This window comes from Populus alba, chromosome 10 (assembly GCF_005239225.2).
Source record: "Populus alba chromosome 10, ASM523922v2, whole genome shotgun sequence".
In the NCBI taxonomy this organism is placed as follows: Eukaryota; Viridiplantae; Streptophyta; class Magnoliopsida; order Malpighiales; family Salicaceae; genus Populus; species Populus alba.
In genome coordinates this window covers 7,629,934-7,690,881 of record NC_133293.1, presented here as the reverse complement: position 1 = coordinate 7,690,881, position 60,948 = coordinate 7,629,934, and the positions used below count along the sequence as shown (strand labels likewise).

The following is a 60,948-nucleotide window of genomic DNA, read 5'->3' as shown; positions in this document are numbered from 1 at the left end:
TCTCCGATTGATCTTCGTAGAGAGATTCCTGGGTTCGTTTTTATGCACCTAGGGCTAGCAATTATGTTCAACTATATATTTGTTCCTAGCCCATTAATTCTTGAAAAACTATATTTAATTATCCTTGCAAGGCAGTGTTTGTCTCAAAAACAGCAGGAACACGATGTCTCTTGCAATGAGAGGTGAGATCATGCAGTGAGAAACTATCAAACCATCCTCTATTGCTTTTCTTTTAGCCATGAATTCCTGGTGATCACCTTTGCCAAAGCCACTGAAAGGTCGCTGCTACTGAAGACCTCTCTGTCATTCTTTTTTACCCACTCGCAGACAAATCATGCCTCAAAAGACGATTCTTTCCATCGAATGTGATGAGTGATGACCATGGGGCTGAATTTATTGATGGTCGAGTCAAATGTATCCTCTCTGACATTCTCAAAAACCCTGATACAGAAATGTTAAAACAATTCCTGCCTGCAGCTATAGAATCCAAGGAAGCAGCCATAGGTAGTCAATTAGTTGTCCAAGCCAGTTTATTGGCTTGGCAATTGTGGCGTGCCTTCCACACAAGATTGCAGATGCATCAACGTTAGCAACATTCATCGAGTGCTGGGCCGCCATTGCTCTCAGCTCAAGAGAAGTGGCATCAACGTTATTCATGGGTGCTTTTTCCCACAAATGGATATGCCAGTCACAGTTCTTCCAGTGCAACTGATGCAACGAGAATATATCTCACAAAAAGGTTCTTGTTTGATGCTTCGAAGATCACTGCTCTCAAGGCTAAAGCCGCCGGAACAAGCGTGCCAGAGACAACGGGGGTGGAATCTGCATCAGCAATTATTTCGAAATGTGCAATGACTGCATCAAAGTCAAACTTGGGGTTTCAAGAAAGTCTACGCTGTCTCTCAGCTTGAAAATGCTCAAAAGGTTTGCGCCCACCATTACCGGAAAACTATGCCGGTAACTGCTTGGAATATTAACGGAGCATCCATGGAGGATGGTGATGATCAGTTAGAACTGCAGGGCTTGGTCAGCCGAATAAGAAAAGAGCTCGAAGAATTTGATAAGAACTATGTGAGTATAATCCAAGGGGATGGTGCTTCGTTAGCAATTTGGAGGTCTGCTGAAGAGTTTGGAGAGCTAGCCATGGGTGATGAATATCCGCGATTTTTAAGTGCACCTCAATTTAATTGTGTAAAGGGAGAAGACATTTGTAGAATGTGCGTGCTCCTCCAAAACAATAATATACATCAAAACCTTGAGGCTTGAAGCCCTAAACAAATAGTCAAGTAGTGGCAAAGATAGGTCGGCTGTCTCACGCTTTGTCGGATCATATATATATATATAACACGAGATACATGCCCACATGGCGCTGCCGGCGGGCTATAAAATAAATATATTTAATAGTGTTATAATTGTGAACCAACGCTAGATAAGTAATAGAAACTAAAGATATGATGGAGCTAATATTTCATGACGGGAAAAAAAAATTGTGTTGGTGATCAAAACTTAGAGACTGAACAAAAATGATTTGTAGCAATCCATAATGTTTTGGGAGGAAAGATACATTGCTTTCGCCACATGATTTAGCTTTCTGTTAATAAAAAGAAATAAAATTACAAGCTAAATTTTCTACCAACTTAATATTAAAAAAACCAACAAAGATAATTTGGAAGGAAAAAAACCTATAAGAAAAAACATTGTAGCAATTGATAAATATTTTATGAGGAAAACTACAGTGCTTTATCCCCAATAAATAAAATAAAAAACCATTTAGATAAATATGTAGCAATCCTTATTGTTTTGTAAGAAAAACTATAACGCTTTCCCTATATGATTTAACTTTATTATATTAATTATAATTCTTAACCAACTTAATATTTTTTAAAAAATAAACAAAGATAATTTTGGAAAAAATAATAAAAAAATCATATGGAAAAACACTGCAATAATTTCACAGTGTTTTAAAAAAAAATTATAAAAGCTAAATTCTTAATCGGCTCAATATTAAAAAAATATTAATCAACAAAGATAATTTTAGAAAAAAAAATATTAAAGAAAACACAAAAAAAGGAAAAAAAATCATGTTGGAAACACTGTAGCAATTCACGATATTTTGTAATGAAAGCTACAGTGCTTCCCCACATGATTTAACATTATTTATAAATGACTTTTAATAGTAATTTTCAACAATGTTTTGTGAGGAAATCTACAGTGTTTTCCCCCACATGATTAAGCTTTATTACAAAGTTAAATTCTAACCTCAACTCGATATTAAAAAAAAAAAATCGACGAAGATAATTTAAAAAAAAATATTATAAACAAAAAGCAAAACACAAAAAGAAACTGGAAAAAAACCATGTAAGGAAAAAATTGTATCAATCCATAGTGTTTTTGTGAGGAAAAACTTGTATTTATTTGTAATTTGCAATTATTAAACAGCTTAATATTTAAAGAATAAAATTGACAAAGACAATTTTAGAAAAAAAAACATAAGAAAACAGAAAAAACCACATAAGAAAAAACATTTTAGCAATCCACAGTAATTTGGCAAGGAAAAGTTATAGTACTTTCCTCATATATTGTAACTGTAATTTTTAATCAGCTCCTAATTAAAAAAATAAAATAAAAAAAGATAATTTTGGAGAAATAAAAACAAAAACAAAAAAAACCATCAGAGAAACCACTGTAGCAATCAACAATGTTTAAAAGAAAAAAATACAAAATAAATATAATCAAGCTCAATATAAAAAAATTTAACAAATATAATTTGAAAAATAAAAAAATAAAATAGAAAAACTAATTGAAAAAAACACTCCGTAACAAGTCCAACAATATTTTAAAGGAAAATAAATTATAAAGCAGAATTTTAACCGCAAGTTCAATATTTAAAAAAAGTTTTTAAAAAAAAATCCCAAAAAATTAAACAGGAAAAACATTTTAAAAGAAAATTACATGGAAAAAAAGAAAAAGCAAAGTTGTGAAAAAAAAAAAGGAAAGGCGATTTCAAAAAAAAAAAAAGAGAAAAAAAATGAAAAAAAAGAAGAAGAGGGAAAGTTGAAAAAAGAAATGAACAAAAATGCAAAACAAAAAAAAAAAAAAAAAGGAAAGCACCTGTGGGATTACTGTTGTAATCCAAGTGATTTAGGTGTGGGGGAACAGTGATTCCCCCACACCATTTAGATATTGTTAATATATATTTTTTTTTTATGTAAAAAAATCTGTAAATCATTGTTCAAAGTGTTTTTTTTAGAAGAAGTAAAAATTATGATAGAGGATTAAAAATTTAAAGTACTTGTTTAATAAAATTTTGGCTTTTATATTCCAATAAATATCAAATTATTGAATGCTATTTTTTTTTATAACTAAATATCAAGTTGGAAATTAAGAAATATTATTATTTTTCTTAATTACTCCTTATTTATCATTATATTTCATGAACTCATTTAATATATTTTTCAACTTCACTTTATATATATATATACTAACTTATATACTTTATGACTTTCTAACTTATTGAAATATATTTTTCATCTCGGATATTTTTTTTAGATCCCATTTACGGTACATTAATTCAAATATTTCTTTGCAACTTAAAAATTTCTAGTATCGATTTATGCAAAGTTCTATTTATTTTTTCAAACTCGAATATTTCTCAATGCCCATTTATGGCATAATTTCGACTATTGTTTCCATCTTAGTATTTTTTCTTATGCCCAATTATGGCATATTCAATTGTGTTATATTTTAATATATTCCTTATGCCTATTTATAATACATTCAAATAATTTTTCCATCTTCTATTTTTTTTTAATGCCCTATTTAATAACGTATTAAAATATCACATGAAAATTCTCCTTAAGTATGGAGATGGACAATTCGATATCACAAGTTAAATCAATTGTTACGACCTTATTTAAAATAATCAATATTAAAATTTTACTAATAATGGTTTATTTAATTTTTTCAACTCATCATATCCTCTCGTTGTGATCTAATCAATTTTCCTTATATAATTTCACTATTGCATTTTCATTGATTTCCACACATTTAACTGTTTTCTCAGCTGCTAGCAAAGCATGAATTGTAAATATATTGTCTTTCTAATTTTTGTAAAAGCTAATTTATTTATATTAATTCCCTATCATAGGGATATTTTCATGAACTATTTTGAGCTATATCCAGCATTCAACTATGACATACTCATCAATCACCTTATTCCTCTAATGCAAATGATAGGTTATATTTGTATTTATAGTATATATTCGCAAACATCATACTATGATACTATCAATCTTATTAATTTTTAATCCAAACAACAGACTATATTTGTATCATAGTCTATATCCAAATATCTAAATATCGATACCATGATTGTACATGGAGCTTATACTACAACCAATATTTATTTGCATGTAAAATCATACATTATTGTTATTTAGAATTTACTAGTAGACCACCCACCAAACCACTAAAAACCCACCAACCCAATTTTAAAAGATTTTTCTTAAATAATTAATTTTACCCGATCGAAGATTTACACCGAATTCGCTATTAGGTTGAATATTTCACGTACCAATTTATTATTATACCATCTAAAATTTAAGTTAATTTATTGGGGGATGTTCATCACAAATCACAATAATTTCCCTCATTTATTACTATTTCATTTAAGAATCACCAATTTAACATTGAATTATTGAATTTTTTGGGTCAGAGAACAAATTAAAACAACATCGACCAAACATTTTGCTTTATAAGAAAAAAAAATAATACTTGGACGAAAAATATTTTAGCTAGATAACTGGGTTAATGGGTTAACCACCGCAGCCTATAACCTAAAATCATAAACTCATACCAAATTCTTAAAACTTGTCTTTGAACTTAAAAAAAAGAAAATAATAAAGAGAGAGGGTCTTAATCAAATTTAAAAAAAAAACACAAACTAAAATACATAAAAAGAAGAAGGGTTTCAATTTAAAATAAAATAAAAACAAAAAACAAAAGAGGCTCATACTTCCTAGTAAGACGCTAAAAGCCAAGCCCAACTCTTATGTTGTATTTCTTTTTTTTATAAAAAAAAAAAAATCAATGACAATCATTAAAACCTAGTTTCAAAACCACCAACTATAGTGGTTGGAAAATCGAGGTCATATTTTTTGGAACCCTAAGAACCCATTTCTATATTTTTTTCACTTGAAACAATTAAAATATATAAAAGCTTTTAAAAACTGCCATTTGGAAGAACCCAAGTCAAATGCAAAAATCACTCAATTATAAAAAAAACTTCTGTGATTCCTTGATTTATTTTTTGGGAATGAATAAAGTCAAAAAAAATACTTCAATGAACTTAATCTTATTCCAAAGGAACCCATTCGCAAACGCAAAAATAACTATTTTCAGATCAAAATCATGGTTAACAATAACTTCTCATTCGTTATTATTTTTTTTCCAATGAATCTTTTCTCTTTTTTTAATCATGAAACAAAGATGGGAACAAAATAAAGTTTTGAGGTAAAATATCCAGTCCGTACTAAATGGTCAATGAAGGAACTTCTCAAAACCCCAAGTTAATAATCTAAGAAAAAAAAAGTGGATCGGGACCATTTTTTTAAATATATATAGGGCTGCCTTTTTTCTAACCAATCCATAGCATTATTTTTAAATGACAATACTAAAGTGGAGAGTGATACAATGAAAAAATCCAAATTCTTTTATTTTTTTTTTCTAATAAAGAAAAAAACACTCCCATTGGTGAATAAAAAAAGTTATTTCTTCCAGGCTTCCTATAGTCGTAATTTTTTCAAATTATTAATCTTGAAATTCTCAAAAGTTTTCATACTTTATTTGATATGGTAGATTTTTCTTTTGGCAGTAACAAAAAGACACTTCACCTTCCCAATGTAATCTAAGGAGTTAATCTACTAATCTTGCAGAAAGATTTTAGTTTTCTGAACTAAAAGTAAGTATATAAATGTCGCAAAAATCAGGTGTCTATGTAGGATCTTGAAAGCTAGCATTTTCTAGTATTTGTTTTTTTGGCTCAACATTTTTACAAAGTTTTAACCTATTTATAATTTGCTTCCAATCGAGTCACCCGTCATCAAACATGTTTCTTCCCAACCCTCCATGGTTCAAACTATGCGTTGTAGTTATATGAATACTTTGTTTATTTATTCTTTCGAAAACTTCTGCTTGTTTTTTTTCTTTAATTGTTTTGTAGGTAAAGGATTAAGACATGGTATGGTTTTTAATTATTTTTTAATAGTAAATTTAAAACAAATAACGTTGAAGCACTCCATCACATCATATTCTATAGACAACCTAGCTGTATTGAATTGGCATTTGAACAGCCATCGTTCATATAAAGAAGAACTTCCTGAGAACATCTGAATCAAACCCAATTGCCTGTGTTGATTAATTATTGATTGATGGATAAAGCCAGTGGCTAGATTATTTAGTCTTCGTCATCACATTAAGGTCTTGCTTTGTTGTGAATTGACAGTGACCTTGTACGCGCCGAGGCTAAACCTTGTGCACCTCGTCCGATTTTTTCCCTGGCTCCGCAATGGAAAAATGAAAATTACATCGCGCTAACCTTTTTTTTCTCTTGGGTCTTCAAAACATTAGTTTATGGACAAGAAGTATAGAGAAGCAGAAAGATTAACAATAAATCATGGATTAGCAGGTGATCGGGAGTCGATAAAAGCTGCTAGCCAGATATTGTGACAATTCTACCGAAAACTGTAGGAGAAAAACAAGTGGCTCTAGATCAGGTAAATGGTATAGATCGTTGCTGAGAAGTCATAAAACCATCGCTCTGCCAAACCTTAAATCACTTGAGAAAGTTCAACCCTTAGCTTCTGGATCAAAGCTTGCTCCCTGTGTGTCATTATGAACCTTTGGTCCCTTGTACTCCAATTTGGCTATGCAGCAACTCAAGGTAGCTCACGAATCTCAGCGGCTAAAGCGATCGCTGTCTGAAACCTTAACCCGATTCTACCCACTCGCCGGCAGGATCAAAGATGGTGGGTCTCAAGATTGAATGCAACGATCTTGGAGCTGTTGTTTGTTGAATCACGAGTCAGCTGTATTCTCTCAAGTTTCTTGCAAAAAGCCTGATGTTGGAGACTGATAAGAAAATTCAGTTCCTGTTTGAGGACTGAATCACGCAGAAGCACTCACGGTAGTCTAGTGCTTGTTCAAGCAAATTTTCTTTGCTGCGGGATGGGTTGGGCGATGGAGTTTTGCATTTTCTACCAAGGCAGCCCTGATCCGTTATTCAGCCACTTTGCATCAAGGCTTGGGAGCAGCCGCGGCTTTCCGGTCTGTCGACGATCAGTAGTACCGGCTTTCCATTATTCAACGCATCATCCTATTCCACGCAGATTACCGCTTACAAGGCCTGCAGCTGTCCGGAATTGATAATGATAATACGTTACAAAGAGACTTGTCTTTGAAATGCCCTCCAAGAATTGCTGCTCTCCAGGCGAAAAGCTGTGAGTGAAAAGCGTTGACATGTCGCGACAAGAGTTGAAGCTGTGACAGGCCCTGATTTGGTAAAATGTGGCAATGAACGCATCAAGATCGAATTCGGAGCATTTAAAGATATTCATTTCTCACAATCTCGTGAATTTACAGCCAAGAGAATGGCGTCCTCCCTTGCCCTGAAAACACTTTTGGAACCTCGTGGTTACTTTGCTTCATGTGCTACGGAGTGTGAGATAGAACTTGCAAAGCTTGGTGATGGTCAAGCTACAGGAAAGGGTTGCGGGATTTTGGTGAGAACTAGTGAGAATGGGAGAAGATAAGGCTTTCATGGCGTTTGTGATATCTTTCCAAGGGGCGGGAAGCATGCCTCCAGAAGGTAATGTAGACTTTTTATGAAGCACGTCGATTTCTGGCAAAGGTTTCCGTTTTACGGGATTGATTTCGGGTGGGGAAAGCCCACCTGGGTGACCATTCCCGCCGGGGCTAACAAGAACGTGACTACAATTATGGACACAAGAGACGGCGAGGGAGTCGAGGCTTGGGTGACTTTAACCGAAGAAGACATGGCCTTTTTTGAAGGCGATCGAGAGCTGCTTGGACAAGCTGCTTCTCTGGATCACAAGTGCCCTTGGACCTCATCATGCCCATGTCTTCTCTTTAAGTATATCTCGAAATAGGCTCTGTTAATTTTCTCCTCGTCTATGGTGGTTTTCAGTCTGTGTAATAATCGCGCGTCATGCAATTAGCACTTTCATTGTGTGTGTGGATGGCTGTGTGTGGCTTGGTGTCTACTTGTGGAGCGTTGACAGCTAGCTGGAAGACATTGTTGAGACCGGCCAAAATATATGCACGCCTTGTTAAGTGCACTTTTTCCTATATGATAAATAAAAAAGAGGTAGAGTTGAGTTTACCGTAGGTGTGGTCTTACAATCATGGAAGTATGGTTTTATATGAATGATTCTTGCTTGGTTGGCAGTGTGGTAGTAATTACTCTTTTAATATTTTTCTCGTGGCTGAATACATGTCAATAATTTTTTTTATTTTTTTTTAAAAATTCATATTTTTGACATCAGCACATCAAAACGATTCAAAAAATACAAATACGCATTTAATTTTTAATAAAAAAAAAAGAATTTTAAAATTATTTTCCAACACGAAATACAGGTTCAACCCTAGCAGAGCTAAACAGGCTACAATCAAAGTCTTATGTAAAAATACCTGGGTTCATTTGGTGTCATATGCCGGATATGGAATCGGTGAGTTTTTTTAATTTTTTTTATTGTCATGTTTTTAAAAGAATATAATTATAATGAATTTCTATAAAATTATTACTCTACTATACTGAAAAAATAAACACTTGGGAAAGTTGATTGAGCTTCAATTATTACTCTTTTCTTTTTTTTTTATAATTCAGACCCTCTCTCTCTTTTTTTTTCCTTTCAATCTTGTTCTTCTTTTTTTTTTTATTTATTACTGTAATTTTTTATATATGAAAACAATAGTCGGTTGTTTTGAGATTGGAAGAAGATTAATAAAATCACGCTAGATAATTTTTTGTATGGTTAATTGTAAAATACAGACTATAAATAAGTCGGGTTAATAGTTTTTTTTTCCTGTCAAATTTTATTAAATTTTTTTAAATTTCATTCTTAAATATTATTTTTTAGTCATTTAGTCGAGTTATATTTGACTGATCACGTCAACTAGATTGTGTTAGGACAACTCCCACACAATTTTAATTTAAATTCGGAAGCTAGAAATAAGAAGTTTGGGTTTGATAATTTTTTTACAATCAATTTCATCCTTAATATATTATAATTATTTTATAAAAAAAAATAAAAGAATTTGACTTATTTTATTTATCTAGTGTGGCTTACACTCCTCATTTTGCTATTCATAGCTATTTTTCTTTACCTAGTCCATGAAATTTAAATTCATCTTTTCTATACATTTTGTCATTAAAACTTTTATTTTTTTTTTTCAAATATAATCATTCAACGAGTTATGTTGTCATGTTTCTAAGTGATGGGATTTTTCTTTTTATCTTTCAAAACTTTCTATGCCTATGCTATAGTGTTATTGGATATCGTGATATTCCTGACATTAAATTAAAGATCAAATTTAAAAAAATTTAATTTTTATTTTGTACTCAAAAACAAAAAATTGAGAAAAATCAAGGGATGAAAACTAAACATATTTAAAACAAAAACCTACTTTCAGCATACATTATTCAAAAGGCGTGTAAAAGTTTAATTTGATTCCCTAAAGTTTTTGATATTTTGCCATTTTGGTTTTTCCGATAACTTTTATATTAAAAACACTAGCTTCATTTATTCTAGGCATTTCAATCTTCTCTATTGTAAATAAAAAGGAGAGAAAAAGTTGCTAAAAGAGAGAGATTGAGATAAATACATTCTGGTGATCTTACCATTCTAACGCGACCAAATAACTATGATTTTGTGGATGTTTTATGAATGAGAATTCAATAAAGATTGTTTCTATTAAATTTGATTTTATTTTGAGTTTTTAGTTTGATTAAAATGTCTTTTATGATAAATAAAGATATGATTTTAGAGGTTGATATAAATGTTTTTTTGTTAAAAAAAGTAGGGTTGAAACATTAGATTTAGGGTTCAAAACTCAATAGATCTTTTATTTTTCACCATAATAGCCTTTGATAACTAGAAACTATTGCAGACGACCCATTGTTTGTTTGATTTTTTTTTTTTTTAATTTAAAAGGTATCATCCTCCCAGTCTCACTACCCTGGCATTCTAGGCCCAAACATGAACATGCTTTTTCATGTGGGCAAATATGAATGGCCCTTCTTAAAGCCGCAAGGACATTTGACCTTTATTTTTTTATTGCTTTTTTTTTTATATTTATTTATTAGTAAGATTTTTTTAAAAAATGATATTTAAATAATTATATGATTGTGCCATAGTTTTTAAATAATATAGGACCTCTTATGGTAATATTAACAATTATTTTTTTCAATAATTATATATGTATCTAATATGCATAATTTCTTTTTTAAAAAAATGCTTATGAATAGGCAATGTGAATAAAAAAATTATTTCGTTATTTTTTATTGTAAAATTTTATATAATTTCTCTCACATTTATTTTCTTCAATTTTTAATATATTTCGATCAAATTATTGAATCATGATTTTTTTTTAATTTTTTTTCAAAGATTATGATAAGTTTTTTTTTTTTTATATATATATAAAAATGTTGTTGATAAAAAAACATGTTTGTAATAAAGAAAAAAAAAAGAAATACAATGAATAAAGGAAGGATTGCTTTATTAAAAGATATATTTTTTCCTCTCTATTTCAAATCATTTGATTTATTTTGGAAATATTTATTATTGATTGTCTTTAGTTTTTATTGAATAACCACGCTACTAAATAAAAAATGCATTCATTAATTAGAAAAGAGAATTTAGACTCAAATTTGTATCTTTTCTATAGAATTTAAATCATTGACTTTATTGAATATCCCATTTTAATTCCATTAAAATTAAATAAAAAAAATTAAAAATTTCCCACGACAACGACAAGAGATCAAATACTTGCACATGTATCTATTTTTTTTTTTTTTTTAATTTCTTGTGAGGAAGTCCAACTTTCCATTTTTAGTCTGTAATTAAAGTTAACATTTTTTTTTATATATAATTTATCAATTCTTATATTTATTAAATTTATTATTATTAAATATCATACATTGTAATTCCTAATTCTCAATTACTAAAATTTGTGATGCAGGAAAACATATCCAACTAACATCGTTTTCTATTGTCGCGAGTATGTAGCTAGTGTTCTTCTAAATATAATAATTTAAATAATTATCTGATTATATCATAGTTTTAAAAATAATATTAGGGCTTCTTAATGACAAATATTTATTAACAATTATTTTATGAATAATTATATATGAATTTAATATGTATATTTTCTTTTTTAATATGCCTTATGAATATTCAATGGGAATAAAAAGTCTTTTTTGTTATTTTCTTATTGTAAAATTTTATATACTTTTTTCTCACATTTATTATTCTTAAAATTTTCATATAATTGGATAAAATCATTGAATTATGTGTTTTTTTTATTTTCTTTTAAGATTATGATAAGCTTTTTTTCCTTTTAAAACAATGCTTTGGATAGAAAAAAGAATATCTTTTTTGTCAAGAAAAAAAAAAAACAAAGAAACACATGAACAAGGGAAGGGATGATATATATATTTTTTCTCCTTTTTTTCTCCTTATTTGAATCTTTTGAAGCCAAGGCATGCTTGCTCTTATTTTTTTTATTTTGTTTTTCATTTTATAAAAAAATTATTTTTATTAAGTGTTTCTCTCTAAACACTCTTAGCTATTCTCTCTCTTTTTTTTTGTGCTATTTAATAATGCTAAATCTCAAACTTTTTTTATAGAGATGAAGTCATAAATAGTTAAAAAATTAAACTAATATAAAAAAATTCTAATTTAATTAATTACTCAATCTCAATCGATTGATTTATTCTTAAGTAATCAACCGATGTAACTAATTTCTAGATATCAGATTACTTTTCAAACATAGATGTCATTTTCGTGAACCCGTTTTTTTTCTTCAAAGCTAGTCTTTAGTCTTTTAAAGCAAAAGTGGCTTCAGATAGTAGGAAAAAAATGTAGGGAAATTGGATTTTTGGAGGTGGAAACGGCGGAAAAAACAAATGAATACATGAGGGTAAGTTGTTTGATTAGGCTTTAGGTGTTAATTACAGTACTATAGAGGAATTGTAAATTCAAACAAGAAAATAATAAAGAGTCTGTCCAAATACACATTGGACTCGCCAACAATTAATTGAGAATCAAACTCGAGAGAGCATATGCTTGAGGATTGAAGATGTACATATATAACCACAACACACATCATCACCACCACCACCACCACCACCACCACCACCTGCTCCAGTGCAAAACATCTGATGCCATTTTACTTATTCTGAACATGACAGTATACGAGGTCTTTACTCTTTAGCTAGCATCCAGTTGGGGCAACTAATTCGAGCAACTCCCTGTCATCTTGGAATTTGACCATGTCTTCCTCAGTTAGTTGCACCTTTGCCTCTATTCCTTCACCAGATACAGTGTCCGTAAAAGCAATCTGATTTTTGAAAGTCAAGCTCGGAGAACCAGCCCATATCGGCTTCCCCCACCCAAAATCGGCTTCATATATAGGGAGTCCGCATAAGCTAGTGAAGGTGAAACGTACCACCTCCCCTCTCGCAACTCTCTGGACTTGCTCTCCCACCGAACCCAACATGCCCCCTCCTTGAAGTGTTTTCACGTACTCACTATCTACTTTTTTTATCGACTCTCTTATTTGACCAACTAGATTGCAACCTTCACCCATGGATGGAACTGTTTTGGCAGCCCAGGAGATGTTTCCGAAGGAGTATTCTGATCGTGGCGGGCACATGATTGACCGCAGATTCATGTAGTGAACCAGTTCATGGACTGTATCTGCTTTCCATTCGACCATGGTTGCAGCTACGATCCGGCTCCATAGGAAAGCTGACAAGACATCAATGGGAGATGGGCGTTGCAGTTTTTCTGTATTTGTCGCTTTATAGTATTTGGCTATAAGTGCCTCTATGGAAGACTTGCTGAAAAAAAACCTTTTCGCCACAATATTCGTTTTAAAGATGGCATTTCTTGGGTCATATCCAAAGAGACTCCTGGCGGGGAAGAGCGTGGCCGATTCGAACTGTGGACGCTCTTGGTCAGGTTCACCACGAAAAGTGGCGGCCCAACTTTTGAAAAACACGAAAAAAGAAAAGATATCTGATATCTTGTGGGAGATGCACAAACCAATACCGATTCCTCCACATTCAAAGATGTTGAATTGGACGCCGGAGAGAAATTCGTGGTCACCATCACATTCAAATGGGAGAAATTTGTTGAGTTCACCAGGTTCTCGACTCTCAAGTACATGAACAAGCTTAAACTTGACTCGCACTTGCAGAAATGGGACCCCCCCATCGTTGCAATCTACGTAAATATTGTCTTTAAGGCGTCCGGCCAGTGGATAGAAGTGAGTTAAGACATTGGACAAGGACTGCTGAAGCTGTTCAAGAATCTCAAGGTTGTCGAATTTGGTGTCAGCATCATCTGCTGGATAGAAGAAAACGAAGGAAGTATACACTGGTGGACATAATTGATCGGTAAAGGAGAGTTGGTAATGACGAAGGTGATCGAGGGTTGGAGAAGATGGCTTTAATTTATCTTTCTAAGATATCAGTTCCATTTGCAGTCTTCATCCTCTCTTGGAGAATTCTCGACCATACACAGGCAAAGTATATCTTATCTTATAGAAGAGGAATTAATTAGACCACACATGGCCATGGGAGTATTATATTGCTCCCATACGTTGAGAGGTCCTTTTCTCATGGGGAGTTACGCTATATATATATATATCCTTTTCTCATGGGGAGTTACGCTATATATATATATATCCTTTTCTCATGGGAGTTACGCTATATATATATATATATATTAATTAGACACACATGGCCATGAGAGTATTATATTGCTCCCATACGTTGAGTGGTCCCATTTCTCATGGGGAATTACGCTATATATATATATAATATATATATATATATATATTATTACATGACCCCGTGGGATGCTGCGAGTCATTTTTTTTTTGCATATAAAAATATTAAAAAAAATAAAAATTTAAAAAATTTTGAGTTTTTCTGCAAAGCTATACTTAAGAATCTTGGATTTGGCAACAACGCATGATCTAAGAGTAATATTTATAATATTAATAATAAAATTAAACTTGCATGACCCAAGTTTAACTGAGCCTGACTGTTAAAACCGGATCCAAAAATATTGGATGTGGGTCTAGCTATAAGATTTGTGTCATAAAAGTGTAATAATTAAATAGATTAATTAAAAAAACAAAGAAAAAAAATCAACAAGAAGGAAAAAACTAATGAAGAAAAAGAAAAAAAATGAATTAATTGGGTTAACCCTTTAAACCAGGTTATCCCGTAAAACCTGAGATTCACATCATGAAAGTTTAATAACTAAATAGAAAAAAATAACGGGTTTACCCAGAATTAACTAGGTTAACCCATCAAACCAAGTTAACCCGTCAAGCCCAGGACACGTGTCATGAAAGTATGAAAGTTTGATAATTAAATAGAAAAAAAATTAACTTTAACAAAACTAAATTAAATAAAAAAAATAACTCGTCAAATTAGGTTAACCCTCAAACCCGAGATCCGTATCATGAAAATCTGATAACTAAATAAAAAAAATTTAACATTAATAAACTAAATCAAACAAAAAAAAATTCATTAAAAAAATTAAAAAGAAAGAAAAAGAAAAAAACAGTTATATAATATAATATATAATTATAATTATAATTATAATATAATAATATATTAATAAGTAAATATATTAGTAAAAGGCGTGACATGCCCGCGTGATGCCGCGGGCTTGTGGCATGCTTGTGTATTATCATGGATTTGTAAAAAAAATCATAAAAAAAAATTGTTACCATCTGTTGTTATCTATTTTTGGGTTCCATATAAAAAAAAATGAGAAAAAACAAAAAAAAAAATATTCGGAAGAAATCCAAAAAATAATAGAAGCAAGAAAAGGATGCTAGAATGCCGAAGAAAGGTCAAAATTGGTTTAGGAGCAAAAATAAAAAAAGTTAAAATTTGACAGTATATTTTTTTACTGATGAGAGCCCTGGAGACAAGAAAAATTCAATTTGAGGAAGAAAAGTTCAAAATCAAATGTTTATGGACTCAATTAAATTTTATCTAAGGTTTAATTAAATTTATGGAGGGTTTGATTGCAAGAAAAAAAATTGATTTTTAAGTCAATTTAAGCTTTTATTAGAAGAAATTAAAGTTCTAGGTTCCTCTTATAATTTTGAAGAGTTGATTTGGCCAAATCAGGGGCTTAATTGCATAGTTATTGAAGTTTGATGGCCAATTAGGGACTTAATTGAAAGAATCTGAAACCAGGGACCAAACCAGAAAAGACGCTAAAATCAAGGGATCTAATTACAACTCATCTGGGGGGCTTGGTTACAAAATTGTCAAAACAACCAAGGACCGAATCGAAAATATTCATTTTGAAATTTTGAAACGGCGTTGTTTCCTCAAAGAGCATTATTTACTGTCTCCTTCAAAGAAAGCCGTTTTTAGCAGTAAAATAGGGATATGTTTTGCAGCAAATTGCTCCAATTAGGGGCACATTTTATGGCTCCTATCTCGCTGTCTCCAAATTACAAGACGAACGAGGGGAGAAAAAGAAGGAGACAAAGGGAGAGTACAGTGAAGAGAGGAAAGAAAACCGAGACGAACGAAAAAAAAGGGGCAGAAAGAAGAGAGCCGCACCAGCACTGCCAACGCCATTTTCAGCTCATCATCTTCTTCGTCCAGCAGCCACTGCCATTCTCCATCACAGCCGCTCCAGCACTGCACAACAGAAAGGAGAAAGAAGAAGAGAAAGGGAGAGCAGGGACAGAAAGAAAACGGGAAAATAAAGGAGGAGAACGAGGCGAGACAGAGAGGAGGAAGAGAGCAGAACAGAGAAGGAAAAGCAACGAGAGAGGAAAGAAAAAACAGAGGGAGAGGGGAACGCAAGGAAGAGAAAACAATGGGGAACGTAAGGAAGAGCATAAGAAACTAAAGAGAAGGAAGCAGAGAGAGGAGAACAACCCAGCAGAGTAGCACAACCATCGGCCTCCTTTCTCCAATACCAGAGGAAGCCACCATCACCACCGGCTTCACTCTCTTCAGAACCAGGGAACCAGCAGAGGAGGCCAGCATCACCATAGGATTTTCCTTCTCCAGAATCACGAAGCCAGCGGAGTAGGTTAGCACAACCATCAGCTTCCTTTCTTCAAAACCAGATCTGTTTTTCTTCCGTTCTCTAACTCTGCAAAAAAAAAAAAAAAAATGCATGTTACTGTGCGAAGGTAATTTAATTACCTTCGCACAGTCCGTGAAGAAATTCACGCGTGCTTTATGTTCTTTATCCGCGTCACTGGTTTGGACCAGTGACCCAGCTAGGCCTGCGAGGTCCAGCCCTGTCCCAGCCCGGTCCAAAAAAAAAATTCAAAAAATTATTTTAAAAATTCTATGATTTTCCATAATTTTTTTACTGCATTTTAATTAATATTAGTTTGTATTTTTATACTATAAAGATACAAATACGGTATTAAATTACACGGTTTTCGTCAAGACATTGAAAAATAAAAAATAAAAAAATATTTTTTTTATGCATATGGCCAAGTCTCTCTAAAAAAATAATAAAAAAAAATCATATTGTATCTTCATAAAAAAAAACTAAAAGGTTTTAGCATGCATGTTGAGCTTTAATAACCAGTTTATTAAAGTTACGAAAACTAGGCCAATATTTCAAAAATTTTAAAAAACTTATTTTTTTTCTTTTAATATTTAGGGTTATGATCTTATACGTAAGACATACTCTGGATATTAAGTTTTTTTGTTGAGGTTAGAACAGTTAATTTTCCAATAAGTTAAGGATCTCCTTACCGAAGTGAACTTTTATTAAATTACAGACGGACCAACATCTAGAAAGCACGACAAGACTTTAGATTTATCAGACAATAAAAACAATGCAGCTTACCTTAGGTAGGGCGTATTTGGGGTGCTAATACCTTCCCTTTACGCAACCAGTCCCCGTACCCGATCTCTAAGACCAGTTAGGGTTCCTAGTAACCAAAATACTAGGTGGCGACTCCCATTCTAATTTTTTTCACTAGTAAAAGACAAGAATTCCTTGTCTCCCCACATTCCACACATTTTTAGATAATGCCAAATTTGAGGGTGGATGTTTTCGCCGCGACACTGCACATGTGCGACACCATTCACAATATTTTAAAGGAAAAAACTATAAAGCTATATTCTCAACCAGCTCAATATTAAAAAAAAAAAAAACAAAATCAACAACAACAATTACGAAAAAAAACACAAAAAAATGAAAAAAAAAATGGCAATTTTGGAAGAAAAAAAATCAAAACACAAATAATAAAAAAAATGAAAAAAAAAACATGTGGGGAAAGTTAAAGCTAAATTTTCAACCAGTTCAATATTAAAATCATTTAAGAAAACACTGTAGCAATCTATAGTGTTTTCTGAGGAAATATACAATTATAATTCTCAACCAGCTCAATATAAAAAAAAAAATCAACAAATATAATTTTGACAAATATAAAAAAAACGAAAGGAAAAAAAACATGCAGGGAAAACTATAACAATCTATAATGTTTTATGAGAAAATCTAAAGTTATAATTTTTAATCAGCTCAATATTAAAAGCAATAAAAACGACAAAGACAATTAAAAAAAACATAAAAAAAAATCATATGGAAAAACATTGTAGCAATCAACGGTGTTTTAAGGAAAAAAAAGCTAAATTGTTAACCAGTTCAGTATGAAAAAAATAAATTTGACAAAAACATATTTGAAAAAAAAACATCGACAAAAAAAACATGTGGGGAAACATTGTGGCAATGCAAAAATCATGTGGGACAACACTGTAGCAATCTACAGTGATTTAAATAACTACAAAGCCAAATTTTCAATCAGCTTAATATGAAAAGAATAAAATCGAAAAAGATAATTCTGAAAAAAAAATTATTTAATAAAAAACGATGTAGAGAAACATTGTAGCAATCTAGTGTTTTAAAGAAAAAAATTAAAAAACTAAATTCTCAATCAGCTCAATAGTAAAAAAGTAAAATCAACAAAAATAATTATGAAAAAAAAATGAAAATATAAAGAAGAAAGATAATTTTGGAAAAAATTTTAAAAAAATGAAAAACAAAACATGGGGAAAGCTAAAGCTAAAGCTAAAGCTAAAGCTAAAGCTAAATTCTCAACGAACTCAATATTAAAAAAATAAATTCAACAAAGATAATTTAAAAAAAAAAAACATGTGGGGGAAACACTGCAGCCAAACAAATACCATGTAAAGGAAACACTTTAGTAATCCACAGTGTTTTTTTTTTTTGAAAATAGGTACAAAGCTAAGTTCTCAACCAGCTCAATATATAAAAAAAAACTGACAAAGATTATTTAAAAAAATAAAAAGAAGTCAATTTTGGGTAAAAGAAATGAAAAAAAAAACATGTAAAAAAAGGAAACAAAAGCGAAAAAAAAAACACGTGGGGAAAGCTATAGTGTTTTATGGAAAAAAACAAAAAACTAAATTTTCAACCAACTCAATAGTAAAAAAATAAAATCAACAAAAATAATTCTGGAAAAAAAAAAAAAGAAAATATTTAAAAAATGAAAATTTTGGAAAAAAAGAAAAACAAATAAAAAAAATAAAAAAACATGCGGGGAAAAGCTAAAGTTAGATTATTAGCCACCTCAGTATTGAAAAAATAAATTCGATAAAGATAATATTTTAATAAAATATGTGGGGAAACACTGCATCAAAATAAAAACTATGTAGGGGAAACACTGTAGCAATCCATATTGTTTTTTTTTTTTTTTTTAAAAAACTACAAAGCTAAATTCTCAACCAACTTAATATAAAAAAAATAAAATCTACAAATACCATCTTGAAAAAGAAAAGAATAAACAAATCATAAAAAAAAAAAAAAACAATGTATGAGAATATTATAGCAATTCACAATATTTTAAAGAAAAAAAGTACATAGTTAAATTTTTAACCAGCTCAATATTTAAAAACATTAGCTAAGATAATTTTGAAAAAAAATTAAAAAAAAGAAAAAAAGAAGAAGAAGTCAATTTTGGGTAAAAAAAAAAGAAAAAAAAACATGTAAAAAAAAAGAAGAAGAAACAAAAGCGAAAAAAAAAAGAACTGCTACAAAAAAAAAACCTGCTACGGTAAAAAACCTACGCGTTTTAGAGTCTTTATATATATATATTGGTGTACTAATTTTTTTTAAAAATGTTTAATCAAATATTTGTTTTCTGGATTTTATTGATTGTTTTATTTATATATTTTAGATATTTAGGTGGTGTCTTGAAACGTAGTAATAGTTGTTTTTTAAAGTATTTTTTACTTTAGAAATATATTAAAATAATTTTTTTTAATATCAGCACATCAAAATGATTTAAAAACATAAAAAAATAAATTAATTTGAAGCAAATAATTTTTTTTTAAATTTTTCCAAAAACATTTTTAAAATACAAAAATAAATAGGACATATTAAGAAAAAAATATACAGGAGTGCTATACCAACTTTTAGCCTTTCTCAATTAAATACATGAATTTTAATTTTTTTCATTTCATGAGATTGTGTAAATCTAGTAATTTCCAGTTTATTTTTCATATCACTACCACATATCAAAAATTAATTTATTTTTTTTTAAAATTCACTTTTCAAGGAATTCACTTTAAAAAAAAAAACTATTTTTTTGGAAACAAACGGTGTCAAATCCATGATAAATATCTTAGTTGAATTTGTAAATCATTTATTTATTTTAATTAATCATAAAATAGTTTTTAACCATAGTACATATAACTTCCTATTAATTAAAAGAGCTTTCTTTTAACATGATTTATTTTAATTGAGGATATTTTCATTTATTAAATATAACATTAATTTGGAGAGTAACTTTACTGGAAAAAAAATATTGATGAAACTGTCCTGATAGAAAAAAGTTACGTGAACAAAAAGGAGTGCTTGATTGACATAAAGTGAAGTTGGTGCGCCAACAACAAGTTAATATCAAACAAGACATATCAGATAATTGATTGAGGTTGTACGGAAATTGATTGTTTTTAAAAAATTAATGTACTAATAAAACAATTAAAAATATATATACTTGATTGAGTTTTTATATATATATATATATATATATATATATATATATATATAGTTTATTTATAGTGTAATTATTATTTTTGTCTAACTGACTTATATTTCTGGTAATTAAGCACTATAACAAGTGGCATAAACCATTCTTCTTCTTCTTCTTTTTTTTTTTTTTTATGAAAAACATATTAAAAAATCATTTATATTATTTTTAACACACCAACTTAAATGAAAGCTTTTTGGACTTGAAACTTACACAAATCTATATTACCTTGTGCTTAATTTTTATCAAATAAACGGGGAAGGTGAGATTCGAACTCGGGACCGCTTGATTATAATGGCTTTGATACCATGTCAAAGAACCATCTCAATCTAATAACTTAAGCTGTCGGGTGAGATTTCAATATATATTTTTTATATATATATTTTTTGAAAAAATCATTATAGAATGAAACAGAAAGACCACAAGACAGGTCATTTCAAAATACAAATTAAGAAGGAAAAATATACAAATTAAGAAAGGAAAAATAAAAGATCACAGGCATGGATAAGCGATATATCCCACCTTTTTGTGATCAATTATTTAGATGAACGTTTTAATTCTGTGTCAATTAAAAGAATTTTCAAAATAAAATTAGTGGGGTTGTAGTTAGTAAATGATTTCACTATACGTCAACAAATCTTATGATTTGATTTAATTATTCATTTTTAAACAGGGAAATGTCGTATGATTTGTCGCAGCTAGATCTTGATTGCATATTTTTTTTTATTTAATAATTTTATGCCTTTTAAGGTTGATGTATGCTTTGTTTAATTTTTCTCTTACAGTATATGACACCACCTTCCCCTTTTTCCTTGCACACCACTGCAAGCAGTTTTTTATTCTATGACTTTAACTTGTAGTGATTCATATCAAATTTGATATATTTTTTACGACTGAATGTTGGGGATTATCCGTAATCCCTTCCTGATTCTTAGCTTATAATTATAGGAATATAATATATTATATTTATATTATAATTCTTTCCTTTTTAATAGGCAAGGTATACATGTAAACATTCTCTATATAAATAAAACATAATCTTTATCTTAAAATGTGGTTTTCTCATCACATTCTCATGGAGAGCTTTTTTAAATTAAATTTTAAAAATCTTCCTCCCTTCTTTTTTATAGCAGAGCCCCTCTCCTTTAATATCATGGTTCATATGATCACCATTAAACTCTTAGCGACAAATATTTTGCTCTAAAAAGGCTAGCTCATTTCTCTTCTTTAATGCCAAGGTTTTTGAGCTCTTCTAGGTTAAATTCTAAAAATCTTCCTCCCTTCTTCCTCATGGCAGAGCCCCTCTCCTTCAATATCATGGTTTTACATGATCACCATTAAGCTCTTGACCACAAATATTTTTCTCTTAAAAAGTTAGCTCATTCCTTTTCTTCAATGCTAAGGTTGCATTGGTTTCATTGATGGTTCTCACATGACTTCAGATTCAACTGCACTCACCACCTTTGAGTAATATGTTGCTAAGGATAAGGTTATTGTGGGAAATGAGGCTCCTTTTCCCATCACCCATACGGGTACCTCTCAACCCTCTCCAAATTTAAAATTACTTGATGTTTTATTGGTACCACATCTCACCAAAAATCTCATGCCCATTAGTAAATCGACTAAAGACTTTCCTCTTTTGGTCACATTTACTTACTCTTCTTTTATTATATAGAACAAGATCACAAGAATAATGGTGGCAATCGAAATATGTGATGACGATCTTTATGTGCTAGAGTGAGGCAATGTTGCTCTCATTTCTGTCCTAAATAAATATGTCCTTACAACGTCATATGATATATAATATGCATGTCTTAGTCATGTTAACCACTATATTATTTCTTTATTAAATAAAAAAGACATTTATCCCTTACTTCTATTTTGCTTGATCTTGCTATTTGTGTTACATGTTAGATTGCTAAAAGTCATAAACTTTCATTTTCTACTAATAATACTCGATTCAACTCTATTTTAGGTCTTATTCACTGCGACATCTGCGACCCAGCTCTTATCTGAGTCAACATTATCTTGCTTATTTGAGTCAACATGTTTTAGGTCTCTTACATGCCTTCCTCACTGCATCTAAGCCCCATGGATTCAAGACTGCTGCCAAAAACCCTGCATGGCTCGCTGTTATAGATGAAGAACTCAATGCTCTCCATGGAAATTGCACCTGAGATATTGTTCCTCGGCCTCCCAAAACAAACATTATAGGTTCCAAATGGTTTTTTTCATAAAAAGTATCAGTCTAACAAATCTACTGACCGATTTAAGGCCTGTCTTGTTGCCAAGGATACACTCAACTCCCTAGTATTGACTACACTGACATCTTTAGTCCAGTTGTCAAAGCTTTTATTGTTTGTATAATGCTTTCATTAGCCATCACTCATGGTTGGCCTCTTCACTAATTTGATGTTAAAAATGCTTTTCTTCATAGTATTTGGCAGGAACATGTCTATATGGAGCAACCTCCTGGATATGTTGATCCTTATTTTCCTCAGCATATTTGCTAACTTAAGAAAGCTCTTTATGGCCTAAAATAGGCTATGCGTGTTTGGTTTCAACGGTTCAGCTCATTTATTTTAAAACTTGGTTTTACCTGTACTCATCCTGGTACCTTTTTATTTGTTCTGCATTGCTAGCAGCACATCATTTATCTCTTACTCTATGTTGATGATATTATTCTCACTAGCAACAATAACTCTCTTCTCAACAGCTTCACTTAGAATTCACCACCAAAGAACTTAGGTTCTCTCAGTTACTTTCTTGGTCTTGAAGCCACCTCTACCTCAACAAGACTCTTTCTCAATTAGACCAAGTATGCTCTCAACATTCTTACGCGGGCTCAACTCCTTGATTTCAAACTGATATCCACTTTTATAGTTATCACTCAATATCTTTCCTCTGCTGGTTCACTATTTGTAGATATCACTTTGTATTGTTCTCTTGTTAGTGCCCTGCAATACTAGACCATCACTAGTCCTGACATTGCTCATTCAGAAAACTCATTCAGCCAATACTTGCATGCTCCAACCGATGAACATTTTCAAGTTGTGAAGCGCATCCTTCGATATGTCAAGGGCACTCTTCACTATGACCTTTTATTCATTACCTCCTTTTTTATTCGCATTACTACGTACTCTGATGCTGATTGGGCTAGATGCCTTGACACTAGGCACTCTACTTCTGGTTATTCCATCTATCTTGGTGACAACCTTGTTTCTTGGAGTGCCAAAAAGCAACCTACGATATCTCACTCTAGCTGTGAATTTGAGTATCATGCCCTTACTTCAACTGTTGCCGAGGTTTTTTGATTAGATCATCTCTTACGTGATTTACACATCCCTCGTATAGATTGACCTCTCTTTCTTTGTGACAACAATAATGCCATCTTTTTAAGCTACAATCTAGTCTCTTATAAAATATTTATGCAATTAAACCTCTAATTTGACCAAATTAACTCTTTAAAATTACAAATTGACCTCCAGACTTTAATTTCTTCAAATTAAAGCTCAAAATTGACTTCAAATAAATTTTTTTCTTGCATTTAAGTCTTTAATAAAATTAATTAAGCCTTTTAAGATTCTCATTGAATCCTTAATTACCCATCCAAATTTGTGTTTCTTTACCCAAAATAAAAATATTTTCACTAGTGGAGCTTTTTTTCCAGTCAAAACAGGGTTTTAATTTGACCAATCTTATACATTTTAATCATCGAATTTTTCCACTTATCATCTTAGTTCTTCACCCTAATCTTGAATAATTTTCTAGGCTTCATATATATATATATATATTATGTGCGGTGAAAAATGGGTAATAAAGGAAAGTTTTAGTGAAAGGTTTGGCAAGGACTATAATGTAGAATAGTATGAATTATCTAGCATATTAGGTACTAATTCATTTTTGATGCAATTATACTGGATTGAGAATATGTTTTCTGCTTTTTATTTCTCAATGTTCCATTTTGGATTTGTTTTTATAATCCTAATTTTGTTTATACTAGTATAAATTTGTTAAGAAATAAGGAGCTTGTAACATATTAGAATAATTACTACTTGTATATTGTTATGCTACGATAACTATTGCTATTGCTGTATCTTTTCTTTGTTTTGTTGGATTTACAAATGGTAAGGCAAATTGCACTGCAGGCGCATGTTCTTTCATCCGCAAGCTGCACCAACCAATTTCAAGCAATTAACCTCTTCTTCGTGCATTAAATGGAGCGTTTGACAAATTCAAGACATTCTCTTAAATGAATTGAGATATTCTATTTTCTTGGAAACATAATAAAATATTAAATTTAAATTGAATAGACAAGATTCAGTTTATAATATATATAAACGGTAACAATTTAAAACATAATCTTTATTATTTTATTTTTCTCCCATAATTCAGATTATTTAATTCAAAATGAATAGCCAAATTTGAAACATAATCTATGTTGCGAGTTCTTTCTTCTTCTTCTTTTATTTTAATTTGTTGAATTTACATGCTAAATTAATAATACTTCGAAAAGCTTATAATATTACCCAGATTGATTCAACACAGTCGAAACCACCATAAGGACCAAACCTAATTAAGAAAGTACTTACCAATATACTAATAACGATATGTAATTAATGTAGTCTGCTTAACATTTGGTTGGTACAATATACTGAAGCAACTCCTCATCCTCTTGGAATTTGGCCATGTCTTCCTCCTTCAAGTGCACAAGTGCTTCTATTCCATCACCTGATGCAGTGTCCATGAAAACAACTAGGTTCTTGAAGGTGAGACTTGGAGAGCCTACCCATATAGGTTTCGCCCACCCAAAATCAGCTTCATACAAAGGAAACCTGCACAAGCTTGTGAAGTTCAAATGAATCACCTCACCTCTGAGAAATCTTGCGGCTTGTTCTTTGATGAAGCCCAAGTGCTCACCGCCCCTTTGAAGTTTCTTCACGTATTCTTTGTCAAGTTTACCAATTGAGACTCTGATCTGACTAGCAAGATTGTAGTTTTCCTCGCCAGTATCATTGGATGGAATTGTGAATGCAATCCGACAGTAGTTTCCGAAGGAGTATTCTGGGAGCGGAGGTTCCATCCTCGAGCGCAGGTTCACTGCATGAACCATGGAGTAAATTCTTTCAGGTCTTGATTCTACTTTAGTGGCAGCAGTGAAGCGTTGCCATATGAATACTGACAAGGCCTCAACACGTGATGGTGGTCGCTGATTGTCCAAGCTTCCACTTGCAGGACTGCATTTTTCTTTTAGCTGCTCTATTGAAGAGGAGCGGAACACGAACCTTCTTGTCACAACTTCTTCTTTAGTGATACCAGTGGCTGGTTGAAACCCTGATATGTTAATAGGTGGGAAGAGAGTTGCAGAGATAAAGTCTGGTCTTGATATATGATCTGCTTCTCCACGAGCAGTGGCAGCCCAATATTTGATAAACGTGAAAAGTGATGATGCATCTCCAACTTTGTGCGAGATGCACAGACCAATAACAATTCCACCACACTCAAAGATGTTGTACTGGATGCCTAGAGGCAGCTCTTCAGCATCATCTAGTGCAAATGGGATCAACTTGTTGAGTTCACTAGGATCTGGATTCTCTACAACTTGTGGAAGTCGGCACTTGACTTCTGCCTGGAAAAATGGAATGCCCTCATCGTTGCACTCTACGAAAAGGTTGTCCTTAATACGTCCGGCTAAGGGATAGTAAAGGTTTAAGACCTCAGACAAGGATTGCTTGAGCTGGTTAGGTTTCTCTATGTTGCTGATCTTGACATCACCGTCTGCTGGATAGAAGAGGAGCAGAGGGTTATAGGTTGGGGGAGAGATTTGATCAAGAAAGGAGAGCTGGTAATGGCGAAGGTGATCTGGGGTTGGAGAAGATGGCTTGATGATCTCGTTGGAGATTACTTCAGTTTCAATCTTCATTTCAGCTACTATTTAACTTGGTCGTTTCCCAAAAGTTTGTGTAGTTATCAATTGTGTATTTGGAATTCTACCTTCGTTGCGAAGCTCTTATATAGAGCTAGCTACTTCTGCCATGAAAATTGCACAAGAAAAACCATCCACCAACTGTGGTTCGTGGGCCATGCGTACGTGCTTGGAGGTAAGTTGATTTTTTCCCTACCTCATGGCGCATAAAAAGGCTTTAATTCTAAAAGAAGTGAGGAAAAAGATTCCCATGAATATATAAATTTCAGTGTTGATGGCTTGTTTAAGATTCAATCAAGGTAAATATTTAGGTCATGTTCTATATGATTAATTTAAGTATTTTATTAACTTCTTATTTTTTTTTTAAAAAAGTCATAAATATATTTATTTTAATTTAAATCAGAATTTTGTTTTTATCAAAAGTTGAAGTTTTTAATTCTTAACTCTTGTAGATTTTGATTACAAATACTATACATTTCTTTTAATTTTTTTTAAAAATTGGTTTCAAATCATTTTTTTTTATCAAACATATTTATAATTTAAAGTTCTTTTAACTCATTTTTATCATAAATTATTTATAAGAAACAACTTTTTATGCCATATTAGTCTTTGATGTATAAAGAATAAGAGATAGACACCATCATAACTAATCTAGAAAAGAATATATATATATATATATATGATCATTCGTTTAATAGGAAACATTCTATAATTTATATCCTCACATGTTTGGATCGATAGAGTCACCCATTTGTATCAAAGCCACAATTTAGAAAACATTCACAAATAAAGCTAACTAGGAGGTAAATCATATGTCATCAACTTTAATATAAGAGATCTCAAACTGAATATATATTGTCTTCTAATTTCATAAAATAATAAAATATATATATGGTAGAGATAAGGTCTTTTTCATTATAATAGGCAATATACACTTCTTTCGAAACTAGAAAAAATCATGTTGAATTTTGATGTGAAATTTACTATTAACCATAAAAGAATAAGGAAAGAAGAGAAGAAGAGGCAATAGTAAGAAGGATGTTATTTATTATTTTCTGCATAATTCAAAACAACCTATTGCCTATATTTTATAGCCGACTAAACTGAGAAAGGTAAACAACTTGCTTAAAAATAGAAAAGCACTAACAATACGAAACTAACAATAAGGAAATATTCCTCCCACTATACTAGTTTCCAGCAACCATCAGTAACTAACAAAGACCCATTCCTCATTCACCCCCACGTATGTGTTCCACTATATGCACCATGCACATACCCACGTACCATTCTACTTTGCAGGGGTAAACATATCAATTCCCCACCCTTAAGATTCCTTGTCCGCAAGGAATGCAGGATAGGACTTAGCCAAGCGGCGTTCAACTTCCCAAGTGGCATCATCATCTGAGGCGCCTTTCCATTTAATGAGAACTTCAACCTTGGGACGATATTGGCCTTTTTGGATGACTCTGCGATCAAGAACTATTTCAGGTTAAGGGAGAATGGTGGCTTCATCAGTCACAGGAGGAAGCTGAGTAGAGATGGTAGTGACGGGGCCAACATGTTTTTTTAACATGCTAACATGAGAGACGTTGTGAATCAAAGAACCTAAAGGCAAAGCCAAACGATAACCTACCAGTCCAACTTTTTCTGTGATTTGATATGGACCAAAATACTGGGGTGACAGCTTCAAAGAGCAGTGAAATGCCACCGATGTCTGTCGGTAAGGTTGTAGTTTCAGGTATACAAAGTTGCCCACCTTATAGCTAACCTCACGACGTCGCTGATCCGCTTAACATTTCATCCGCGCTTGAGCTAATGAGAGATTCTTTCTCAACTCACATAGGATGACATCTCGATTATGCAAATATCCATCAACAACCTATATGTTGGAAGTTCCCGGAACATACATAAATAAGTTTGGAGGTGGAACTCCATACACTGCTTCAAAAGGTGTCATTTTGGTTACTGAATGGACTGAGGTGTTATAGCTAAATTCTGCCTATGGAATCCAGTCAATCCATTTGTGTGGTTGGTCCCCTGGAAAACACCGCAAGTACTGCTTCAAGACCTGATTAATCACCTCTATCTGCCTGTCAATTTGAGGGTGGTAACTTGAACTCATGCATAACTCAGTTCCCTGAAGCCAAAACGGTGTGCGCCAAAAAGAATTAATAAATACTCAGTCCCGATCACTAACTATGGAAGCTGGGATTCCATGCAGCCGGACTATGTGAGAGACGAAAGCTTGTGCAACCGTGGCAGCTGTATATGGATGTTTCATGGGAACAAAATGTGCATATTTAGACAAACGATCAACAACAACCGTAACCACCGTACGACCACTGGATGGCGGCAACCCTTTAATGAAATTCATGGATATGTCAGTCCATACCCTGTCAGGAATTGATAATGGCTGAAGTAATCCAGCAGGTCGCATGGAATCTGTTTTGTATCGCTAACAAACATCACAACTTCTCAAAAATTATTTGATTGTCCCATGCATTTGTGGCCAAGAGAAGCTTTGTTTGAGTCGAAATAGTGTTTTATGATATCCAAAATGTCCTCTCGTAGGAGAAGAATGACATTCCATAATGATATCTTGAAGCAAAGAGGAAGCGGGACTCAAATAACTCTTACCCTTATTGAGCCAAACTCCATCTCGGTTTAAAAATGTAGCAGTGGGAGATGTACTGTCAACCAAGGTCTTAAAGAATGGATCATGTGCCACTTCATGTTGAAGCTTCTGCCACCAATCAACATGTAGAGTAGAAATGGACAGAAACTAAAATTCAGTTACCCGTGAGAGAGAATTAGCCGCCTGGTTGTCAACTCTTTTCTTGTACTCAATGATATATTCATATCCCATAATCTTTGGTAGCCAACGGGTCTGAGTCGGTGTAGTAATGCGTTGCTCTAACAAATATTTGAGACTTTGTTGGTCTGTACGCATAATGAATGGTTTGTAAAGCAAATATGGTCTCCATTTCTTAATGGACTTCACAATTGCTAACATCTCTTTTTTATATGTGGAGAGAGTTAGAGTCGAACCTTTAAGAGCCTCACTAAAGTAAGCTAGGGGAAGATTGTTTTGAGAAATCATAGCTCCTGTACCAACTCCGCAAGCATCACACTCAATGACAAACGGTTGTGTAAAATTTGGTAGAGCCAAAATTAGAGGAGATGTTAATGCTTGTTTTAAATCGTTGAACGCCTTTTCTACCATGTCGTTCCATTTGAACCCATCTTTTGATAATAATTGATTGAGGGAAGCAGCAATGGCACCAAAATTCCGAATAAATTTTCGGTAGTACCTGGCTAAACCTAAAAATCCTCGAACCCTTTTAATTGTGGTTAGAGTTGGCCATTCCAGAACTGCTACAATTTTGGACGGATCGACATAAACTCCTTGCTCTAATATGAAATGGCCTAAATAATCAACTGAAGTAACCCCAAACCTGCATTTAGATTCCTTTACAAATAAACTGTTAGTAGACAAGATTGTCAAAACAGTGTGTAGGTGACTTAAATGATCCTCCCAAGAATTTTGAATACACCAAAATGTTGTCAAAGAAGACAACAATGAATTTATGTAAGTGAAGACGAAAGAGATCATTCATAAGTCCTTGGAAGGTTGCAGGTGCGTTGGTAAGTCCAAACGGCATGACAATAAACTCATAGTGGCCTTCATGCGTTCTAAATGTCATTTTTGGAATGTCGTCTTTTTGTACTCTGATGTGGTGATAACCAGCTCGAAGATTGAGCTTGGAAAATTTTTTTTACTCCATGTAATTCGCCAAGAAGTTCATCAATGACTGGAATAGGATATTTATCCTTGATGGTAAGATCATTTAGAGCTCAATAGTTTATGCAAAAATGCCAATTCCTGTCTGCTTTTCTGACCAACAAGATCGGTGAGGAGAATGGGCTATGGCTGAGGTGTATGAATCCTGCGTGTAATAGCTCTTTCATCATCCGTTCAATCTCGGTCTTTTGATAATATGGATATCTGTAAGGTCTTACACTGACTGGTTGGACATTGGGCTGCATCATAATTTGATGGTCATGTGATCGTTTAGGTGGTAAGGATGTAGGAAGGTTGAAAACGTGAGAGAAGTTGGATAAGAGTTGGGCTATTTCAGATGGATGTGAATATGGTTGGGTAATGGAGCCTACTAGAATGATAGCAAAGAATTGGCTAGAGACGTACATAGTATTGAACTCCTTTTCTGTCAAAACTTGTAGTCCTAATTGTTTCAACCCTTGAAAACATATAAATTCCCATCTTTTTTGAAAGACATGGTGAGTCTTTTATAATCTGTCTCCACCGGACCTAGTGTCATAAGCCACTGCACTCCCAATACTACTGGGCACGTTGTTACTGGAAGAATAGAATAATCTGCTATAACAATCTGTCCTTGTATCATGATGGGCATAACCCTGTGCAATCTATCTTCTCCCTGTTGGCTACTGTCACCTGGAATTTTTTATTAGGAACCATAGGTAACTCATATTTGTTGACTATGGATTGATCGATAAAGTTGTGTGTGCTTCCATCGTTTATCAATACCATGACTTTGCTCCTCAATCTTCCTATCACCCGAAGGGTTTGAGGATGAGTTGTACCTGTAATTGCATGGAAGGAAATTTCAGGAATAGCTTTTTGGTCCTCTGCCGCTTGTAGTAACTCCGATTGTTCCACAGAATCTTGATCATTTGTATCACAAATCATGAATAATTGGGGTCGTTGGCAGCGATGACCCGAAATGAACTTCTCATCATAATAGTAGCATAAGCCTTTTTCTCGTGCTTCCTTGGTGGAAATACATCTAACATTTGATGTGGGATTCATGTTTTGCCATAAATTCGGTGGAGGTCCAAGTACCCCGACAATATTACTCATGCTAGTTTTTTTTGTAGCTGTAATTGGTTGGATCCGATAAGGGTGTGTTACCTTCTTTTGAAGTTGGTTTCGTTCTTCAATCAACCTTGCGACACCGATGGTATTAGATAGTGTTGTTGGATACTTAATCTTGACATCCAGGCGAATGTCATCTCTTAGACCTGCAATAAAACAACTGATAAGAAAGGTTTCTGGAAGGCCATCAACTTGATAGGAGAGTTTTTCAAACTCTTATTGATAGACTGCAATGGTGGTAGTTTGTCGTAGTCTTGAAAGAGCTTCAGAGGGGTCTTCAAAATTAGTTGGACCAAAACGTCGAAGAATGGATTTGGTGAATTCCTCCCATGTTAATGGTCCCTGGAATTTAGTTATCCATGGATGCCATTGTAAGGCTATTCCTTCTAGATGGAGGCAAGCGGCACTCGTTGGACAAGTGAAACATTGTTGTACTCAAAGTATTGCTCAGATTTGTAAATCCACCCCATTGGATCTTCCCCACTGAATTTTGAAAAATTCAATTTATGTGAGGATTGATGGGTTCCTGAGTTGTGACCTGATGATTCAGCAAGAGCAAATGGGTTCAGCTCTGGAGGACCTGGAGATGTGTAAGGCTTGTAACTCAGTCAATATAGTTTGTAAAGTGCCATGCACCTGATCGAAGTTGGATTTGTGTCTAGCCAAAGCTTCATTGACCTCGCTGTGGAACTCAACGTTGGATTTCCCTCTGGTGTCCATGGTGTAACCTGGCTCTGATACCAACTGATGTGTAATTTACTATCAACCATAAAATAATCAGGAAATAAGAGAAGAAGAGGCAAGAGTAGGAAGGATGTTATTTATTATTTTCTGCATAATTCAAAACAATCTATTGGCTATATTTTATAGCCGACTAAACTGAGAAAGGTAAACAACTTGCTTAAAAATAGAAAAGCACTAATAATACGAAACTAACAATAAGGAAATATTCCTACCACTACACTAGTTTCTAGCAACCATAGTAACTAACAAAGACCCATTCCTTATTCACCCCCACGTACGTGTTCCACTATATGCACCATGTACATACTCACGTACCATTCTACTCTAGGGGGTAAACATATCAAATTTCTTTGATTAAGTGAAGCAAGAAAGAATGTGATAGGGCCGGCAAAGGGATCAAGAAAGATTAAGATAGGGCAGAGGTGTCCCTATTCAAATAAACGCACCTTATAAGATTTCTTATTTTACAGAATTTATTATATATATACAGCATGTCAAATTGAATACAGTATGTCAGCCATGTCTCAAGGCGTGAGAAATTAAAAATATTGTTTGAATTGGTCTCTTACCTGCTCCTCTTATTCTTCTTCTAGAATTCCTTTGTACTCCTTGTCAAGAACTTGTGCTGGACCAATAAAATTAAAACGGTCGAGTACTATACTGGAAGTTTGAAGACTATGTCCTGAAATTCTGTTCTTTGTACTAACATATATATGCTTATCATTCCTTCCATCCACCCAAAATGTGAAAGTCCACGCTATCCAACCACTCAACGAGTTTTAATACTAAATAGCATATTGGCCGGCCTAATGTAGCGGGTCAATGTTTAAAAAAAAAAAAAAGAATATCAAAAGAATATTAGGAGATTAGAGAATATTTTAAACTTGTGTTAGGTAACATACCAAATATAAGCGACTAGGATCTGGTGGCCATGCAAAACTCAAGAGTTTACCCTTATTAGACCAAAGCAAACAACAAACAAATACAAAATAATTGTGCACTTTAATTGTTAGGAGAGAGGAAAAAAAGAAAAAATACAAACAATCAATGTTAACGACAATTCAACTATGATCTATCTACACGCACCGCACCATATGGAAGATGACATGTTTGCGTATCTATCTAGATAGTTTATGACTAGATTTGGCTTTCAGGAGGCGTCTCATGCACCACTTTAATGGTGTGGGCGCCACCCACTCGCTGTAACGTGTGGAAAACATGCCAAAAACTTTTCAAATAAAAAAAATAAAAAAAGACAACATGAAAATACTAAAACACTCTCCATGATCTTCTTAATTACACTCCATACCCATGTAAATTTTACTGTCACAATCTACAGTAATCTGTGTCTGGAACTACAATAAAATCCCCATATCATTTAGCTTTTTTTTTTTTTTTTTAATGGACCTATAGTTATAAAATTTAGTATAGTTTAGTGAGACAATTCGATAATCTGGGTCTAACCCGTGCCAAGCTGGTAAGAAAAATCCGATCTTTTTCTCCCCAAAACAATGTCAGAAATCTTGGAACAATATTTTAGGGGTTAAGCCTTAGGCTAAATTGACACTTGGATCAAGTCTTTTGTTGTTACCGCCTAGTGTCGGGATGAAATTTCATGCTTTAGATCTTTGGAATCTTAACGAACCAGTCTAGGAGACTATATAACTGGATAACGATCCAATTTATGTGCAAGTCAAGAGTAATGAGTACTCGCAGTATTTTTCAATTATCAGCACAAATTTTTTTTTTTTAAAATAAAATGACTGATATAAGTTTTAAGATAGTTATTATATTTTTCACAGGTTTCTTTGTCAATTCGGGACTGATGGGTAACTATTTTAAAATCATACCTTTTTATATTTTTAAAAGACATTGTTTTGAACAAAAAAAATTAAAAAAAAAATATTGAAGTTGAATCAACTAAGTCTTATTCGGGTTTTACATGCTTGAAAAACAACATATTCATGTTTTAAAAATATGAGTTTTACAAATTTAATATGTCATAATATTTTTTAAGATGATATTATATTTGTCACAAGTCAATCCGTGGATTAATGAATCACTATTCCACAACTACATTACTTTATATTTTTTAAATGTCTTGTTTTAAATAAAAAAATTTAAAAATAATATTGAAGTTAAGCTCCATCTAATAATTGGATATCTTATATTTTCATTTTAAACTAATAACTTAATTTAGCATGATCAAATCTCTTTTTAAACTTAATTAGATTAATTTTACTCATCCATAAAACATCTGCTAAGTTATTTATATAATTATTTATATAATATATTTAGGTCAGATTCTCATCTAATTATTAGAGTTGAGTTTGATCTAACAACTAAATATATCATATTTTTATTTTAAGATACTAACTTAATTTTAGTGTGCTCAGATTTTTTTTTTTAAACCTAATTAAACCTATTTCACTCTTTCATAAACTATTTGTTAGGTCCTCTAGGTCAGATTCTCATCTAATTGAGTTTGATCATCATCATGATACTCAGAATCCCTTCAGTTTTCATCAATATATATATATATATATATATATATATATATATATATATATATATATATATATATATATATGCATTTTGGTGACATTTCCATGGCTTTCTTTTCCATGCTTCCTTTCTTCGTTGGAAGCACTCCCACACATTCTGAGGACAAACCGGCAATCCTATACTTCTGTGATAAATGGCTGTTTGAAAACATGGTGTATATCGTATTTTTTAAAATTAATTTTTTTTGTTAAAATTATTATTTTTTTATTTTTTTTAATCGTTTTGATGTGCTAATATAATAAATTATTTTTTTAAAAGAATAAAAAATATATTATTTTGATATATTTTTAAATAAAAAATATTTTAAATCTCAATAATTATCGTAATCCAAACAGGCTTTAAAGCTATGTGCAAACTGGCATCAAAACTCTTCCTACCCAAGGAAGAACTCAACCAATATCACCCAGCTGCCAACCCTTTAAATTCCGGGAGTTTGGACACCTCTTAAGTACAACCTTTCGTGCTTACTTGAAGAAACTGCGGAAAGCTACTGCGGACGCACCACTTCTTTTTTTTTTTTTTTTTGGTAATTTAGAGTGTCCGGACCAGCTTGCGTGCACCACAACTAATTCCCGGACTCATTGAATATCCTGCAAACCCAGTGAGCATGTAAAACACCGCATGAGTGACAAGTATATATAAATAGAACTTAAACCCTGATATAGGAGAAAGGGAAATAAATCATTTTAACTACATAGGCCACAATTCCCCTTGTGTGGACGCACCACTTCTTAATTACAAGGATCGATGCTATGCATGAGTTCGCGACACTTGGCATGCTTCTCCAGACACCTCAGGCCCATATATGTGCAGAGAGGACGTGTGTGTGTGGATCGAGAAGTATATATCCCTTGGAGGTCATGAGTTGATTTTCGTATTAATTAAACCATATACAATCCAAAAGGAAGAAAAATAATATTGGAGAGGTTAGGGGAGGAAAGGGCCGCTTAATACATTCAAGTAACAGCCCCCCCCCCCCCCCCCCTCCTTGTTTCTTCTTATTTCATTTTTCTTTTTAGGGACCATAGCTTCCAGCTAGCTTATTAATTATCTTAATTAGTTGATTATTAATTAGGACTTAGGAGGAAGGTTTTGATCTTCTTCTCTTGCAAATCATGATCTAGTGTTTGTCTGATAGTAGGGTTTTTCAAGATTTGAGAACATTCTTTTGTTATGTTTCCCATTTTCGATATATTCATAATATTTGGATTGAATTGGAAGACATATATTTTCACCTTAATTTATTTTGTGTTAGAAAATAATATAACTTATCTTAGATTGAAATGGTTTATTAACATGGCATAAAAATTTTAATGACCAAGTGAATCACGAGTTTGAAATTTTATTATTATTTATTTAATAAAAAATTAAATATAAAATCATATGGATTTATATAAGTTAATTTTAAGTTTAAAAAACTTTCATTTCAAAAGATATATTAAAGAATAATAAATTGAGATGACTTTTTAAGGGTTTGATGAGTTCAAAGTTTTATGTTTGAATCTAATATTGCCTGTTTTGATTCTACGCCGGCAAGGAATATATATATATATTCCTCGAGCAGTATACAGTGCATTTTATAGCTTTGTATAAGAGTATTGCCTAAGCCACACACACAGCAACAGCTGCAACTGCATATGTGACTTGACTAGCGTTGCTTCTACCAATATTTTAAGCCTTGTTGAAATCATAGAGCAAATTAAGTTATCCTGTGGCTTTGAAGAAAGCCAAACAGACTCCATCCACCTTTTTTAACGAGCTTCCTTCTACCATGCATGTCTTCTTTAGAAACAGCTTGATAATCATTTTCCATGCGTCTGCCAGCATTATGCTCTCAATTTTTTAGGATGCTAACACATAAAATAGGGTTAGGATGACAAGTTTTTTATTGACATCAAAATATACTTTTACATTACTTTATAATAATACATTTAAATATGGATCTAGCTAATCGAGTATCAAAAAAATCATCTTAATATAAAAAATTAAAGTATTAAATAAAATCACTAAATACATTTTTGTTAAAAAATAATATAAATCATATCTTTAGATCTCACTTAAAAGTTTAAGCTATTGGAATAAGATGGTTCTTTGATATGGTATCAAAGTTTTGATGATCAAGTGGTCACGAGTTTAAATTTTATTATCTCTATTTATTTGATAAAAATTAAGCACAATGTAGTGTGAGTTTGTGCAAGTTTTAAGTCCAAAGGGTTTTAATTTATGGAATGTGTTAGAGAATAATATAAATCATATCTTAAAACCTCACCTAAAAATTTAAGCTATTAAATTGAAATAATTCTTTGATAAATTTTAAATTATTCTCTCGTATTTTTGCGCTTCATGTATTCGATATTCTTTATTCTCCTTGTAACATAACCTTCAAGGTTTTCACAGATTCAAGGTACTCTGATTTCCTCCTTCATAGAGTAGAAAAGACATGCTTGGAACCTAAATTTATATACTTCCTAGTACTTTTTTACGGTGATGGTTTAAAGATGTGGTAAAGAAAATGTAAGAAGACTTAACAAGCAAAGCAATAAGAAAGAGAAAGCCACAATGGTCGATGGATTAAATTGTCGCACATGTGCAGCGTCGCGACGAACCCTCCACCCTCAAGGAAACTATAAGGGTCTATTTGGAAAATTTAGGGAGACAAGAAATTCTTGTCTTTTATCAGTGGAAAATTTGAATGGGAGCTGTCAATTAGTATTATGGTCATTAGGAACCTTAACCCTAAAGAAAACGGCACCGTCTGAGTCTTTTTTTTTTTTTGCGTGAACAGTGTATGAAACAACGTTGTTTTGGACAAAACGCGTCATTTTATTTCAAAGGAAAAGGCAGCAAAAACGTGTCAGAGTTCACATTGGTCCTCAATTTGTGATTTGTTCGATCAAGTGCTCAATTGCAATTTTGATTGTAAAAATCAATTCAATTGCATCCCTGCCAAATTCAATTGCTGGCCTTAAAGTTGGCCTCTTTTTTCACATTGGTCCTTGGTCTTGAATTTATGCAATTCGACCCTCAATTGAGCAATAAACTTTTAATTTCTTTAATTTGACCCCTGATTCGATTTAATTGCAACCCCTCTATTGACGTATGTTTTTCATTTTAATCCTTGGTTTTGAATTTCTTCAATTAAGTCCGTAATTGGCCATTAAACTTTAATATTTATACAATTAAGCCCCTGATTTGATCAAATTAACTCTAAAAAATTATAATTTGACCCAGAACTTTAATTTCTTCCAATCAAAGCCTAAATTGATTTCAAAATCAATTTTTCTTGCAATCAAACCGTCCATAAAATTCAATTAAACCTTCACTAAAATTTAATTGAGTCCATAAACATCTAATTTTTGGACTTTACTTCCTCAAATTGAATTTTCTTTATCAACAGGGCTCTCATCAGTCAACAAATTACTGTCAAATTTCAATCTTTGTATTTTAGAACCTCCTCAACCAATTTTTAACAATTTTCTTAGCGTTTCGGCATCCTCTTTTCACTGTTATATTTTTTTGATAATATGTTTTTTTTTTTGAAGAGAGAAAAAATTGTGAATTGGGGAATAACTCAAAAATAGGTTATGACATTTGCCTCCCTCTTTACAATGCTTATGACCAAAATCTCGCAAGAGGTTTTAGATAGTAAGCTTTGTAAAGAAGAAAAAGAAAAACGATCACATTATCTTGGGCAACCTGCCCTTTTTGAAGAAAATTAGTCTATTTTCACAGGTGACTTGCCCTTTTTAAAAAACTTTTTATTTTCACAAGCGACCTAACCAAGCATACACAAAGTGGTCTATTGTCAGGGGTGACTAGCTTACACACTTACGCTTACCCTGATCTATTTTCATGAGCGACATACCCACACATACCCAAAGTGATCTATTTTTAAGGGCGACCACCCCACACACTCACATGTACCTTGGTCTATTTTCATTAGCGACTTGGCCAAGTAAAAAAAGGAAGAGTGGTCTCATTATAATGGATGACCTACCCAGGTGAAGGAATGGTCTCATTGTAATGGGTGTCCTACCATAAAAAACATGGAGAATTGGTCTCATTGTAATGGGTGACCTACCCATGTGGAGGAATGGTCTAATTGTAATGGGTGACCTACCCAAATAAAAACATGGAGAATGGGTCGAATTGTAATTTGTAATAGGTGACCTACCCAAAAAATGAAAAAAAAAATTAACAGTCTTGTTGTAATGGGTGACCTACCCAGGTGGAGAAATGGTCTCATTATAATGGGTGACTTACCCAAATAAAAAAAAAATGGAGAATGGTCGCATTGTAATGGGTGACCTACCTAGAAAAAGGATGGTGAGGGCTCAAAGGTGCACTCGAAAGAAGGTAGGGTTAGAAAACGGACTGCCCAAAAGGTGAGGGCTCAAAGACGCACTCAAAAAAGGAAGTGAGGGATCAAAGGCACACTCAAAAGGAAGCGAGGGCTCAACGGCGTACTTGAAAAGGAGGTAGGGTTAGAAAACGCATTACCCAAGAGATGGTGGCTTAAAGGCGCACTCAAAAGGAAGCGAGGGCTCAACAGCACACTCGAAAAGGAGGCAAGGGCTCAACGAAGCACTTGAAAAGGAGGTGAGAGCACAAAGACGCACTTAAAATGAGGTAGGTTTATAAAATGCACTACTCGAGAAGTGATGGTGTAACACCAATCTATCAATGATAAATGTCGCACCTGACATCGCGGCGGCCTTAAAAACTAAATCTTTGGAAAGAACGGATTTCTGACATCCTATTCTTTAATGGGGAATGATCTTGTTTAAGGAGTCGCCACCTAGTATTATGGTCACTAGGAACCCTAACTGGTCAATAGAGATTCTATGGTACGAGACTGGTTACGTAAAAGGGAAGAAATTATCACCCCTTTTACGTTCTGCCGGAGGCAGACTGTATTGCTGGTTTTGTCTTAAATTGCTAAATATTTATTGGTTTATGCTCTGATGGTTTCCTTGCAATATTCCTGTCTCTAGCGCCAGTGAATATTCAATTACGGATAATTTCAACTCTGGCGTTGGTAAATATCACGTAACTATAAAATAAATTAGATCAATATTTTTTTATTCCCGACTCTAGCGCCAGTGAATAAATAAATAAAAATAAATTTATTTTTATGCATGCACACATTTTTTATTTTTCTAGCTAAATAAAATAAAATACAACGAATAAAAAGAATATAAATTTAAACAAGTATTTTTATTCCTAACTCTGGCGTCAGTGAATAAATCTATAAATTTACATTATTTTTATTTGGGCATTACATATTTTTTTTATTTTTTTACATTTTTGGGGCTGGGCCTAGCTCAGCCCACATGGGCTGGGCTAGACCCAGCCCAGCCGGTCACTGCCCAAGCCAGTGACCGGTTGGGTAATGTTGCATGCATGCGTGAATTATTTATGCATGCTTGCAACAGTAACAAGGTAATTAGTTTTTCTTCGCGTAACAAATGTAACTTAATTTACAAAGCATGGAGAAGGAAGAAGTTACCTGGTTTTGCAGAGACTTTGTTGGAATCGCTGGGCGAAGCTCCTCTCTTGTTTTTGAATTCCCCTGCTCTGGAAGAAGACTATGATGATAAGGGTCCTGGTGCTCCGGGTTGGTTGGACCCAAGCTTTCTCTGGTTTTCGTCCCTACTGCCTTCTCCTTTGTTTTTTTGGTTTTATCTTTGTGTTTGATTCCTGTTTTTCTCGGTGTTCCTGCCTTTTTTTTTGTTCGCTTCCCCTGGTCTTCCTTTTCGTTTCTGTCCTCTCCTTCCCCTGTCCCTGTGTTTTCATTCTTCTCTCTGTTTCCTGCGTTCGAGAAGACGATGATGTTAGTGTTGGTCCTCTGGGTTTTTTGATTGTGTTTATCTCTGTTTTTGCTCCGTGTACTGTTTTTGTTTTTGCTCTGATTTCTCTGCATTTTCTCTATTCTTTTCTCTGTTTTTTGGTTAATTTTCCCCTTGAGGTGCTGGGTTTTCTTCTCCCTTTTATAAAGAAGATTGCCCCTCAACCAGTCCTGCCTTTGCAGGACTGTAATGGAATCCACGAACAAGATCATGGGCAAGAGACGGGGTCATGATTGGATTTGTTGCAGATTTTTAGGTCTCCGGTTGAATCGGGATGGAGAAGATGCACGATCCCCAGCCTGGCGTCGTTTCGGCAGAAAGTGACATTTTCATTTTGACCCCTGCTTTCTTTGGAAATTTTGACAGTTGGACCTCAATTAAAATCCCTTTTAATTTTACCCTTGAATTAATTTCAATTAAGTCCCTGAATTTATTTAATTAATTAAATCAAAGTTTAATTAATTCCACAAATTTATTAATTCTTCTAATTTTATTAATTAAACTAATCCAAATTTTAATTAAATTTCCAAACTTATTAATTCTTCAATTTCTGACCAATTTACTCTCAAATCTGATAATTTCATTCCTGAACTTCAAATTTGTGCTGTTTTAACCCCATTCTCAAATATATTTTTATCCATTCATTTTGTATTATTTATTCAAAAATTGGGTTATGACAATGAAAGCAATGCATTATGATTGATATGCATGTATACTTACCTGAGAAATATAGGTCCCCCATTTCTAACACTCATTTGTTTGCTATTTGAAGCCTTCCTTGTTTTTCTGTGCCGACTCATTTATGTGCCAGCCATCCATTCAATTGTAAATGCAGTGTTTATTGTAGGCTGTCTGCGATGTTTTATGCTCTCTTTGCTTACCAAGCATGACCGTGTCCCCCAAGTGTGGTTTTGTTTGATTCATTATGAATGAGGTTAACCAATCATTCATCTTCTGGATTCTCCTAAGAAATTATTCTCTCATTGATTGTGCGCATCGTGCCAACACTCATCAAGAAGTTTTCTATTGTCGACCTCATCCGAGATTGCCAAGCAGTCATGAACTATCTAATAATCTAGATTTGCATCTCACAGCTTGTAGTAAAAGGCTTATCGTTGTATGTTCAATGTTCTTTTCAACAAAATCTGCTCAACTCATCTAATCAAATTGTGAAAAGAAATATCTTGGCCTCATTAATGATGTTGCTTTTATCACCCATACTTAGGTGGTGAAGCACGCCTTTAGCCAGATGACGATATGAAGATGTTCTTTCTATGTAGCATTGTTCTACAATTATTCTTGGTGCTGTGCATCTCTTTAATATTCATTCAAATACAGTCATGACAACATTAATTGATAGCCATGCTTTAAAGAGTGACGATGTGAAGATGTCCTACATGTGCATCTTTGTTCCATAGTTAGTCATGGTGATTTGCATCTTTTCAACATTCATTTACATTCAATCGTGTTCACATTGATTGGTAGTCATGCTTCAAAGGATAAACCGTAGATAATGATATGAAGATGTCCTTCCAGTACAACATTGTCCCACAATCAGTTTTGGTGGTGTGCATCCTTCCAACATTCATTAAAAAAGCAGTTATATGATAACATCTTACAGGAGTCATAGCCATGTTTCATAAGGAAAACCCAAATGACAATATGAAGATATCCTTTAGGCACATCTTTGCTCTCAATTACTGCTAGAGTTCACTTGGATCATGATTGTCTTCGAACTATATTGCCCCTAGTATGATCTAAATGTGCTCGTTAATTGATTATCTTTCTTTGAACCACATTGTCCCCAGTTCACTGATTTATCATTTAATCATCTTTCATTGCCTCCTAGTTGGTCTGAATATTGCTTGTTTTTCCTTCTCAAAATCCACTATATTGCCCCCCGGCTGCTCAACTTTTCAAGGAGTGTCGAGAAGTGTCACAATCATTTCTGTTAAGGATTTTACAAATTCAATCAATGTTCTTCGTGTTTGACAATCTTGTTCTGGAATCAACTCTTATAATTCAAAGATAATATCTATTCAAGTCTAATTGTTTAAATGAAAGCAAAGAGATGTCAATTTTGGAAAAGATTTTGAAAATCAAGCTTCTTTGATAAAAAAAAAAAACCCAACACACGTTATTCAAAATATACAGTCCTTTGATTGTCATGTATTTTGAAAATAGAAATTGACCAGATGTCAAATTAAAATGGCTTTTCCAAGGTTCTTTGTATCCATTTTAGACTCTGAGTTGGGGTACCTCTTTTAATGGTTTGTGATAAGGTGACCTTCTATATATTTCAAAAACACAAAATGCTCAAATCAAAACTTGAGGCTTTATGATTAGTACTTAAAAGTACATACTTATCAAGGTTTTATATCATCATTTTGCACTTAAAGTATCAATAACTCCTTAACTAAAGCATGTTTTATAATAACAAGTCTAATACTATAAAATACCCTAATATATGGTAAATGTTCATCTTAAATGTAGGCCTATCACATAAATCAAAGGATGGATTGATGAATTCAACTACTGAAATTTGTGAAGATAAAGAGAGGGTGAAACTTAGAAAAGAGATGTTGGTGCAGTTCAAACTGGAACACTGTTCGGTAATTGGGTCATATCTCGAGTTCTAGATGTCCAAATGACCTCAAATGTTTACAAAAATTCAGTAAGACATAGGCATACAACTTTCATTTGGACATCAAGATCTAAGAAGGCCGTTTTCAAGTCCAAATTATAGCAACAACGGAGAGGTCCGAATCTGTCCTGCAGCCCAGACACTGTTTAGTGTTCAGCCCATATCTTGAGTTCTAGAAGTCCAAATGACCTCATCTTTTTTTTCCTAGAAAGATAAGGAAATTTCCTAGAACTTTCATTTGGACATTTGGACCCATTTCTGATGCTAACATTTTTGTTTTATTAAGACAATAAGATAAGGATTTTCACCAAGTCAAAAGTTGGCCACCCACTCAACAATTAGTCATCAAATCAATAATTCCGAATTTTGGCCTATAAAAGGAGGCATTTGCCATGTATTTAGGGGCTTGGTTGTTCAGATCAAGTTCATGCTCTTTATTTCTCTCTTTTGTAATTCTTAAGTTTTGCTTTCATTAATTTCTTGTTTATGCTTTTTATTTCCTTTCCTTTCCTTAGTTAACTTGTATCTTATTTATGTTCTTGTTTTGTTTATTTATGTTTCTCTTCTTCATTATGTTTGCTAAGTTTATTATGTCAAGGTGAAAAGGTTACACTAATGGTGTAAGAACAAGTATGGTATAAACTCAACATGAACCTTAATGTTTAATATTAACATGTCTTATCTTTTTATCTTACTAATTCTTAATACCTTGCTTGTTAAATGGTTAATCTAAATTTGTGTTGTATAATACTTGGTACAACAAATGCTTGGCACTCTCATAGCCCAACCGTATGGTATTACCTACACCTGGGCTATGAAAGGTACTTGATTTGTTGTTAACATCAGTTAACATCATGAATTCCTGATAATATTTAAAAGTTTGATGTTATGTAAATGAGATAATTAATATGATCTTGTTAATAATTTATAATGAGCTATTAATGACAAATTATCCGACTGGAACCTCCTTCGTATGTGGTTTCCAAATTGAGTAATAAGAGTTTATATTATACTTGTTTGAAATACCATTGGTGGATCCTCTAACCTTGACATTTGTCTTTATCATTGTTTAATCTTTACATTAATCTTCCATCTCAAAGTTCTCATTAATTTCTTCTTCCTCCTCTTCTTTTTATTGTTATTATTATTATTATTATTATTTTTATTATTACTATTACTATTATTATCATAAAATCAGTATATAGGCTAGAAACCTGTGACCCGATCTTTTAGATCATTCTCAGGTATAACAACGCCACGTACTGAGTATTATTATTATTATTACTACTACTACTACTACTACTACTACTTACTACTACTACTACTATTACTATTACTATTATTGTTGTTATTGTTATTGTTGTTTTCTTGTTATTTATAATTTATACAATTAACCTCTTTGTGGTTCGTCCCTGGTCTTGCCGGGTTATTTATTACTTCGACACTCTTGCACTTGGGAGAAGACATCAATCTTTTGGTCGTGTCAAGTTTTTGGCACCGTTGCCGGGGAGGTAAATTCTTGTACAAATTTTAGTATTTATTTTGTTTTCTTCTTTTCACTTTTCTTATATCTAACTTTGTTTCTTTTGTTTTGTTTCTTTCTTTTATTCTCTTTCTACACGTGCATGAGTGTTTGGTCACGTACATTAAGTGGTAGACTTTCTAGGGTATCCTCATCATTTTCAGAAAATATGGCCGAAGAAGATAACCAGTCACTTCATAATGAGAATAATGAGAATAACCGTGTTAGGACATTTAAAGACCATATGAATCCCACAAGAACAAGTGCACCCTCATGCATAGTTTTCCCTCCTGATGCATCTCATTTTAATTTTAAGCCAGACATTATTCAACTTTTACCTTCTTTTCATGGCTTAGATCTAGAAAATCCATACTTGCATTTGAGAGAATTTGAAGAAGTTTGTAACACCTATAATGACTTAAATTGTAGCATGAACACTATTCGATTAAAGCTTTTTCCTTTTTCATTAAAAAATAAAGCTAAAACATGGCTACAAAATCTTAGGTCAGGATCCATTCGTGCTTGGGATGAAATGCAACAACAGTTTTTAAAGAAGTTTTTTCCATCTCACAGAACCAACTCTTTCAAAAGACAAGTCACCACTTTCACTCAAAAACCAGGTGAAACATTTTACCAATGTTGGGATAGGTATCGAGACTTGCTTAATACTTGCCCTCATCATGGTTTTGAAACATGGAGATTGGTTTCACAATTTTATGAAGGATTAACACCTAAAGATAGGCAAATGGTTGAATTGATGTGCAATGGAACTTTTGAAGATAAAGACCCTAATGAAGCAATGGAGTACCTAGACTTGCTAGCTGAAAATGCGCAAAATTGGGACACTAAGGGCACTTATGAGGCACCAAGTAAAACCCAACCTCATACATCTAGTGGAGGTATGTATAACCTTAGGGAAGATCATGACTTCCAAGCCAAGTTTACATCTTTAGCTAGAAAAGTCGAGGCATTAGAATTGAAAAAGAGTGGTAAATTAAAATCTGTTCAAGACATTGTGTGTCAAATCTGTGAAACAAATGAACATGCAACCAATGACTGTCCAACTTTGCCTTCTTTCAAGGAATGCCTCCATGAACAAGCCCATGCTTTAAACAGTTTCCAAAGGCCCAATCATAACCCATACTCGCAAACATACAATCCTGGTTGGAGAAATCACCCAAATTTTAGTTGGAAGAGTGATAACAATAATGCACAAACTTCACAGCCACCGTTTCAAGCACACCATAATTTTCAAAATTCTCATGGATATGCACCTCCTTATGCTCCACCTCCTAGAATAAATCTTGAGGAAACATTGCATGCATTCATTGAAAAGCAAGAGACAATCAACACTCAACTTACTCAAAGCATGACAAATTTTAAAGATGCTCTTGCAAAATTCACATCTGCTCTCAGTTTTCAAGAGAAAGGTAAGTTTCCATCTCAACCACAACAAAATCCAAAGGGGCAATACAATGCAAATGCAAGTAGTTCCGAAAGCCAACACATGGATCAAGTCAAATCAGTCATCACTCTTCGCAGTGGTAAGGTTATTGAAAAATCCACTATTGAACCTTGTGAGAAAGATGATGAGTCAATCTCTGAGGGTAAGGAAGGGGTTGAATTTGAACATTGTGAAGAAAAGACTGATTCTCCTCCAGCACTTCCATTTCCTCATGCCATGACCAAACAAAGGAAAGTCAATCACAATTCTGAAATCCTTGAAATTTTCAAACAAGTAAGGATCAATATACCTTTGTTGGATGCTATTAAACAGGTACCTTCATATGCTACATTTTTGAAAGATCTATGCATTGTGAAGAGAAAACTGAATGTGAAAAAGAAAGACGTTTTAGCCGAACAAGTAAGTGCTATTCTTCAGAATAATAATGCTTTGAAATATAAAGACCCTGGTTGTCCTACCATTTCTTGCTTTATTGGAGAACATAAAATTGAAAGAGCTTTACTTGATCTTGGAGCTAGTGTGAATTTACTTCCATATTCGGTTTTTCAAAGTCTCAATCTAGGTGAGTTAAAACCAACTTCTGTAACTCTTTTACTTGCTGATAGATTTGTAAAAGTGCCTAGAGGAATAGTTGAGGAAGTGTTAGTACAAGTTGATAAATTCATTTACCCTGTAGATTTTATTGTCTTGGATACACAACCTGTTAAAGCATGTAATTCAATTCCTGTTATTTTAGGACGTCCATTTCTTGCAACTTCTAATGCATTGATTAATTGTAGGAATGGACTGAAGAAACTATCGTTTGGAAACATGACATTGGAGATGAATATTTTCAACATTTGCAAGCAACCTAGAGATGATAATGATTTACAGGAAGTGGACTTTATTGAAAAATTAGTTCATGATCAATTTCAAACCACTTCTAGTGAAACTGAGATTGATGAACCTGACGAGTTGCAAATGGTTTATTTTTAGGAAGAAGCAAAGGCATGTAATTGGAGACCACAAATTGAAGAATTACCACCACAATCAATTGAGTCTATACCTTCAAGTGTTCAACCACCAAAACTTGATTTGAAGCCATTACCAGTCAATCTCAAATACTCATTTTTGGGAGAAAACGAAACTTTTCCGGTAATAATCTCTTCCAAACTTAATGCACATCAAGAAGGTAAGTTATTACAAACTCTGAAAATGCACAAAAATACATTAGGATGGACCATAGCTGACATAAAAGGAATTAGTCCTTTGATTTGCACACACATGATTTATTTGGAGGAAAATGCTAAACCATCTAGAGAAATGCAACGAAGACTTAATCCTAATATGAAAGAAGTATTGAAAAATGAAGTCATTAAGCTTCTAGATAATGAAATCATTTATCCTATTTCTGACAGCAAATGGGTAAGTCCTACCCAAGTTGTACCCAAAAAGTCTGGAGTCACTGTGATAACAAATGAGAAAAATGAGTTAATTCCAACTCGGACTATTACTTGTTGGCGCATGTGCATTGACTATAAGAAACTTAATTTAATGACTAGAAAAGATCATTTTCCTTTACCTTTCATGGATCAAATCTTAGAAAGAGTTGCAGGTCATGAATTTTATTGTTTCCTAGATGGCTATTCAGGTTACAATAAAATTGAAATTGCATTGGAAGACCAAGAGAAGACGACTTTCACTTGTCCATTTGGTACTTTTGCATATCGAAGAATGCCTTTTGGCTTATGTAATGCACCAGCCACGTTTCAAAGATGCATGCTTAGCATATTTAGTGATATGGTTGAACGTTTTCTTGAGATTTTTATGGATGATTTTTCTGTTTTTGGTGATTCATTTGATGATTGTTTAACTAACTTGGAAAAGGTTTTGAACAAGTGTGAAGAGAAGAATCTTGTACTGAATTGGGAAAAATGTCACTTTATGGTAACAAACGGCATTGTACTCGGTCACATTGTTTCATCAAAAGGAATTGAGGTTGACAAATCTAAAATCAAGCTAATTGCCAACTTACCAACACCAAAATCTGTTAAAGATGTTAGATCATTCTTAGGACATGCTGGTTTTTATAGAAGGTTCATCAAAGATTTTAGTGTAATATCTAAACCATTGTGTAACCTTCTAACAAAGGAAAATGTTTTTGAATGGACTGAACAATGTGAAAAAGCCTTTGTTAAACTTAAAAGCTTGCTTACTTCTGCTCCTGTCATTCAACCTCCTGATTGGTCACTACCTTTTGAAATAATGTGTGATGCTAGTGATTATACCGTGGGTGTTGTCTTGGGACAAAGAAAAGATAAGAAACCTTATGTGATTTACTATGCAAGTAAAACTTTAAATAGTGCTCAAATGAATTACACTACCACTGAAAAAGAATTACTTGCAGTAGTATTTGCATGTGACAAGTTCAGATCTTATCTTGTTGGCTCACCTGTTGTTGTTTTTGTGATCATGCAGCATTGAAATATCTTCTCTCTAAGAAAGATTCTAAGGCTAGATTGGTGCGGTGGATTTTGTTACTTCAAGAATTTGATATCACAATCAAAGACAAGAAAGGCACCGAAAATGTTGTCGCGGATCATTTGTCAAGATTGACAACCGATTCGAGATCTGACATCACACCAATCGATGACTACTTTCCTGATGAATCTTTATTTTCTGTCTCTACGATGCCTTGATTTGCTAATATTGTTAATTTTCTTGTTTCAGGACAATTGCCAGCTCATTGGAGTACCCAAGACAAAAGAAAGTTCTTGAACGAAGTGAAGAACTTTTATTGGGATGACCCTTATTTATTCAAATATTGTCCTGATCAAATATTTCGAAGATGCATTCCTGACAATGAGGTAAGTAGTGTCATTAAATTTTGTCATTCTGAGGCATGTGGGGGTCATTTCTCATCAAGAAAGACAACTGCAAAAATCTTACAAAGTGAATTTTACTGGCCCACCATATTCAAAGACTCACATGCATTCTGTAAGACTTGTGAAAATTGTCAAAAGTTAGGATCTATTTCGAAACGTCACATGATGCCTTTAAATCCTATTCTTGTTATTGAGATCTTTGATTGTTGGGGTATAGATTTTATGGGTCCATTTCCTCCATCATTTGGTTTCTTGTATATATTGGTCGCAGTAGATTATGTTTCAAAATGGATAGAGGCACTTCCAAGTCGCACCAATGATCACAAAACAGTGATAAAGTTTTTGAAAGAAAACATTTTAAGTCGATTTGGAATCCCTCGAGCCATTATAAGTGATGGTGGAACACATTTTTGCAACAAGCCATTTGAGTCTTTAATGAAGAAATATGGAATCACACACAAAGTTGCCACCCGTTATCACCCTCAGACGAGTGGACAAGTAGAACTCGCTAATAGGGAGATCAAACAGATCTTGGAGAAAACGGTGAACCCTAATCGGAAAGATTGGTCTTTAAGACTTAATGATGCACTTTGGGCTTATCGAACTGCATATAAAACATCATTAGGTATGTCACCTTATAGACTAGTCTATGGAAAACCTTGTCACTTGCCTGTGGAAATTGAACATAAAGCTTATTGGGCTATTAAAGCTTTCAATTCAAACATTGATGATGCTAGTCAGCTGCGAAAATTGCAAATAAATGAGCTTGAGGAAATAAGAAATGATGCATATGACAATTCAAGAATTCATAAAGCAAGAATCAAAGAATTTCATGACAAGAAAATACTGAGAAAAACATTTAATGTTGGTCAAAAAGTTTTGCTTTATAATTCTCGACTCCATTTATTTTCTGGAAAACTAAGATCAAGATGGAGCGGTCCTTTTATTGTAAAACATGTGTATCCATATGGGGCATGTGATATAGAAAATCCAAAGAATGGAAATGTTTTCAAGGTAAATGGCCATCGTTTGAAAGTTTATTTTGACAATTTTTTAGTTGAAAATGACTCTATTGAATTGGGTGATCCTGTATATAAAGATTGATTCTTTTTCTCACATTGTTTTTGTGTGGCTTTTGTTTTGCTAGTCTCTCACCCCGGTCAAATGGCGGATAATAGTACTCCGTGACTCTTAAGTCGGTTCTTTTAGTTTCCCATGATAACTGATATCTGTGTATATATTTGTGCAATTCTCTGCTCTGTCTTCTTTCTTTGAATCTCTCATCCAATTCTCATTTGAAAATGGACACCACTCTTGATAAATTGGAAAAGTATTTTCCCGCTCTGCCTCAGAATGCGATTACAAAAATTTACCGTGCTAGATGTGCAAGATTGAGGTTGTTAATGAACCATGGAATTCCTGAAGATATTCGCTGGCTGATTGAAGCAAAGGTCCGATTATCAGGTGAGTCCTCCAATTCTTTCATTTCATACATGCCTGGAACAGGTAAAAGCACTTTTGCAAAGAAACGTCGTGCAAAACGACTGAAAGTCTGTCACAGATGTGCCAGATGGACTTGTAATGCGACATGTCGTTCTTTAGGAATGGTATCTGTAAACCGTGAAGATAAAATACAATTCATTAAGGATGGCCTGAGTAAGGGGTCTTTAGATAATCTTCTATTGACTCTTGAGACGCACCCTAGTGGAGATGTGCATCGTGTAATTTATGATTTATGGCCCCAATTCCATAAAGAACATTCTCGACTTAGTCTTGGGAATCTGACTAAAAAAGACCCTGTTTGCCAGTTTTTAAGAAAACTGGATGGGAAGCCTATCCCCGATCCATAGAAGGCGTTTAAGCCGTTCTTGGACGTAAAACCAAGGGAAGATGTGAGCCATCATCACAATTACCTGTACATACATATGCTTTTTCAAAATAAATAATTAATAAAGAGAGAGAGAGAGAGAGAGAGTGTACGTGTGTGTGTGTGAGAGACTACAGCTGGCCTACATATAGGTGGTATGATTGCATTTTCAATTTTTCATCTATAAATTCTTCTCTTCCTTCCCTTCATTTCTACTCAACCCATACATTTATCAAATACAGACGTGTGTAGAAATGGCAGGTTCCTCAAATAATCACATAAACAAAATTTGTGTTTTCGATGGATCCAGTCCTGGGAAAGAAAAAGAGTTTTTAGAATCAGCAAATCATCTTGGTCAGGTACTAGCTGAGCGAAAGATTCATTTAGTTTATGGAGGAGGCAACCTTGGGTTAATGGGGGGAGTGTCAATAGCTGCATCTTTAGGAGGTAGTCAAGTTTTGAGGGTTGTCCCCAAAGCTTTAGCACAAGGGGGCATCATTGGAAAAACAATTGGAGATGAATTACAGGTCCCCACAATGTCTGATATACTGAATGCATTGTTTAACCATGCTGATGCCTTCATTGCCTTACCAGGTGATCTGGGCACATTGGAAGAGATCTTTCATATTTCCTCTTAGGCCCAACTGCATATTCACCATAAACCCATAGGTTTGTTAAATGTTAATGGTTTTTATGCTAAGTTGTTGTCTTTTCTTGATCATGCTATGGAACATGAATTTCTAACATCTTCAGCACGACAAATCATAATCTCTGCTGCTACTGCTGAACAATTGATTAACCAACTACAATCTTTCATCCCTGTAATTAATCCCTCTATGAGTCGCATAAATTGGTCAACTAAGGAAAGCCGTAAAAAGCTTAGATTGGATTTGAGCCTTAGTTTGTAAAAACTTTGTGTCTTTTGGTTTTGTTATTGTGTTTTGTTGTTTCTTATATTTGTTTAAGTGTGTTTCAGGTTTGTCAGTGTTCGTTATTTCAGGTGATGTCTTCTATACTCTATCTTTCTACCTTAAGACATTGAGGACAATGTCTCATTTTGGTTGGAGGGAAAGGGTAGTAGTTGATATTTTAAAAAAAAAACTGTGTTTTCTATTTCATAAACTATTTGCAAAACTGTTGTTACTAGGATGGCAGAGTAAAAGGAGTTCTTTTGTTAAAGTGACTCTTGAGACGCATCTTAGGAAACATTCTTAACAAGGTCTATCAGAATACTTCTTGAAATATTCAGGTTTACAAACTCTCATATTGGTAGCACTTGATTCAGCTCATATGCTCATTTAACAAGTATTTTTAAATCTTCATTTTCACTCACACACTTTAACATATGATTGTGGGTGCACATTGTATTATTACATTATTTATGTTCTTTTGTTAAAGGTAACAACTAAGGGAAAGGGATAGTACATAATTTGCAAAAAAAAAAAAAAGAATGATAATAAAAAAAGGTAGATAAGTTTGGTTTCGTAGCCTCCCTAACCTAAGCAATTAAGCCCGAAGGGGTGTTTTAACACTTAATACCCTAAAGTCAACTGACTTGGGAGCTATTGGCCCAACGCTTGTTACATGGGTTGAGGAGAAAAGCTTAAGGGAATCAAACATTGCACTATCTACGTATTAGTATCTGCAACCCGAGTTGCTAAGCTCGTAGGGGTGTCTCAACACCTAATGCCCTAAGACCAACTGGTCTGGGAGTCATTAGCCTAAAACTCGTTACATGGGTTAAAGATGCATTGTGTTTCAAGTTGTATGTGTATACAAATAAATAAATAAATAAAAAGAAAAAGAAAAAAAAATAATCCCAACCCAAGCTAACCTTAAACATTAGAGCAAAAATTTGTTTTTCTTCCGAGTAAAGCCCCATAACTATATATTGATATTTTGAGCAAAAAAAAAAAAGGTTTAGTAATATCTTGTTTAAGAGGTATTGAGCAGATATATGAATTTAATGAGAGTTTTGTTTATCTGGATAGATTAAAGTAAGTTGAATGATGAATGCCTTGCTTTGTGGAACTTGCAAATTGTTTTTCTAGTTTAACGCTTTAATTACTAGGGACTAGTAATAAGCTGGTTGGGGGGTGTGATTAGTACTTAAAAGTGCATACTTATCAATGTTTTATATCATCATTTTGCACTTAAAGTATCAATAACTCCTTAATTAAAACATGTTTTATAATAACAAGTCTAATACTATAAAATACCCTAATATATGGTAAATGTTCATCTTAAATGCAGGCCTATCACATAAATCAAAGGATGGATTGATGAATTCAACTACTGAAATTTGTGAAGATAAAGAGAGGGTGAAACTTAGAAAAGAGATGTTGGTGCAGTCCAAACTGGAACACTGTTCGGTAATTGGGTCATATCTCGAGTTCTAGATGTCCAAATGACCTCCAAGTTTTACACAAATTCAGTAAGACATAGGCATACAACTTTCATTTGGACATCAAGATCTAAGAAGGCCGTTTTCAAGTCCAAATTATAGCAACAACGGAGAGGTCCGAATCTGTCCTGCAGCCCAGACACTGTTCAGTGTTCAGCCCATATCTTGAGTTCTAGAAGTCCAAATGACCTCATCTTTTTTTTCCTGGAAAGATAAGGAAATTTCCTAGAACTTTCATTTGGACATCTGGACCCAATTCTGATGCTAGAATGTTTGTTTTATTAAGACAAGAAGATAAAGATTTTCACCAAGTCAAAAGTTGGCCACCCACTCAACAATTAGTCATCAAATCAATAATTCCGAATTTTGGCCTATAAAAGGAGGCATTTGCCATGTATTTAGGGGCTTGGTTGTTCAGATCAAGTTCATGCTCTTTATTTCTCTCTTTTGTAATTCTTAAGTTTTGCTTTCATTAATTTCTTGTTTATGCTTTTTATTTCATTTCATTTCCTTAGTTAACTTGTATCTTATTTATGTTCTTGTTTTGTTTATTTATGTTTCTCTTCTTCATTATGTTTGGCTAAGTTTATTATGTCAAGGTGAAAAGGTTACACTAATGGTGTAAGAACAAGTATGGTATAAACTCAACATGAACCTTAATGTTTAATATTAACATGTCTTATCTTTTTATCTTACTAATTCTTAATACCTTGCTTGTTAAATGGTTAATCTAAATTTGTGTTGTATAATACTTGGTACAACAAATGCTTGGCACTCTCATAGCCCAACCGTATGATATTACCTACACCTGGGCTATGAAAGGTACTTGATTTGTTGTTAACATTAGTTAACATCATGAATTCCTGATAATATTTAAAAGTTTGGTGTTATGTAAATGAGATAATTAATATGATCTTGTTAATAATTTATAATGATCTATTAATGACAAATTATCCGACTGGAACCTCCTTCGTATGTGGTTTTCAAATTGAGTAATAAGAGTTTATATTATACTTGTTTGAAATACCATTGGTGGATCCTCTAACCTTGACATTTGTCTTTATCATTGTTTAATCTTTACATTAATCTTCCATCTCAAAGTTCTCATTAATTTCTTCCTCCTCCTCTTATTATTATTATTATTATTATTATTATTACTATTATTATCATAAAATCAGTATATAGGCTGGAAACCTGTGACCCGATCTTTTAGATCATTCTTAGGTATAACAACGTCACGTACTGAGTATTATTATTATTATTATTATTATTATTAGTACTACTACTACTACTACTACTACTACTACTATTAATATTAATATTACTATTACTATTATTATTATTGTTGTTGTTGTTGTTATTGTTATTGTTATTGTTGTTGTTGTTTTCTTGTTATTTATAATTTATACAATTAACCTCTCTGTGGTTCGACCCCGGTCTTGCCAGGTTATTTATTATTTCGACACTCCTGCACTTGGGAGAAGACATCAATCTTTTGGTCGTGTCACTTTATCAAGGAAGGGTGTTTCCCTTTTAGCACCTATTTTATCAGCATGCATAATAACAAGTAGCTTAATTCATGAAGCCACAACCCTTATGGAAAAGCTCTTCAAGTTTTGAGAGCGCCATTTATCGGTTCAAATTGCTTACTTGATCAAAAAGGGCTTTTAGAAGCATGTAACGTAGGCTATGGTTTATAGCTATGAAAGAAAGGAATTTCATAGGCTCAAAAGGTGCCTGAGGGTTTTTAAGACTAAGGATTACTTTTGATTATTTCCTTACCTTTTTCTTTTGAATTTCTTTCCAAAATAGTTTGTCATGCTCCCTAGTGTCACGTTTGGGCTCTTTCTCTTTGTTTTCTTTATTTTTGTTGGTTAAGCATAATCAACTCAATTATTTTTATGATAAGCTCAAATCTTTTGGATCCTTTGGATTTTCTTTATCATACCCCAGCTTTGCATGGACAGCTTTGTTCATTGAGTTTTTTCGCACTTGCCCCTTTAGTGTGGCGTGTGATCCTAGTCAAGGTTATTTTAAAAAATATAATAGGCTCAAAATGGGACTACAAATGATATATTTCAACCTTGTGAAAGGATTATCAAAGATAGCCTTTCCTCATCTCAAACTCATGCATTGAGGATCGATAGGTTTTGTTTTCATACGTGTATGCAAAGTGATTTATTCATTCAAATAAAACTCAGCTTTTGAGTCACCTCATGGGGTTTTTGTTTTTGTTTTGTCCTTTTCTTTCAAGTTTTCTAGGTATATTGTTACCCTTCTAAGAAATAACTTGAATTTCCAGAATTCGTTTGTTTTGGACAAACACCAACATGATTTTTGTTTCTTGTACTAAACTTTGGAGGCCAAAAAAAAAAATCCTTGAAAACATATGAGGACATGTATAGTTTTTGGAAGAAAAAGGAAAAACACCGAAGGATTCTTTGTGTTGTAGTTTTATGAGCAGAAGTTGTGCTCAAAATGTTATTTACATGTAATAACAACAAAAAGGAGTGTGATATGAACACCGGAAAACACATGATTTTATTTAACAAAGAAGGCTCTTTTGACAGAGAAAGTCTTGTGGCATTATAAGCTTACCAACAAGAATAACACAGGTTAAAACAAAAAATCAAGAAGCTTTGAAGGCATGATCAACCAAAGGTAGTTATTTTTTTACAGAACAAGAACTGGCTCCATTCTGCAACTGTGGTGCAATTGTCCTTCGGTTAGCCTTCCCACAAAAGCTTTTGCAGAAATGCTTGATTATGTTGAGGCTCATGATCATGTTTGCCCCCAATTTCTTCAGGATGAGCCATTGTTGGGGTTCGATAAAAAATGATTGATCGATTGGAAGGAACTTCACCAGAGTTATTTCCCAGTATTTGCTCAAGTAACCTAGAGGCGAGCCATGCTTGTCTTCATAGACTCCAACTCTTCTTGAAAATGAATGTTACGGTGAGCACGCTTTTCATCTTCCATGCTTTTCGCTCTAAGTCAGGTGTGTGGAGACTCGTAGGCGACCTATATTTCAACCTGATGTATGTATTCACGTTATTTACAATGATTGGATGTATATTTACGATGCAAATGGATGTATATGTCTTGTAGAGAGTTCATACTCTAAGGTTAAGTTTAGGCCATTACATGATGGGTGGCTTGCTACCTAGTCTAAAAAAGGTCTCTTGTTGTCTTAGTGATCGCCTTCGTAAAGGTGATATGAGGGCTCAGCAGGTAATGAGATGGCATGTGCACCAATAATTACTGGTCTAAGCACTTAGCGAAAAGTTGGGGTTTACACAAATTTAAACCTTGACTAAAAGTCGTAAGGTAAGGTGCTAGTCCCCCACTTAACCTAGAGTTTTCAATGTAACTCATACAAAAATACGGATGATGCATAAAGCAATTTTACAATGCAAACAAATATGTATGAAATTAAAATGTATGAGCAAATGAGGAAATACATATTAACAGTGACACAACCCAAATAATAAAACACAATAATCAAACAAAAACAAAGCTTAGTCCACAAGGTCCCTAGTTGAGTCGCCATTCTATGGCACGTGTGAAGCGTCACGGCGAACCGTCCACCCTTAAAGAAACTATAAAGGTTTATCTAGAAAATATAGGGAGACAATAAATTCTTGTTTTTTTTTCCTTCAGTCTTTAGAGCCTCCCCTGCTCTCTCTCTTCTCTTTTTTTCATCCTCGTCTCACCTGTATTTATAGGCAAAAAACAAGGGAGAGAGAGGCCGGGGTGGCTATTGTGCTTCCGCCCCTCCATCGCCCAAAGGACACATCTCTTCCCTTTTCTTCAACACGTGGAAGGCTTCATGCAAGTGGAGGTCCTAGGTCAGCGTCTTTGTGAGGCTTTTTAAAGGAAGAAAGTCGGTGAAAATAGGGGGAGAAAAATCTTCTTCTTCCCCTACTTCGCGTGTCCAGGGGAAGAAGAAGATCCATAATGCCGTTCAAAACGGCACCGTCTGGGTCTATTTTTTTTTTCGTGAACAGTGAATGAAACGACATCATTTTGGACAAAACGCACCGTTTCATTTAAAAGGAAAAGGTGGCAAAAACGTGATAGAGTTCACATTGGACCTCAATTGTAATTTTGATTGTAAAAATCAATTCAATTGCATCCCTGCCAAATTCAATTGTCGAGCCTGAAGTTGGCTGCTTTTTTCACATTGGTCCTTGGTCTTGAATTTATGCGATTCGACCCTTAATTGAGCAATAAACTTCTAATTTCTTCATTTGGCCCCTGATTCGGTTTAATTGTAGCCCCTCTATTTAAGTGTGTTTTTCTCCTTGATTTTGGATTTCTTCAATTAAGTCTCTAATTGGCTATCAAACTTCAATATTTATACAATTAAGCCCTGATTTGACCAAATTAACTCTTAAAAAATATAATTTGATCCCAAAACTTTAATTTCTTCTAATCAAAGCCTAAATTGACTTCAAAATCAATTTTTCTTGCAATCAAACCCTCCATAAATTCAATTAAACCTTCACTAAAATTTAATTGAGTCCATAAACAACTGATTTTTGGACTTTTCTTCCTCAAATTGAATTTTCTTTGTCAATTGAGCTCTAAACAGTCAACAAAATACCGTCAAATTTCAATATTTGTATTTTAGAACCTCCTGAACCAATTTTTTACCATTTTCTTAGCGTTCTGGCATCCTTTTTTCACTATTATATTTTTTTGATAATATTTTTTATTTTTTTTGTATTTTTCGAAGATAGAAAAAATATGAATTAGGGAATAACTCAAAAATAGGTTATGATATTTTCCTCTCTCTTTACAATGCTTACAACCGAAATCTCGCAAGAGGTTTTAGATAGTAAGCTTCGTAAAGAAGAAAAAGAAAAACGATCACATTATCTTGGGCAACCTGCTCCTTTTAAAGAAAATTGATCTGTTTTCACAAGCGACTTGCCCACACATATTTAAAGTGGTCTATTTTCAGAGGCGACCAGCCCACATATTCACGTTTATCCTGGTCTATTTTCATAAATGACCTGTCTACACATACTCAAAGTGCTTCTATTCCATCACCTAATGCAGTGTCCATGAAAACAACTAGGTTCTTGAAGGTGAGACTTGGAGAGCCTACCCATATAGGTTTCGCCCACCCAAAATCAGCTTCATACAAAGGAAACCTGCACAAGCTTGTGAAGTTAAAAGAAACCACTTCACCTCTGAGAAATCTTGCAGCTTGTTTTGTTGGATTTACAAATGGTAAGGCACGTTGCATTGCAGCATGTTCTTTCTTCCACAAGCTGCACCAACCAATTTCAAGCAACCTCTTCTTCGTGCATTAAATGGAGGGTTTGACAAATTCAAGACGTTCTTTTAAATGAATTGAGATATTCCTATTTTCTTGGAAACATAATCATATATTTGTTAAATTTAAAATATTAAATTTAAATTGATTAGGCAAGATTCAGTTTATAATATATATATATAAACGGTAACAATTTAAAACATAATCTTTATTATTTTATTTTTCTCCAATAATTCAGATTATTTAATTCAAAATGAATAGCTAAATTTGAAACATAATCGAACGGACATGTAGGATCCAAATCTCTTTTCAACAGGTCCCTTTTGATTTTCATCTTTTGCCATTTTCTATGTAGCGAGTTCTTTCTTCTTCTTCTTTTATTTTAATTTGTTGAATTTACATACTAAATTAATAATTAATACATCGAAAAGCTTATAATATTATTACCCAGATTGATTCAACACAGTCGAAACCACACCATAAGTACCAAACCTAATTAGGAAAGTACTTACCAATATACTAATAACGATATGTAATTAATGTAGTCTGCTTAACATTTGGTTGGTACAATATACTGAAGCAACTCCTCATCCTCTTCGAATTTGGCCATGTCTTCCTCCTTCAAGTGCACAAGTGCTTCTATTCCATCACCTGATGCAGTGTCCATGAAAACAACTAGGTTCTTGAAGGTGAGACTTGGAGAGCCTACCCATATAGGTTTCGCCCACCCAAAATCAGCTTCATACAAAGGAAACCTGCACAAGCTTGTGAAATTCAAAGAAATCACCTCACCTCTGAGAAATCTTGCGGCTTGCTCTTTGATGAAGCCCAAGTGCTCACCGCCCTTTTGAAGTTTCTTCACGTATTCTTTGTCAATTTTACCAATTGAGTCTCTGATCTGACTAACAAGATTGTAGTTTTCCTCGCCAGTATCAATGGATGGAATTGTGAATGCAATCCGATAGTAGTTTCCGAAGGAGTATTCTGGGAGCGGAGGTTCCATCCTCGAGCGCAGGTTCACTGCATGAACCATGGAGTAAATTCTTTCGGGTTTTGATTCTACTTTAGTGGCAGCTGTGAAGCGTTGCCATATGAATACTGACAAGGCCTCAACACGTGATGGTGGTCGCTGATTTTCCAAGCTTCCACTTGCAGGACTGCATTTTTCTTTTAGCTTCTCTATTGAAGAGGAGCGGAACACGAACCTTTTTGTCACAACATCTTCTTTAGTGATACCAGTGGCTGGTTTAAACCCTGATATGTTGATAGGTGGGAAGAGAGTTGCAGAGATATACTCTGGTCTTGATATATGATCTGCTTCTCCACGAGCACTGGCAGCCCAATATTTGATAAACGTGAAAAGTGATGATGCATCTCCAACTTTGTGTGAGATGCACAGACCAATAACAATTCCACCACACTCAAAGATGTTGTACTGGATGCCTAGAGGCAGCTCTTCAGCATCATCTAGTGCAAATGGGGTCAACTTGTTGAGTTCACTAGGATCTGGATTCTCAACAACTTGTGGAAGTCGGCACTTGACTTCTGCCTGGAAAAATGGAATGCCCTCATCGTTGCACTCTACGAAAAGGTTGTCCTTAATACGTCCGGCTAAGGGATAGTAAAGGTTTAAGACCTCAGACAAGGATTGCTTGAGGTGGTTAGGTTTCTCTATGTTGTTGATCTTCACATCACCGTCTGCTGGATAGAAGAGGAGCAGAGGGTTATAGGTCGGGGGAGAGATTTGATCAAGAAAGGAGAGCTGGTAATGGCGAAGGTGATCTGGGGTCGGAGAAGATGGCTTGATGATCTCGTTGGAGATTACTTCAATTTCAATCTTCATTTCAGCTACTAATTAACTTGGTCGTTTCCCAAAAGTTTGTGTAGTTATCAATTGTGTATTTGGAATTCTACCTTCGTTGCGAAGCTCTTATATAGAGCTGCTTCTGCATGAAAATTGCACAAGAATAACCATCCACCAACTGTGGTTCGTGGGCCATGCGTGCGTGCTTGGAGGTAAGTTGATTTGTTCCCTACCTCAATGCGCATAAAAGGCTTTAATTCTAAAAGAAGTGAGGAAAAAGTTTCCCATGAATATATAAATTTCAGTGTTTCAATCAAGGTAAATATTTAGGTCATGTTCTATATGATTAATTTAAGTACGTAGTTAATTCATTAACTTCTTATTTAAGAACACAAGTCATAAATATATTTATTTTAATTTCAGAATTTTATTTTTATCAAAAGCCGAGATTTTTAGTTTTGAACTTGAAGATTTTGATTACATATACTACATTTCTTTTAATTTTAAAAAATCAGTTTCAAATAATTTTTTATCAAACATATTTATAATTTAAAGTCCTTTTAACTCATTTTTATCATAAATTATTTATAAGAAACAACTCTTTAATCATGCCATATTAGTCTTTGATGTATAAAGAATAAGAGATAGATACCCTCATCACCAATCTAGAAAAAAACATTCTATAATTTATATATCCTCACATATTTGGATCGATAGAGTCGCCCCACTCA

At 33.4% G+C, this 60,948-nt stretch overlaps 3 protein-coding genes, 1 long non-coding RNA gene and 1 pseudogene across 4 annotated transcripts; 2 read left to right on the top strand and 3 right to left on the bottom strand.

Moving 5' to 3' along the window:
* Positions 1–368: 368 nt before the first annotated feature.
* On the top strand, positions 369–8,210 carry LOC118048922 (BAHD acyltransferase BIA1-like; annotated as a pseudogene).
* A 4,195-nt stretch (positions 8,211–12,405) lies between these two features.
* LOC118048923 (stemmadenine O-acetyltransferase) lies at positions 12,406–16,393 on the bottom strand. Its single transcript, XM_035058772.2, has 3 exons — positions 16,241–16,393; positions 15,899–15,979; positions 12,406–13,761 (listed from the first exon to the last, which is right to left on the bottom strand). Exons 1-3 carry the CDS (start codon positions 16,391–16,393, stop codon positions 12,511–12,513), a joined length of 1,485 nt encoding a protein of 494 aa, XP_034914663.1. The 3' UTR covers positions 12,406–12,510.
* Positions 16,394–20,591: 4,198 nt separating this feature from the next.
* On the top strand, positions 20,592–22,878 carry LOC140955985 (uncharacterized). Its single transcript, XR_012170850.1, has 3 exons — positions 20,592–21,896; positions 22,040–22,106; positions 22,340–22,878. It is a non-coding gene; the product is annotated as an uncharacterized lncRNA (long non-coding RNA).
* A 1,934-nt stretch (positions 22,879–24,812) lies between these two features.
* Positions 24,813–26,332, bottom strand: LOC118048836 (stemmadenine O-acetyltransferase). The gene has a single exon (XM_035058659.2). The coding sequence runs from the start codon at positions 26,285–26,287 to the stop codon at positions 24,995–24,997; it is 1,293 nt and encodes a 430-aa protein (XP_034914550.1). The 5' UTR covers positions 26,288–26,332; the 3' UTR covers positions 24,813–24,994.
* A 32,496-nt stretch (positions 26,333–58,828) lies between these two features.
* LOC118048835 (stemmadenine O-acetyltransferase) lies at positions 58,829–60,336 on the bottom strand. Its single transcript, XM_035058658.1, has one exon. The coding sequence runs from the start codon at positions 60,254–60,256 to the stop codon at positions 58,964–58,966; it is 1,293 nt and encodes a 430-aa protein (XP_034914549.1). The 5' UTR covers positions 60,257–60,336; the 3' UTR covers positions 58,829–58,963.
* Positions 60,337–60,948: the final 612 nt, after the last annotated feature.

Coding starts and splice junctions, on each gene's coding strand:
- LOC118048923 (XM_035058772.2), bottom strand. CDS start 16,393: ATGGTTGTGCTAACCTACTCCGCTGGCTTCGTGATTCTGGAGAAGGAA. Junction 15,980..16,240: donor TTGGAGAAAGGAGGCCGATG/GTTGTGCTACTC, acceptor TCTGTTGTGCAG/TGCTGGAGCGGCTGTGATGG. Junction 13,762..15,898: donor AAATGGCGTTGGCAGTGCTG/GTGCGGCTCTCT, acceptor CTGATATCTTAG/AAAGATAAATTAAAGCCATC.
- LOC118048836 (XM_035058659.2), bottom strand. CDS start 26,287: ATGAAGATTGAAACTGAAGTAATCTCCAACGAGATCATCAAGCCATCT.
- LOC118048835 (XM_035058658.1), bottom strand. CDS start 60,256: ATGAAGATTGAAATTGAAGTAATCTCCAACGAGATCATCAAGCCATCT.